Source organism: Hordeum vulgare, chromosome 3H (genome assembly GCF_904849725.1).
Source record: "Hordeum vulgare subsp. vulgare chromosome 3H, MorexV3_pseudomolecules_assembly, whole genome shotgun sequence".
NCBI classification, from domain to species: Eukaryota; Viridiplantae; Streptophyta; class Magnoliopsida; order Poales; family Poaceae; genus Hordeum; species Hordeum vulgare.
Window position 1 is genome coordinate 342,720,380 of NC_058520.1, and position 72,089 is coordinate 342,792,468.

Genomic DNA, 72,089 nt, shown 5'->3' on the forward strand with positions numbered 1-72,089 from the left:
TCCAATTTCTTACCAAAACAGATACCTCTTCATTTTCAGGGTCTGAAACAGGCTGATAAACATCCCTTATGTACTCCTCTAGGGTTATGACATTGATGATATTGGTCTCAACATTTATGGGAGTACGAGAGATGTAATGCTCGATTCTTTACCCATTTACCACTCTAGGAAAATTTCCTTCCGTGTTATTGATTTTGATGGCACTGGAACGATATACTTCCTCGATAACATAAGGACCTTCCCATTTAGAGAGAAGCTTGCCTGCAAAGAATCTCAAACGAGAATTGTATAGCAGGACATAATCACCTACATTGAACTCTCGTTTCTGTATTCGTTTATCGTGCCATCTCTTAACCTTTTCCTTGAACAACTTGGCATTCTCATATGCCTGGTGATGTCAACTGTTCTTCCCCTTTGCAACGGCACCAGAAGAATGCTGCTAGAACTCTCCGGCAATCGAAACTAGAAGAATGTTGTTGACGGCCCACAAGCGCATGGGATCGTAGCAGTTTTCGAGGGTAGAGTATTCAACCCAAATTTGTTGGTACACCTATAGGAGGTGAGAGGATACTCTCAAGTATTAGCAGCTGAATATGTCAGATTCAACCACACCTGAAAGATTAGTATCTGCAAGCAAAGTAGTAACAACAAAGTAGTATGATAACAACGGTGTCATAAACGATCTGTTGACGGCAGACTATTCCTAACGATTGTATCAATGGTGCCAAGTTGCCTCGTTGACGGAAGTTGTCAGTTCCCCTCAACGACCAGCGAACCAAAATTGTAGCAGGTAGCAGCAGAGCAAGACAAGTAACAGCAGTAGCAACAGTAGTAACAGCAGCAGTAGGACAAACTCGTAGGCAATGGGTCTGTGATTTGTTTGGATGGTATTCATCATGCAACAGTTATAACACGGAGAGATATGTGGCTAGCTCCCGTTCATCAATGTGATGTAGGCTTGCATTCCGTGTGTCGTCATACGTGCTTAGGGAAAAGAACTTGCATGACATCTATTGTCCATCCCTCCCGTGGCAGCGGGGTCCAAAAGGAAACTACGGGATATTAAGGTTCTCCTTTTAATAAGGAACCGGACCAACGCATTAGCACTTGGTGAACACATGAACTCCTCAAACTATGGTCATCACCGGGAGTGGTTCCGGTTATTGTCACTCCGGGGTTGCCAGATCATAACACATAGTAGGTAACTACAACTTGCAAGATCGGATCTAAAACACACATATATTGGTGACAACACAATAATTTCAGATCTGAAATCATGGCACTCGGGCCCTAGTGATAAGCATTAAGCATGGCAAAGTAGTAGCAACATCAATCTCAGAACATAGTGGATACTAGGGATCAATCCCCATCAAAACTAACTCGATTACATGATAGATCTCATCCTACTCATCACCGCCCAGCGAGCCTACGAATAGATTACTCACGAACGACGAAGAGCTTCATGGAATTGGAAAGGGAAGAAGGTTGATGATGATGATGGCGACGATTTCCCCTCTCCGGAGCCCAAGACGGACTCCAGATCTGCCCTCCAGATGAAGAACAGGTGGTGGCGGCGGCTCCTATCGTAAACGCGACGAAAACTTCTCTTTTTATTTTTTCTCGGACGAAAGGGAACTTATAGACCTGAGGTTGGGGGTGGCAGAGCCGTGTGGGCCCCACAAGCCTGCCCACCGCCACGAGGGGGTGGTGGCGGAGCCAGGGCTTGTGGCCCACTGGTCCACCCCCCTCAGGTGGAACTTGGCGTAGATATTTTTCATATTTTCCAAAACTGCTCCCCGAAAATTTTCAGGACGTTTGGAGAACTTTGATTTCTGCACAAAAATAACACCAAGGCAATTCTGCTGAAAACAGCGTCAGTCCATGTTAGTTCCATTCAAATCATGCAAATTAGAGTCCAAAACAAGGGCAAAAGAGTTTGGAAAAGTAGATACGATGGAGACGTATCACCTGGGCCCTCCATTCATCTAACGAGCTGATATCAAACAACCGCTTCTCACCGGCAAGTTTGAAATCAAAGTTGAGCTCTTTGATTGCCCAATAAGCTTTGTGTTCCAGCTCAAGAGGTAAATGACACGCCTTACCGTAAACCATTTTATACGGCGACATGCCCATGGGATTCTTATAAGCAGTCCTATAAGCCCATAGTGCATCGTCAAGTTTGTTAGACCAATTCTTTCGAGATCTATTGACGGTCTTTTGTAGTATCAATTTGATCTCCCTATTACTCAACTCCACTTGACCACTAGACTGAGGATGGTAAGGAGATGCAACTCTATGGTTGACATCATACTTAACGAGCATCTTGCGGAAAACACCATGAATGAAGTGTGAACTGCCATCAGTCATCAAATATCTAGGGACTCCAAATCTTGGGAAAATGACTTCTTTAAGCATCTTAATAGAGGTGTGGTTATCAGCATTTTTAGTGGGGATAGCTTCTACCCACTTAGTAACGTAATCCACAGCAACTAAGATGTGAGTGTACCCATTGGAACTCGGGAAGGGTCCCATATAATCAAAGCCCCAGACATCAAATGGTTCAATGACAAGTGAATAGTTCATAGGCATTTCCTGACGCTTACTGATATTCCCTATTCTTTGGCATTCATCACAAGACAAGACAAACTTACGGGCATCCTTGAAGAGAGTGGGCCAATAGAAACCTGATTGCAATACCTTATGGGCAGTTCTATCTCCAGTGTGGTGTCCTCCGTAGACTTCGGAATGACACTTCTGCAAGATCTGCCCCTGTTCATGTTCAGGCACACAACGTCTAAGAACACCATATACTCCTTCCTTATAAAGGTGACGATCATCCCAAAAGTAGTATCTCAAATCAAAGAAGAATTTCTTATTTTGCTGATAGGTGAAACTGGGTGGTACGTATTTGGCTACAATATAGTTTGCATAATCGGCATACCATGGTGCACTATGTGAAGTGCGGATGACATTTAGTTGCTCATCAGGAAAGCTGTCATCAATTGGTAGTGGGTCATCAAGGACATTCTCTAGCCTAGACAAGTTATCTGCTACAGGGTTATCAACACCCTTTCGATCAACGACGTGCAAATCAAATTCCTGTAGTAGGAGAACCCATCTGATCAACCTAGGCTTAGCGTCCTTCTTCTCCATAAGGTACTTGATAGCAGCATGATCAGAGTGAATAGTGACTTTGGAGTCAACTATGTAAGATCTGAACTTTTCACATGCAAACACAACTGCTAAAAACTCCTTTTCCGTAGTGGCATAGTTTCTTTGGGCACTGTCTAGAGTTTTACTAGCGTAGTGAATAACATTCAACTTCTTGTCAACTCTTTGTCCTAGAACAGCACCAACAGCATAATCACTAGCGTCACACATGATTTCAAAGGGCAAGTTCCAGTCAGGTGGTTGAACAATAGGTGCGGTTATCAAAGCCTTCTTAAGTATTTCAAAGGCTTCCTCACAATCTTCATCAAAAACAAAAGGAACATCCTTCTGCAAGAGGTTGGTAAGAGGCCTAGAAATCTTAGAGAAGTCTTCAATAAACCTTCTATAGAAACCAGCATGACCTAGGAAACTTTGTATACCTCTGATATCTGTGGGGCAAGGCATTTTCTCAATTGCATCAACCTTATCCTTATCAACTTCAATGCCTCTTTCATAGATTTGTCCTAAGACTATGCCTTCATTAACCATAAAGTGGCACTTCTCCCAATTCAAGACGAGGTTGGTATCTTCGCATCTCTGTAAGACTCGATCAAGGTTGCTGAGGCAATCATCAAAGGAAGACCCGTAAACGGAAAATTCATCCATGAAAACCTCAACAATCTTTTCACAGTCAGAGAATATAGCCATCATACATCTTTGAAAGGTGGCAGCTGCATTGCATAAGCCAAAAGGCATACATCTATAAGCAAAGGTACCGAAGGGGCAGGTGAAAGTGGTTTTCTCTTGATCAGATTGTGCAACAGGTATTTGCGAGAAACCTGGATAACCGTCTAGAAAGCAGAAGTGTGTCTGTTTTGATAGCCTTTCTAGCATTTGGTCGATAAACGGCAAAGGATAATGATCTTTCCTGGTTGCCTTGTTCAGTTTCTGGAAGTCTATCACCATCCTATAGCCGGTAATAATCCTTTGTGGGATTAGTTCATCCTTATCATTAGGAATGACGGTGATACCTCCCTTCTTAGGTACGCAATGTACTGGACTTACCCAATCACTATGAGCAACACGATAAATGATTCCTGCTTCCAGAAGCTTTAATATTTCTTTTCTAACGACCTCTTTCATCTTAGGATTCAATCTCCTTTGATGATCAGCAACTGGTTTAAAGTCAGGATCGGTTTTAATCTTGTGCTGACATAGAGTAGGACTAATACCCTTAAGATCATCAAGAGTATATCCAATAGCAGCACGGTGCTTCCTCAGAGTTCTTAGTAACTTCTTCTCTTCGTGCTCTGAAAGGAGGGCACTAATAATGACAGGATATATCTCCTTCTCATCAAGATAGGCATACTTAAGAGTATCAGGCAACTGTTTAAGCTCGAACACAGGATCACCCTTTGGTGGGGGAGGATCCCCAAGCAGTTCAACAGGCAGATTATTCTTGAGAATAGGATATTGTTCTAAGACAATTTTATCTATCTCATCTCTCTCCTCCATATGCATATCATTTTCATGCTCAAGCAGATATTGCTCTAAAGGATCGGTAGGAGGTACGACAATAGAGGCAAGAGCAATAATTTCATCCCTACCATACGACTCTCTTTCATGGGGTTGTCTTCCAAACTTGGAGAAGTTAAATTCATGAGACACACCCTCGAAACTAACTGTGACAGTATGCTTAATGCAATCAATGTGAGCATTGACAGTGTTGAGAAAGGGTCTACCAAATATGATGGGACAAAAGCTATCTTGTGCAGTACCAAGGATGAGGAAATCAGTAGGATACTTCGTCTTACCACACAGGACTTCTACGTCTCTCACAATTCCCACATGGCAGATAGTGTCTCTATTAGCTAGCGTAATAGTGACATCAATGGGTTCTAACTCAGCAGGTGCAATCTCATCTTTGATCTCATCATATAGAGAACGGGGTATTGCACTAACACTAGCTCCCATATCACATAAACCATGGTAACAGTGATCTCCTATCTTGACAGAAACAACGGGTAGGCCAACTACAGGTCCGTGTTTTTCTTTCGCGTGAGGTTTAGCAATTCTAGCGGAGTTCTCACAGAATTTGATAACATGCCCGTCTACGTTTTCGGCTAAGAGATCTTTGATAATAGTAACACTAGGTTCAACTCTAATCTCCTCAGGGGGTGCAAGTGGTCTAATGTAACCCCTACGTATCACAGTTGGAGCTTTAGAATAATCGTTTATCCTAGTAGGGTATGGTGGTTTCTCAGTGTAAGCACAAGGAACAACAGGATCACTAAAAGCAATGACTTTCTCCTCAACTAGATTGGTTTTGGCTATGTTGCTTTCTACAGGAGGATGATATTTAAACCACTTCTCTTTGGGAATATCAACATGAGCAGCAAAAGATTCACATAGAGAAGCTACTATCTCAGAGTCAAGTCCATACTTAGCGCTAAAATCTCTAGAAGTGTTTGTCTCAACAAAAGATTTAACGCAATCAAACTGGAAATTCATACCTGACTCCTTACCTTCCTCCAGCTCCCAATCTTCAGAGTTGCGTTTGATTCTCTCCAATAAATTCCACTTGTGATCAATATCCTTCTTCAAAAAAGAACCGGTACAAGAAGTGTCAAGCATGGTACGATCTTCATGAGAAAGCCGAGCATAAAAGTTTTGAGTGATGATTTCTCTCGAGAGCTCATGATTGGGGCATGAATATAGCCTTGATTTAAGCCCCCCCTAAGCTTGAGCTATGCTTTCCCTGTCACGAAGCCAAAAGTTATAAATAAAGTTCCGATCACGATGTACTAAATGCATAGGATAGAACTTTTGATGAAATTCCAATTTCAACCGATTGTAGCCCCATGATCCAGTATCATCACATAGCCTGTACCATGTCAACGCCTTATACTTCAAAGATAAAGGAAAGACTTTCTTCTTTACCTCATCCTCGGGTAAACCTGCAAGCTTAAATAAACCACAAACTTCATCTACATAGATCAGATGCAAGTCTGGATGTGAAGATCCATCTCCTGTGAAAGGATTAGCCAGCAGTTTCTCAAGCATACCCGAAGGAAATTCATAAAAGATATTTTCAGTAGGTACCTCAGGTTGAGGAACAACTCCTCATGCTTCCATTCGTGGTGAATATACCCCGAACAAACTCCTCAAGGGAACAGTTTCCATAGTGACAAGTGACAATAAATTTCAGCACAGTATAAAAATGTTTCCTTACCAATTTCCACTTACCAAAGGCGCTTCACACCCCCGGCAATGGCGCCAGAAAAGAGTCTTGATGACCCACAAGTATAGGGGATCAATCGTAGTCCTTTCGATAAGTAAGAGTGTCGAACCCAACGAGGAGCAGAAGGCTCTGATAAACGGATTTCAGCAAGGTAATAACTGCAAGCACTGAAAGTAGCGGTAACAAGTGCTTGTGTAGCGAGGTGAAACGTAGCAAGCAAAAAGTAACAAGTAACAAGTAGTAGCAATGGTGCAGCAAGTGGCCCAATCCCTTTTGTAGCAAGGGACAAGCCTGAACAAAGTCTTATAGGAGGAAAAATGCTCCCGAGGACACACGGGAATTTTTGTCATGCTAGTTTCATCATGTTCATATGATTCACGTTCGTTACTTTAATAGTTTGATATGTGGGTGGACCGGCGCTTGGGTACTGACCTTACTTGGACAAGCATCCCACCTATGACTAACCTCTCTCGCAAGCATCCGCAACTACAAAAGAAGAATTAAGACAAAGTCTAACCATAGCATTAAACTAGTGGATCCAAATCAGCCCCTCACGAAGCAACGCATAGACTGGGGTTTAAGCTTCTGTCACTCCAGCAACCCAACATCTACTTACTACTCCCCAATGCCTTCCTCTAGGTCCAAATATGGTGAAGTGTTATGTAGTCGACGTTCACATAACACCACTAGAGGAAAAGACAACATACAGCATATCAAAATACCGAACGAATATCAAATTCACATGACTATTATCAGCATGACTTATCCCATGTCCTCAAGAACAAAAGTAACTACTCACAAAACATAATCATAATCATGATCAGAGGTGTAATGAATAGCATCAAGGATCTGAACATAAACTCTTCCACCAAGTAATCCAACTAGCATCAACTACAAAGAGTAATCAACACTACTAGTAACCTTACAAGTACCAATCGGAGTCGTGAGACGGAGATTGATTACAAGAGATGAACTAGGGACTCGAGAGGAGATGGTGTTGATGAAGATGTTGATGAAGATGCCTCCCCTCCGACGAGAGGAGTGTTGGTGATGACGATGGCGACGATTTCCCCCTCCGGGAGGGAAGTTTCCCTGGCAGGATCGTCGTGCCGTAGCTCTAGATTGGATCTGCTCAAGTTCTGCCTCGTGGCGGCGGCGAAACCACGAAAAAGCTCCCGAATGATTTTTTTTCTAGACCAAAATCCTTCATATAGCAAAAGAGGGGGGCTAGTGGGCCGTCTGGGAGCCCACAAGCCCCCACTCCGCCACTAGGGGGGTGGCGGTGGCACGGCTTGTGGCGCCTTGGCAGCCCCCCTTCGATACTTCTTTCACCCAGTATTTTTATATAATCCCAAAAAAATCCACGTAGCTTTTCAGGGCATTTGGAGATGTGCAGAATAGTGGACTAAGATTTTCTCCTTTTCTAGTCCAGAATTCCAGCTGCATGAATTCTCCCTCTTCAAATAAACCTTGCAAAATAAGAGAGAAAAGGCATAAATATGGTACCACAAACTAATATAACCGCCCATAAAGCAATAAATATCAACATGAAAGCATGATGCAAAATGGACGTATCATTCATCAACGCCTATTTGCGCAAGAATCATAAATAAGAGTGCAAAGAAGGGTCTGATCCATACTCTAGCTCGGTGACGGATCCACTACAGTGACGACGGTGGTGAAGATTACCGTCAATGACAAAGACTCCAATGGTGAGGGCGCACCGGAGAATCAAGGCGATATCATGTGGACTTGGGTGCGACAGTGAGGAGGTGCGGGAGGTGACGTTTGAGGAACTTATTTCAAACATCGGGTCCACGGACTATATGTACCCCCTCGCTGTCGGTGACAACGAGATGGAATTTCGGTGCCACCGAGTTGCATAACTGTCAGCAGACACTGAAACTCGGTGAGGCCGAAAATGACAACTCGGTGGTACCGAGGTAAGAAAACCTAATCAACCCTAGGCTCCGGTGGGACCGAGATTTTGAGGTTGGTCACACCGAGATGCACTTTGGGAGGTTTTGGAACTCATCCCTTGTTGAGACGGATCTCCGATTGCTCCTCACACAGAGTGTCCCTAAAGTGCTTGCTCAAATTTTGTGATGTAGCATGAATAGAATTTGAGACAAGAAAGCATAGATAGCTAGAGAGAGGTACATAGGCATTCTTGTATATCCAATTGGCCAAATAACAACAATTGGATATCCTCAAATGGGCAAAATATGCATACCAGCATGCTCACACAATAAGATGTCAAATAAAACATGGTGAACATGCACAAACACTCTAGTATCTACCAAGTACTTTGGCGATGATGAAGTCATCTATATATGAGTATATTGATTTAGGAGCCAAGCAAGAATACTTGATCATAGGTCATACTCATCGCTTCCTAAGCCGGCAATCTCATTTGTGATGAGAGCTAGCCTAGACTACATCTGAGCGACTCCTTCACCATCCTTCATCTTGAACTTGTCAAGCTGACTTTGAAGCCCATCCAACTTAGATTCCCTGACAGAATCAGTACCTTCGTCCATATCAACCAAAGTATCCCAAATTTCCTTTGCATTCTCAAGGCGACTGATTTGTTCAATTCTTCAGGGCACAAGCAGTTGAACAGGATGTCACGGGCTTGAGCATTGTATTGCAACATATTCAATTCTTCCTATGTCGCATCATGATGGTTCTCTTCCTTCTCCGAAGAAATCACCTTGCACACCAACACGAACAACAACCCAAACGGCTGGATTATGACCAAGAATATGCATTTTCATCTTATGCTTCCAACTAGCAGAGTTTGTACCATCAAAATATGGACCTCTATGTTGATAATTTCCCTCACTAGACGTCATACTCTCCTAGGTTGTGAAACCAATGCAATGGAGACCAAAGCTCTGATACCACTTATAGGATCCGAAGTATATCTAGAGGGGGATGATTAGACTACTTGACAACATAAAAAACTTAGACTTTTCCCATTTTTAGTGGGCCAATTTTAGCAATTATGACTAGTCAAGTTCACCCTACACATGCATATCTAAGAGTATAGTAGTGGAAAGTAAAGACATGCAAATGTAGTGCAGAGGGTAGGGTAGGAAGATCAAACGCAAAGGTTGACACTGCGATTTTTGACGTGGTTGGATAGGTGGTGCTATCATACGTCCATGTTAGTGGAGACTTCAACCCATGGAGGGTAACGGCTGCGAGAGTACACGGAGGGCTCCACCCATAAGGGGTCCACAAAGAAGCGGCTTTGTCTATTCCACCATGGCTTACGTCCACACAAGACTAGCCTCACTCACGGTAGATCTTCATGAAGTAGGTGATCTCCTTGCCCTTACAAACTTCTTGGTTCAACTCCACAACACAAAGTCGGAGGCTCCCAAGTGACACCTAACCAATCTAGGAGGCACCACCCTCCAAACGGTAATAGTTGCAGTAGAACGATGAACTCCTTGCTCCTGTGCTTCAAAAGATAGTCTCCACAACACTCAATCACTCTCTCACAGATTTGGCATGGGTAGGAGAGATTGATATTGTTGAAACCAACTTGGGGAGGCTAGAGATCAAGTTTCAAATGTATGGATTGAATCTCTTGATCTCAACGCATGAGTAGGTGGCTCTCTCTCAGAAAAATAGATCTCGCAAGTGGGTGTGTGTTATGAGTGCGTTCTCCACGAATGAGAGGATGCGAGGGGTATATATAGGCATCCCCCAAAATCCAAATGTTACAACATTATTGTCCAACTTAGTGACACCAAAATAAATATAGGTGGTACCGAGTTGCAGTAACTGTAGCAACTTTTGAATTCCCAGTGAGACCGATATATGATTCTCGGTGGTACCGATACGATGACCTAGAGGAGTTTCCAAATCTCAGTGAGACCTATTCCAATCTCGGAAATTCCGATTACTGGAATTTGCTCAACAGAAAGTTGGTCACTGATCTCGGTGGGACCAATATGAAAGTTGGTGGTACTGAGAGATTAGGGTTTGTCATATGATCTATTTGGTGGAGAATTGGTAGGGTCGAGTGGAAAAAGTTGGTGGCACCGATTTTGCTTGTTTATCTTTGGACAAAGATATTTTGTGGGAGAATGAGATGATATTTTTGGTGGCTATCCCTAAGCACTTGAGCAACGAATTCATCATAGTACCTCACCGCCTTTTAATAGTATTGGCTTTGTTATGGACTTAAAGTGATTTCTCAGAAATGCAAAATGTGGAGTCTTCTTGCTTGAAGCTTGAGCCAATCCTATTCCTTTCCTTCATCAAGGGGTTTCTCCTCACAATCCTTTAGCCAAGACATCTTTGAAATTTTCTGAAATATACTTGGATAAGATCATTAGTCCAATGATGCGTATGTTGTGATTAATTACCAAAACCACCTTAGGGAGCAATTCTGCTTTCAGGAACGGGTCGCATCCTTTTCATCGCGGGCGATGGTGATGATGCCACTGCAACCATGCATCTTGAAGATGTTGTAGCCATGGAGGGTCACCGCCAAGAACTTGGCCAGTGCCGGGTATCCCAGGATTGCATTGTACGATAGGCTGATGTGCTCTACGTCGAAGTCAACGAGACCGGTGTGGTAAGTTGTTGCGCATGACGAAGGTGACACGGAGGCAGACTTGCCCGAGGGGAAGAATGGAACAATCGGCCACTCCTGAAAATGGTGTGGTAGTGAAAGCACCTATGCTCCCTTGGTGGTTTTGATAATTCATGACAACATACATTGTCCCTTGGACTAACACTTTTACCTAGTATATTTCAGGAATAGTCCATAGAGAGCTTTGGCTAAATGATTATGTGGAGATGCCCCTTGATGCAAGAAAGGAATAAGATTGGCCCAAGCTTCAAGCTAGAAGACTCTTCATTTTATATTTATGAGAAATCACTTTTGAGTCCATAGGAGAGCCAATACTATTAAAAGGGGGTGAGGTATTAAAATGAATTGGTTACTCAAGTGCTTAGAGATAGCCACCAAAAATACTCAGTCATTTTTCCCACATAACCATTCCGTCCAAAACCATACACTCAAAATCGGTGCCACCAACTTTCTCATTTCGGCACTACCGATTTTCATCTCAGACACAACCCTAGCCAAACCAACCAAATCGGTGCAACCGAAACCATATCGGTGCTACCGAGTTTAGCTGACCAACTTTCTGTTGCCTCAGTACACAAAACCGGAATTTCCGAGTTTGAGTATCGGTGTCACCGAGTTGTGTCATCTGACCGTTAGCCACCTTTTCGGTTCCACCGAGTTGTGTATATCGGTTCCACCGAGATTCAAAAAGTGGTTGCCTTTAGTGCAAATCGGTACCACCGAGTTCATGACTTCGGTGTCACTGAGTTGGCCACCTTAGGTGTAGCAGTTAGATTTTTGGGACAACCTACATATACCCCTCCACCTACCTCTCATTCATAGAGGAAGCACTCAGAACACACTTCATTGCGAGATCAATTTTTCCAAGAGAGAGCCACCTACTCATGTGTTGAGACCAAGATATTCCAATCCAATCATTTGAAACTTGATCTCTAGCCTCCCAACTTGGTTTCCACCAAATCAATCTCTCCTACCCATGTCTATTCTGTGAGATACTGATTTTTTAGGAGACTATCTTTAGAAGCACAAGAGCAAGGAGTTCATCGTTCTACCACATCTATTGCCTTTAGGATGGTGGTGCCTCCTAGATTGGTTAGGTGTCACTTGGGAGCCTCCTACTTCGTGTTGTGGAGTTGAACCAAGATGTTTGTAAGGGCAAGGAGATCGCCTACTTCGTGAAGATCTACCGTGAGTGAGGCTAGTCTTGTGTGGATGGAAGCCGTGGTGGAATAGACAGGGTCGCTTCTTCATGGACCCTTGTGGGTGGAGCCCTCCATGGACTCTTGCAGTTGTTACCCTCCGTGGGTTGAAGTCTCCACTAACATGGACGTACGATAGCGCCACCTATCGGAACCATGCCAAAAATTGTGTTTTCAACTTCTTCGCATTTGATCTTCCTAAACTGTACTCCTTTACATGTGCAAAGTCATTACTTTGCCGCTGCCATATATGTTGAGTAGCACGTGTAGGTTGTACTAGACTTGTTAGAACTGTTAGAATCTACCAACCATAATTTTGGGTAAAGGCTAGGATTTTAATCTTGACAAGTAGTCTATTCACCCCCCTCTAGACACATCTTCCATCGATCCCTCAATTGGTATCAGAGCAAGGTCTCCAAAACCTTGGTTTAATCACCATTGGAGGAAGATGAATGGGACTAGTTCCGGGATTTTTAGTTGTAGAGTGCCTATTCTTCATGGGGAGTATTTCAGACAATGTAAATATTAAATGCTTGATATATTTGATGAGTTCCATTTGCGCAAGTATGATGAATATCCCTATGCGCCTCCCATTCATCCCATACATCCTTCTCATGATGATGAAATTGATATGCTTGGTAATCTTAACACTACTAATTTAATCATTAGAGGACTATCGAGAAATGTGCTTAATCAAATGCAGAACTTTGAGTGTGCTCATACTTTGTGGAAAGACTTAGAGAAAAGATATCCAAATTATTCCTTGAAAAATCTTGATATCATTGTCCACAAATGCATTTCCTTTCACAAAATGAAGCCAACTGATCCTAATTTTGATAAATGACTATTTGAGCTTCGTGACCTCATGCGTGCTAAAGGAGATGTCATTACTATTAACAATATCATTGTTGAAGCCATTCGCATGCATAAATATGAACATTGTCATAGTCAAAATTCCGATGAAACTCTTGTTTCTTATGAGGGAACTTCATCCGATGATGATTATGTGGAGCATGGCTACTACGACGATGATGAAGATTTTGAGATTGAATATGAGAAGACCATGAGGAACCTTAGTCTTATGGTGAACCTTAGAGACAACATGGTCGGTGGAAAGGAGTGGGTTCTCGACATTGGATGCACTGATCACATGACCGGAGATAAAGACATGTTCCATGAGATTACACCAAACCATGGACCTCAAAGGCATGTGACCTTTGCAGATAACTCCAAGGGTAAGGTACTTGGTCTTGGTAAAGTGGTCGTATCTCATGATAATTCCATTGAAAATGTCATGCTTGTTGAATCCCTTGGTTATAATCTTTTTTGTGTATCTAGACTAGCAGCCTTTGGTTTCGATGTGCTCTTTACGAAAGTTGAGTGTTGAGTGTTTCGTAGCGACAATCATAACATTGTCTTTACTGGTTTCCGTAGAGGTGATCTATACATTGTCAATTTCTCTAAGAAAAACAAACCCCGTACATGTCTCATTGCTAAATCTTCTAAAGGTTGGTTATGTCATAGAAGGTTAGGACATGTAGGAATGCGTAATCTTGAAAAAGTTATCAAAGGTGATCATATTCTTGGTGTTAAAGATGTTATCTTTGACAAAGATAGACTTTGTAGTGCTTGTCAAGCAGGAAACCGAGTTGTGGAAGTCATCCCGTGAAGAACATCATGACTACAAGAAGACCACTCGAGCTGCTTCACATGGATATATTTGGTCCGAATGCTTACAAGAGCCTCGGTGGAAATTCTTATGGTTTAGTCATTGTTGATGATTTTTCCAGATTTACATGGGTATTCTTTCTTGATGATAAGTTGCAGGTACAAAAGATCTTCAATAACTTCACTCGGATAGCTCAAAATCAGTTTGAAGTGAAGATCAAGAAAGTTCGGAGCGATAACGGAAGGGGGTTCAAGAACAAGAATGTGGAAACCTTTTTTACGAAGAGGGTATCTCACATGAGTTCTCGGCAACGTACACACCTCAACAAAATGGAGTTGTTGAGAGGAAGAACCGGAGTCATAGAGATGGTGAGAACGATGCTTGACGAATACAAGACTCCAAGACACTTTTGGGCAGAAGCCGTGGAAACAGCTTGCCATGCCATCAACCGACTCTACCTACACAAGCTTCTTGGTAAAATGGCATATGAGCTACTCACCGGTAACAAACCCCAAGTTGGATACTTTCGAGTATTCGGCTCTAAGTGCTATATTCTTGATAAGCATTGCCGCTCTAAATTTGCTCCTATATGTTATGAAGGTTTCCTACTCGGTTATGGGTCGAACTCTCACACTTACCGTGTCTACAACAACTTCACTCAAAAAATTGAAGAAATGGTAGATGTGAAGTTTCATGAGACTAATGGTTCGCAAGTCAAACAATTGCCAAATGATGTAGGAGATAAGGAACCTTCGGAAGCCATCAAAGATTTATCTATTTACAAGATTCGTCCTATTGAGGTGAAGGAAAGTACTTCATCAATTAAAGTGTAAGCTCCTACTTCGCATCAAGGCGAACCACAAAACAACATGGAGGCATCCACAAGTGGTACACAACAAGATGATGAAGAGGAAGAAGTACAACGTGACGATACACCTCAACCTTCCTCACCACCACCTCAAGGAGATGATGACGTCAACGACAACGTGGAAGATGATGATGAAGAAGAAGAAGAAGCTCCACCATCCAACAAGAGGAAGTTGTCAAGAGTTAGAGCAAGAGTGGAGAGAGATCATCCGTTGAATCAAATCTACGGTGACATAAAAACAGCGAGAATCACTCGCTCTAAATCTCGCTGATCTAGCTTTTGTGAGCATTATTCTTTCATCTCTAGCATTGACCCTTTGAAGGTTGAATAAGCCCTTCAAGACCCGGATTGGGTAAATGCCATGCACGAAGAGATGCACAACTTAGAGAGAAACCAAGTATGGACACTTGTTGAAAAGCCCGAAGGCGAGAAGAACATCATCGGTACGAGATGGGTGTTTCAGAACAAGCAGGATGAAGATGGACAAGTTGTACGCAAGAAGGTGCATCTCGTAGCCCAAGGATACAACAAGTCGAAGGTATGGACTACGGTGAGACTTATGCACCTGTTGCTAGACTTGAAGCCATTCACATTCTTCTCGCTTATGCTAATCACCATGATATAACTTTTACCAAATGGATATCAAAAGTGCTTTTATTAATGGAGAAATTGAGAAGGAAGTTTGTTTTAAACAACCTCCCGGATTTGTGAACCCTAAGAAACCTAATCATATTTCCAAACTTCATAAAGCTTTATATGGACTTAAACAAGCCCCTAGAGCTTGGTACAAATGCCTAAAGAAGTTTCTCATTGAAAAGGGTTTTGAAATTGGTTAAATTAATGCAACCTTATTCACTAAAAGAGTTAATGGAGAACTATTTGTATGCCAAATTTATGTGGGTGATATTATCTTTGGTTATACTAACCCACATTTTAGTGAAAAGTTTGGAAAGTTGATGTCAGAGAAGTATGAGATGTCCATGATGTGTGAGCTTAAATTCTTCCTTGGATTTCAAATCAAACAATCTAGAGAAGGTACGTTTATCTCTCAAACCAAGTACACCAAGGACTTAATGAGGAAGTTCAACATGCAAGAATGCAAAGATATGAGAACCCCCATGCCTACTAGTGGACATCTTGACCTCACTAAGGAGGACAAAGCAGTTGATCAGAAGGTTTATCGATCAACGATTGGTTCATTGCTATATTTATGTGCCTCCCATACTGATACATGTTGAGTGTTTGCATGTGTGCCCCGATATTAAGCGGCACCTAAAGAGTGTCATCTATTGGTTGTGAAGAGAATAGTGAGATACCTCATACATACACCAAACTTTGGCATATGGTATCCCAAGGGATCTTCTTTTAATCTTGTTGGCTATTCTGACTCGGACTATGCCGGAGACAAGGTTGATAGAAAATCCACCTCGGGTACATGTCAATTTCTTGGGAGATCTCTTGTGTCTTGTCATCCAAGAAACAAAACTCGATATCTTTATCTATTGCCGAAGCTGAATATATAGCCGCTGGATCATGTTGTGCGCAATTACTTTGGATGACTCAAACTCTTAAGGATTATGGCATTCATGTTAGAAAAGTTCCATTGTTATGTGACAATGAAAGTGCTATTAAGATTGCCTATAATCATGTGCAACATTCTTGAACAAAACATATTCAGGTGCGACATCATTTCATTCGTGACCATGTTGGTAAAGGAGATATAGATCTCAAGCATGTTTGTACTGACAAACAATTAGCTAATATCTTTACCAAACCACTTGATGAAAAGTGTTTTGTCATTTGAGGAGTGAATTGAACATCATTGATGCTTCAAACTTGAGCTAGACTCAGTCGGATGCATGCAAGGGCATGAGCTTGATTGCCCTTTCCATGATGCTATTGATATGACTATCTTATATCTTGGAAACTATGCTCTGTTGTATTGCATCAAATCTTGCGTAGGTACTTGGAAGAACTACATTCCACAAGATTGCCATCAACTCACATCAAAAGCAATCTTGACATGGCCAAGTATCAACAATCCTTTCTTCGGAGATGGAGGAAGAGGACAGCCAAAATCATATCCTTGACTATCATTTGATGAATTCATTCACTCTTGTCATTTGGACATATCACGTTCTTCCTTGTATGACTAACCACTGTAGGTGATCTTCATCAACTTTGAGCATCCACAACAAGTTCACCTACATGCCACGTCATCAACATCACTCGAAGGTATGTACTCATATCCTTGATAAAGCTTTACACCAACTCACGAGGTAAAGCAACTCAAGCGATATGAAGACATTAAAATGCTTAATCGAAAAATGGTAACCCTATTTTTGCACTTAACGTTGCGTATGACCTATGATCAAGCAACCTTGCTTGACTCCTCAAGTCAAATACTCTAATATAGGTGACCTAGTCACCGCCCGACATCTAGATGGAGATTCTTGTATGGTTCACATTTGTCATTTCATAACTTCTTGGAACCATTCAACTCTCATATAAATGTGTATATATATATAATATTAATTATTTTTTGTCTTGATTTTCTTTCACAATTGGTATCCTTAGACTTCTTTTCTGTCTATTTTTTAGTTCAGGAGTTGATTTTCAATGTAACTCGGTTTCAGCGATCTGGGAAACTCAGTCCAACCGATTTCTCCTGGAGGCCTAATTTGCATTCTCGGTTCTACTGAATCACATTGCCTCGGTGACTCCAATATTATCACTGCCTTAGTTTTTCTAATATTTTTTGGACTATTTCCTTAGGGGGGGAAATATTATCAGTGATCCCATGTTTCATTGCCTTCTAAGATCTTATTGAAACTTTTTAAGAAAGAAAACTAGTTTTAGCATTAGTTTCTGAGGGGAGAAAACTTCTCTTGGGGGAGAAAACCTCAGTGATCCAATACAATATAAGAGGGAGAATCATCCAAGATCCCTAACATAGGGGGAGATAGTTCAAGGAACTCTTATCCATATCGAAGGGGGAGAACATTCAATGAACCATTAGCTACTATCAAAGGGAGAAGTATCCAGGATCCCTTTCTCTCAATGAGCCCTTACCCTCTAACCTTTTTGGAAATTAATGCCAAAGGGGGAGAAATATCAAAGCTTCCAATGAACCTATTTATAGGGGAGAAATATCACCAATAAGCTTACATAAAGAGGGATAAATATCTATGCGAGGAGATATCTATCTCTAAAGGAAGGTTTACCTAAGGGGATATCTACCTAAGGGGAGATATATCAAACCTTACATATTATGGGGGAGAGAGATAAAATTATTTCAGATATCATTCTATCACTATGTTCTGATTGAACATGTCTTACTCTACGTACTACCAATATGTACATGCTATGATTCAGGGGGAGAGGTAATTCTTACATACTCATTCTTAGGGGAGAAAGTTCTTAATTCTCTTGGAGACATATCTATCATCAAATCATATTTTCAGTATGTCTTCGGTGTCTTGGTACTTTTGAAGCTCTTTGCATCTTTATAATAGAGTACTCTTGTGTTATCTAACAAATGTTCATGATGATCTCTTGTTTCTTGCACATATTGTATGCAAGAGGGAGTCTTGAACATGGAAGCCCTTCATTCACATATGTTTGATGCATATAGCCAAGATTTATATGACTTGTCTTGTCCTTCTACCATGTGTGTACCCATGCATTCCAACCCAACTATCCTTTTAAAAACGACTGCACGCACTTAGGGGGAGCTTGTACTAGTCATGTATCCTTCAAAGCTGTCATATTCTAATGCTTGTCTTTATTTGAAGCTTTGATTGTATGTTTTCATCAATTACCAAAAACGGGGAGATTGAAAGCACATACGCTCCCTTGGTGGTTTTGATAATTCATGACAACATACATTGTCTCTTGGACTAACACTTTTACCTAGTATATTTCAGGAATAGTCCATAGAGAGCTTTGGCTAAAGGATTATATATGTGGGGATGCCCCTTGATGCAAGTAAGGAATAAGATTGGCCCAAGCTTCAACCTAGAATACTCTTCATTTTATATTTGTGAGAAGTCACTTTTGAGTCCATAGGAAAGTCAATACTATTAAAAGGGGGTGACGTATTAAAATGAACCTGTTGCTCAAGTGCTTAGCGATAGTCACCAAAAATACTCAGTCAATTTTCCCACATAACCATTCCGTCCAAAACCATACACTCAAAATCGGTGCCACCAACTTTCTCATTTTAGCACTACCGATTTTCATCTCACACACAACCCTAGCCAAACCCATCAAATCGGTGCAACCGAAACCATATCCGTGCTACCGAGTTTAGGTGACCAACTTTCTGTTGCCTCGGTACACAAAATTGGAATTTCCGAGTTTAATTATCGGTGTCATCGAGTTGTGTCATCTGACCATTAGCCACCTTTTCGGTGCCACCGAGTTGTGTATATCGGTTACACCGAGATTCACAAGTTGCTGTCGTTAGTGCAAATTGGTACCACCGAGTTCATGACTTCGGTGTCACCGAGTTGGCCACCTTAGGTGTAACTGTTGGATTTTGGGGACAACCTATATATACACCTCCACCTACCTCTCATTCATAGAGGAAGCACTCAGAACAAACACTTCATTGCCAGATCCATTTTTCTAAGAGAGAGCCACCTACTCATATCTCTAGCCCCCCCCCCCCAAGTTGCTTTCGACAAAATAAATCTCTCCTACCCATGCCTATTCTGTGAGAGCGTGATTTTGTGTCGAGGAGACTATCTTTAGAAGCACAAGAGCAAGGAGTTCGTCATTCTACCACATCTATTACCATTTGTAGGGTGGAGCATCCTAGATTGGTTAGGTGTCGCTTGGGAGCCTCCTACTTCGTGTTGTGGAGTTGATTCAAGATGTTTGTAAGGGCAAGGAGATCACCTACTTTGTGAAGATCTACCGTGAGTGAGGCTAGTCATGTGTGGACGGAAGCCGTGGAGGAATATACAAGGCCGCTTCTCCGTGGACCCATTGTGGATGGAGCCCTCCGTGGACTCTCGCGGCCGTTACCCTCAGTGGGCTGAAATCTCCACTAACATGGACGTACGTTAGCGCCCCCTATCGGAACCATGCCAAAAATCGCAGTGTTAGCTTCTTCGCGTTTGATCTTCCTAAACTCTACTCCTTTACATGTGCAAAGTCTTTACTTTTCCGCTGCCATATATGTTGACTAGCATGTGTAGGGTGTACTAGACTTGTTAGAACTGCTAGAATCTGCCAACCATAATTTTGGGTAAAGGCTAGGATTTTAATCTTGACAAGTATTCTATTCACATGCCTCTAGACACATCTTCTATCGACCCCTCAGGTAGACATCATCTGATCGTAAGGCACCTGGAATGTCTCAAATGTCAAGAGAGAGAGAGAGCACACTGAGGCCGACGCCTTCGTCGATGAGGGTCTTGGTGACCGAGACATTGCTCATGGTGGGGGCGCCCAACATGGGGAGGACGCTCGCGACGGAGGTAAACTTGACGCCGTCCTTGGAATCTAAGGTGATGGCATGCTGCGACCACCTGAGGGGCCATGCGGCCTGTGGCCTCAGGAAGGCGGCATTTACCTCACGGGAGAATTGCTTGAACATGCGATTCGACCCAGGGGCGTGGGCTCCTTCGAGGATGCAAGCTACCGCGAGGGGCTACTGATACCCCCCGGCCTCATGGATGCACTGATTGTTATCGTTCCCCCACGTTGATAGTAGTGGAAGGGCATTCTTATCCCGAGGGCGCGCCTTGCGAGGTTGTTCACGCCGCGCATGCTCGAAAGGATGATCGCTCCAGCCATCCTCGTGAGGCTGCACACACCACTCCTGGTGAGGGTTGCTATTGCGGTTGTCCAACCTACCACCACCGCGGCGGTGCCGCGGTCCGAGTGCCGACTGACGTGCTCATCGTGAAGGGACTTGAGATCTTGGCAATCTTTGGTTCTGTGGGTGCACTCCTTGTGCTAGGCGCAGAGCGGACGACAATCCTTCTCGGGGACATCATGGTCGCGGCCGAGCTTCTGTTCGGGCTCTATTGCAAGCACAACGGGGCCCTTGTGCTTGACCTCCTTGCCCTTTACCTTGCCATCGTTGGGCATGATGTCGGGGTCGTTATGGAGGAACAGGCGACCCTCTTTGGCCTTGGCGCACTTGTCAGCGATGTTAGACAGCTCCAGGGTCGTTCTCAAGCTGTCGTTGATGGCGAGCTTCTCACACATGCAGACATCCGTGATGCCGTTGGTGAACGCCATGGTGATGGATTCGCCGAGGCACGTGGGATCTTGTTGCGCACGTGGCTCAAACACTAGATGTACTTGCGCAAGGTCTTCCCGGGGCGCTCCTTCACGTGTTGGAGGTCACTGGCAAGGGAGGGGGGGTCATGCGTGCCCTTGAAGTTGGCAACGAAATGCTCATAGAGCTCGCTCCACAAAGAGATCGATTCCTTGGACAGGTTCATGAGCCATGAGCGTGCGCCATCCTTGAGGGCCATGGGGAACCAGTTCGCCATGACCTTGTCGTTGCCGCCCACCGCCTCGATGCTCAATGCGTAGTGATGGATGAACTCCATAGGGTCGGGGACGCCATCGTATCACGAGGGTAGCTTAGGCTTGAACTTGACGGGCCAGACCACCCGACGCAACCCGCGAGTGAAGGTTCGGCAGCCCACGCCGCTCGAAGGGACGCCACGAGCAATGGTGGCCCAGTTCTGGCGCCCAGGCGCCATGACATCCTGGACGATCTGGTCCTCGCACAGGCGTTGCTGCTCGAGGATCACGCGCGCGTGGGGACGACGCGCGGCAGACGACCTAACAGCTAGCCTCGTCTTGGACGTGCGCAGGTGCCCCGCCAGGTTGTTCGCCCGAGCGCGCATCGCGCTCGACTGGATCGTTACGCATGGGAGGTGGCTGAGGCGCTCCATGCGCTACGCGCCCTGCGCGAGATGGTAGAGGACGAAGCGAGCGAGAGGGCGCACAAGCCTCTCAAGTGGCAGTGACGAGCTCGATGATGCGGCCCAACGAGGCGTCGTAGCAAGCGTCCGCCGACAGTATCAAAGCAGCTCGCACGCCATGAGCAATGCGGCGTGCACGTTCACATGCTCCACGTAGGCATGGGAGGAGGATGCCGTAGCGGTGCGACAGTCCTACTACACGGAAGGGTGCATGGAGGAGTCCTGCTGCTCGCGGGCAGCGGGGTTGGTCGTAGTAGCAACCCCGACGTCGCCGGAGTGGCGGTTACCGTCACCGTTGCAGTCAGCGGGCGCGATCTGGGCGACGCGGGCCGCGTGATGCTCGACACGCACGCGGCGAGCGTCGGCCATTGAGTCGGCGACGCTGGAACCGGAACAGCGCAAGAGGACCACATCACACCCCTACCCGGCGCGCCAAATGTCAGAATCGGGGCTTTGGGGACCTGAGAGGTTCGAACTCTGGAGTGCGTAGGTTCTCCCGCCCTACTCTACTTCGTGACCACACGTTGACACTCCGACGTGTTCGGGCTAAGGAAGAAGAATAACACTCACAACAGTTTACCCAGGTTTAGGTCACCTTGCGGTGTAAAACCCTACTCCCGCTTGTCTGGATTGCTTGAGGGTGAGAGAGACAGAGAGTACAAGGATGGGTTCTTTCTAGTGCCGTGGTCGATCCTCTTCTATGGTGGTGGCCTGTCCTCTCTTATACATGCCGTGGTCCTCTTCCCTCGAAAAACAAGGTGGGAAGGGTTGCCACTGTTGGAAATATGCCCTAGAGGCAATAATAAATTAGTTATTATTATATTTCTTTGTTCATGATAATCGTTTATTATCCATGCTATAATTGTATTGATTGGAAACACAATACTTGTGTGGATACATAGACAAAACACTGTCCCTAGTAAGCCTCTAGTTGACTAGCTCATTGATCAAAGATGGCCAAGGTTTCCTGGTCATAGGCAAGTGTTGTTACTTGATAACGGGACCACATCATTAGGAGAATCATGTGATGGACTAGACCCAAACTAATAGACGTAGCATGTTGATCGTGTCATTTTGTTGCTACTGTTTTCTGCGTGTCAAGTATTTGTTCCTATGACCATGAGATCATATAACTCACTGACACCGGAGGAATGCTTTGTGTGTATCAAACGTCGCAACGTAACTGGGTGACTATAAAGATGCTCTACAGGTCTACAGGTATCTCCGAAGGTGTTAGTTGAGTTAGTATGGATCGAGACTGGGATTTGTCACTCCGTGTGACGGAGAGGTATCTCGGGGCCCACTCGGTAATACAACATCACACACAAGCCTTGCAAGCAATGTGACTTAGTGTAAGTTGAGGGATCTTGTATTACGGAACGAGTAAAGAGACTTGCCGGTAAACGAGATTGAAATAGGTATGCGGATACTGACGATCGAATCTCGGGCAAGTAACATACCGAAGGACAAAGGGAATGACATACGAGATTATATGAATCCTTGGCACTGAGGTTCAAACGATAAGATCTTCGTAGAATATGTAGGATCCAATATGGGCATCCAGGTCCCGCTATTGGATATTGACCGAGGAGTCTCTCGGGTCATGTCTACATAGTTCTCGAACCCGCAGGGTCTGCACACTTAAGGTTCGACGTTGTTTTATGCGTATTTGAGTTATATGGTTGGTTACCGAATGTTGTTCGGAGTCCCGGATGAGATCACGGACGTCACGAGGGTTTCCGGAATGTTCCGGAAACGAAGATTGATATATAGGATGACCTCATTTGATTACCGGAAGGTTTTCGGAGTTACCGGGAATGTACCGGGAATGACGAATGGGTTCCGGGTGTTCACCGAGGGGGGGGGGGCAACCCACCCCGGGGAAGCCCATAGGCCTTGGGGGTGGCGCACCAGCCCTTAGTGGGCTGGTGGGACAGCCCAAGAAGGCCCTATGCGCCATAGGAAGAAAATCAAAGAGAAAAAAAAGGAGGAGGTGGGAAAGGGAAGAAGGACTCCACCTTCCAAACCAAGTTGGATTCGGTTTGGAAGGGGAGACCTTCCCCCCTTTGGCTCGGCCGACCCCCTTGGGGCTCCTTGAGCCCCAAGGCAAGCCCCCCCTCTCCCACCTATATATACGGAGGTTTTAGGGCTGATTTGAGACGACTTTTCCACGGCAGCCCGACCACATACCTCCAAGGTTTTTCCCTCTAGATCGCGTTTCTGCGGAGCTCGGGCGGAGCCCTGCTGAGATAAGATCACCACCAACCTTCGGAGCGCCGTCACGCTGCCGGAGAACTCTTCTACCTCTCCGTCTCTCTTGCTGGATCAAGAAGGCCGAGATCATCGTCGAGCTGTACGTGTGCTGAACGCGGAGGTGCCGTCCGTTCGGCACTAGATCGTGGGATTGATCGCGGGACGGATCGAGGGACGTGAGGACGTTCCACTACATCAACCGCGTTCACTAACACTTCTGCTGTACGGTCTACAAGGGTACGTAGATCACACATCCCCTCTCGTAGATGGACATCACCATGATAGGTCTTCGTGCGCGGAAGAAATTTTTTGTTTCCCATGCGACGTTCCCCAACAGCCACAACGACCAGTTTGAAGGGGGACATGATTGCAACCTATCATGACAAAAGTGATCTTCGCGTGCAAAAGCTTCCTACTATGACGCGTTGGTGGGCTCGGGAATGTCATCCTCCCTCGCGATCTCCCCATCCCGATCTTCTTGCACCGAAGGGGAAACCTTTAGGTATTGCTTTGGGAACTAGTAGTGGCCAAGCCCCCTTAGCACAAAAGAGGAAAGCCTCCTCATCCGTGCGTGCTGGCACGCCTCGTGGCGCCGCTTGGCACAACACGCGTCACCTACGTAACGACGCAGGACCGTGCAACCCCGTTGAGCCCCCTTGATTAATCCGCCCCGCGAGGGGGCTTGGTGCGGCTCTTGACGACGTTTGCTGACATCCGCCTCGCGAGGCGAGGGCCCCCGTGAGGTCCTTGCCCGTGAAGTCCGACAGTGGACCGCGCTGGCCCTCGACATGCGCCGCATCTTGGGCTGCTGGCAGACGGGCCCGGGTACTCGAGTCTCACGGACCCGACAGAAATGTAGTACAAAAGATTTCATAGGAATTATTTTATGAGATTCAATCTTATGAATCAAAGAACCTCAAGGATTTCAGTCCTCCAAAAACCCCTATAGAATTTCTTTGAAACAAAGGAGCCCTAACTCTTCTTCATTAATCTTTGCAAAAAAAAACTCTTCTTCATTAATCGATCTTATTAATCATGTTTAGTAACTTGGAGAATAATAGGAAGCCGTCCAGGTCGGACCGCCTGGACCCATAATCCAGAGAGAGAACCAGTCCCAGAATTTCCAGCCAAGAAAACACAAAGAAACAGAGCATATTCCGCCTGTTCCAGCAGCAGAGAGAAGCAACCTAACATCCAGCCCGGCCGCGAGAAAGAGATCCCGCCGAATCCCCAAACCCAACCACCGCTCCTCGCCCGCCTCCCCGGCGACCTCAGATCTCGTCTGCGGCGGCGGCGGCGACGGCGGAGGCGGAGGGCGGGGAGTGGAGGCGAAGATGTTCTATGGGGCGATGGTGTGGGATCCGTGGCTGATCGTGGCGCAGATCGTCTGCCTGCAGTGCCTCTACTACCTCGTGCTCGGCCTCTTCATGGCGCTCCTCGTCGGCACCCGCGTCCCGCGCCTCACGCTCCTCTACCTCTTTGACTTCGCCACCCTCACCCCGCGCACAACCACCGGCTGGTGCGCCATCGCCTCCTTCCTCCTCGCCGCCATCGCGGGGTACGGTAACAGCAGTGCTCATTCCCATTCACGCTCCTCCTTCCCGCCGGCACGCCAGCGCTTGGTTCCTCCAAGGCTCCAAGCTACGACCTGCTTCTACCTGTGCAACATTTAGCAGTGCGGGGTTCTTCTGTAGGAATCAAGACCCGGAATAGGTGCACTGGACCCCTGTACTTGGTGGTAATTGCTTCTGGTTACAAGAACAATGGCTGTAGGTGCTAATTGCTTCGTGTTCCAAAAGCATCAACTGTAAATTGCCTGTTCAGCAGCGTGTATGTTTCCAGATTTGTTGCTAAATTTGCGAATGCAACAGCCATTTCTTTAACCAGTAGTTAAGCTTATCGAGTATGTTGGTGTATTTAGCCTAGAGGTCTGGTCGTATACTTGTACTTGCTAGAGCTGTGAAGTATCTGAATTATAAAGCTGAATCTACCATGTTACATAGATGCAATATGATATCGGCTTACCAGTTGAGTGCATCAGAAGAATTTCATCAGTAGAGTATCATTGATGACTGTTATGGAAACCTTGTTCTTGTTGCCATGTACTGCATAGGGTGTAGGCGCCCAATTATGACTGGCAGAAAAACTTTCTCACCAGTAGACAGGCCAGTAAATTATTTCGTGGAATTCCAGTTTTAATTCAGGAAGACTTTGCGGGCACTTTCCATCCCCATTTTCCAAATAAACCAAGAGTTTGATCTCTAGAAATATTCTGGAGCCAGATATTCTAATAGCAGACGGATAAGGGAATTAATCTATCCCATTCATATATCATTTGTTAGAGAAGGCAAAAGTATGATCCACATGCTACGCTATTGTATATCTTGTGGGTAATGTGAGCAAAGCACTTGGTGAAGTATCTGAACTTATAATATATAGGAATCAGGTTTTGCTCCTGCTATGTTTTGTGCAAGAAGTGGTTCAGTTTTAACTTTGCTTCCATGCTTTCCTTGGGCAGTGCTGGATTCATGTTTTATGTCATTGAGAGAGCCAAGAAGTGCCTGGACTTTGCAGCCACCCTCCACATCATCCATCTGTTTATTTGCATTATTTATGGAGGATGGCCAGCTTCAGGTACATGGTGGGTTGTTAACATTGTTGGTTTGGCAATCATGTCCCTCCTTGGTGAATACCTATGCATCAGGCGGGAGCTAAAAGATATTCCAGTAAGGCTTCGCGCAAGTAAGCAACTCTGTCCTAATGAATTCGTCTAAGGAGTCCTGTACATTTTGTTGATCATCCGTGTAGCCCTCTTACAGTATGCTTACCCAAGAGTCTCATTTGAGTTCGAATATTAGAGTGACTAAGTTGTTAATATATGCTGCTAATGAACTTTGAAGCAATGGATAGCACATTATATTGTTTGGAATTGTTTACGATTTTGTAATATCCTAAATCTTATGTTGCCACTTGGCACCTACCTGTGTCCATATGTGACTGAGTGACAGAAGGAAAAAAGACGCAGAAAAAGTGCTCGGCCCATCCAGGACGGACCAAAAAAATCACCGACAAATCAATTTTAATGGATTGCGGGTTGAGAAGTAAAAAAGTGAAGGACTTTTTTTATAAAAACGTATGGCAGACTAAGAATACCTATTTCTTCTATTAGTAGGTATAGAGTATAGATAGATGAGTTTTGGTGGTCCGTAATTCCTTTTTAGGCTTGAAGCTCACTATAATTAGTACCAATTGAGATATTGTGCCATCACAGATTCCCTGTTCTTGTGCTGTCTAGATTGAGCAAACTGTATGCCAACAAATGAAATGAATGAAAATAATTATGGAAATACAGCTACATTTAATGTTAGTTCCAGTTATAAAAATTCATGTTTCCCAATGCAGTCTGAGCAGATGGTAAACTTAGTTCGGAGCAGAGATATGCATCAGAATTTTAATCTTTGCAAAATTAGAAGAATGCTTGCTGCAACTTGGACCAAGTTCTCATTCACTCACTGGTTACAGCATCTTGCTAATTCAGTTCTGGCATCTAATCATGAAATCCAGCAGCGTTAAAATATTGATCGACCACTGCTTCCTTCTACTAATATGTCTAGCTGAACTGTATGATCCACATCGTTCTATAAAGTCTAGTTTTAGTGAGTTCAACTGCTGTTGTCATATAATGTTTCTTACATACAGAAGTTGAAAACCACATGGCCTAGTGGAAGTTCAGACCAAACTGCATTATTAGTCCAGCTGATGATATGACCACGAACGAGTGAGTAATAGGCTTCTACTGAGTTCCATCGAGTGATTGACTAAAATCTTGCCAAATGAGCACCAATAGTGTTTGACTAACAGAAAACCTGGTAGAACTCTTAAGTTGGGCTGGGCCCACTGAGTACTCGAAACCTATGTAGTTCTCATTTCTCAGCATGTGGAATCAGAAAATTTCGAGGGCTCAAAATTAGTTTTTCATGGTGTACTAAATTGATTTGGTGGCCATTCAAGTTCTGCTCTGTTTATAGTGCATCAGTTTCCAGACCAAAAACATTGGAAACAACTACGAGCATGCATTGCTGGTTCACAGCATTTTCATGATTTGAAATAGAATAGGAAACATGTGACCACGTAAAATAAACTTTATATTTGACCTGGCTTATCTAATTGTTTTTCAGCCTTTGCAGCATGACTGACTTCCTTGAATGTAAAGATGTAGTGTCTTCTTTCTCGTTTGACAAATATTATCATAGATAAGGTATCGACGCTGTTTAGATTCTTGAACAAGAGAACAATGACACGGAGACCTTAAGTAACAAAGTTTTCTTATTTGGTACCACTGAACTCAGTACATGTGCACTGTTACTTTCCCCTGTTTGTGTCACCTTTTTGTTGAAAACTATCTTCTCCAGTCACAACTTAGTAGCCTGCTAATCATTTCATCCTTCCTTCAGGTGTTTAATCTCAAAGGCTAAAGGAGTATAGGTGGTTTTCAACTGTTGTTACCCCCCAAGAGATGCTTGTTAATATCTGCCCTTAGGAATACAGAGACCTGCGATTCTTTGTTCTGTGGTTTACAACCTATACTGTTGAATCCTGCAAATATCTTTGCTGTTGTAATGCATGGCCTCTCAGTAGAACCACCATAGGTAATGACGTTGCGAGTGAGGCTTCTGAACTACCACCATTGGAATGGGATGGCAGCTCATTTTTTGTGGCATGTATCAAGTCTTCCTCTCTTATGGATAGTCACAGAAGAAAGGTTTCTGCTTGACAATTTGTATGACTAGATAACAATACCTTGAAATTGCTCTTTAGCGAGATTGATAATGCGAATTTGGTCGCACATTTTGATTCTGGCTAGCTGTATATTGCAGATAGTATACCTAGTGTATTGTCTCTCAGTACGTGACGGCTGATTTCTGTCTGACCCCACATGACTGCTTATAATCAACATTCCTTCACAATGCTTTTGAAGTTCGTATGAAGTAATGCTAGTATGTGTTTGGCATAGAGGAGTTTCAATTGGATTTGAACACCAGGAATTGCAATTCTATGTGAACTCTGATAGACTTATAATATAAGTCATGTACCCCTTTGTATTTATCTCGTTGTATAAGGGGTTTCCTGCATATGTTTCACACCTGTACATGTATATATATCGACCTATGACCTTATGAGAATACAAGTTGCTTATTTTTAACATGGTATCAGAGCTAGGTCAATCTTTTGCACGCTGCAACTCGTGTGATTGATCCTTCTCTCCTGCTCCCGATCGAAGTCTGTCCTCGATCTCCTTCTGCTCCCCGTTCCGCTGCAGGCCCCACTCCAGATCGCTCGATCTCGCCAGGCCCCGTTCTGCTGTAGGCCCCGATCTGCTGGTTCTCGTGATCAAAGCCGTCACTAGACTCGTCGGATTCCATCGAAACCGCCTCCAACTGTCGGGCCACACTCTTGGTTCTCGTGCCGTCGGATCCCGCCGCCTCCAATCGCCCCAGTCGCCACCAGCCGCCAGTCCTACATCGGATCCCATGCCTCCAATCGCCCCCGTTCGCCGGATCCAGTCGCCCCTAGCCGCCGGTCCTGCATCGTGGGCTTCAAGCCACGAGGCCGCCGACCCGCTCGACTTCCGGATTGGATCCCGCTGCCGAGCTGCTCCTCTTCCTGCTCGACTCCACCCTTCAGATCGGATCTCGCTGCCCAACTGCTCGTCTTCCTTCTTGCGGAGGCCACCGACCCGCTTGATTCAGCCCTCCAGATCGGATCGGGCTTACACGCGGTCTTAAAAAAGGAAAAAAATGTCTACTGCATCAGGCTATGTTGCTATCCCTCGTTGTCCGGTGATCTTCGATGGTACTAACTACATCGAGTTCATTGGTTTCATGCGCATTCACGTGCGTGGCTTCCGTCTCTGGGGTGTTCTTTTTGGCGAGGTCTGATGTTCGCCACGTCCAGTTCCTCGTGTGGCTCCCACTCCGCCGATCCCTCCGGCTCTTCCTGCGGATGCTACTCAGGTTGCGAAGGATGCATCTAAGGTTGCTGATGAGGCCGCTATCCGTGCTTATGATGAGAAGGTTTTGACTTATGAGGAGGCTCTTCAGGTGTATCATGGTGCTCTTTCTGTTTACACCCAGTGGCTTGATGATGATGCTCGTGCTGCAGCTGTTCTCACTGCTAGTGTTCTGCCTCAGTTTGCTTCTGGGTTTCTGGGCCTTCCTACTGTATTTGAGATGTGGACCCGCCTTCGTCAGCGCTATGAGCCCTCTGGTGACGCCTTATACCTCTCTGTGGTCCGTCAGGAGCATGCTCTTCAGTAGGGTGACTGTACAGTTGATGACTTCTATGCACAGAGTTCTGCTATCTGGCGCCAGCTTGATTCTCTCCGCACTACTGGTTGTCATACTTGCCCCTGTTGCCAGGTTGTCCAGGCCAATTTGGAGTTTCATCGCGTCTACGAGTTCCTGTCTAGGCTCCGTAAGGAGTTTGAGCCCCGACATGCTCAGTTGTTTGCTCGTGGCAATATTTCTCTCTTGGAGGCGCTTTCTGAGATTTGTGCTGAGGAGACTCGCTTACATGGTGCTGGTTTGCTGGAGGTTCCCTCTGTGCTCGCTGCTCGGGCTCCTTCTACGCCACCTCCTGCACCGACTCCTTCTCGCTCGAGTGCTCCGCCGCTCTTGCCCACTCCTTCTGGAGGCTCAGGCCGCCCCCGTCCGCATTGCGGCTACTGCAACAATGATGGTCATATTGAGTCCCAGTGCTACACGAAGAGGAAACATCTGCGCAAGGCGCGATCATCATCTTCAGGGACTTCGTCATCTACCTCGAGAGCTTCAGCCATCGCTTTGACTGAGCAGGATATTCTGAGACTTAAGCGTCTGCTCGCGGCTTCAGGTTCTTCCTCGATGGGTACTGCTGGTTCTGTGACTGATGCTTCCCGCACTGAGCAACCACCCTCTACACAGTCAGGTACATCCCAATGGGTTCTGGACTCTGGAGCTTCTTTTCATATGTCTTCTCATTCTTCCACTCCGTCCTCTCTTTGATCGCTTGATTCTCCTGTTCATGTCCTCACTCCTGATGGAACTCCTCTTTCTGTCGTTAGTAGAGGCAATCTTACCACTCCTTATTCTGTTCCTGATGTTGCTCATGTTCCTCGACTTACCATGAATCTGTTTTCTGCTGGTCAACTTACTAATTCTGGTTGTCGCGTCATCCTTGACGTTGACTCTTGTTTTGTCCAGGACCGTCACACGCACACTCTGGTTGGGGCTGGCCCTCGCCGCCGTGATTCTCAGGGTCTTTGGGAGTTGGACTGACTTCATGTTCCTTCCGCTGCCACCACTATTGCCAGTTCCTCCGCTTCAGTCGCCTCCGCTACTAGTTCCTTCCAATAGTGGCATCAACAACTTGGTCATCTATGTGGTTCTCATTTGTCATCTTTAGTTCGTCGAGGTCTTCTGGGGTCTGTCTCAGGAGATGTCTCTTTAGAGTGTCAGGGTTGTCGTCTTGGCAAGCAGATTCATTTACCATATTCATGTAGTGAGTCAGTGTCTAAGCGTCCTTTTGATTTAGTCCATTATGATGTATGGGGTCTGGCTCCCTTCGCTTCGAAAGGGGGTCATAAATACTATATTATTTTCATAGATGACTGCTCTCGTTACACATGGCTTTATTTCATGACTTCTCGTAGTGAGGAGTTGTCTATTTATAAGCGTTTTGCTGCCATGGTTCACAATCAGTTCTCTTCACCCATTCGTGTGTTTCGTGCTGACTCCGCTGGCGAGTATATCTCTAAGATGTTGCGTGGTGTTCTTGCTGAGCAAGGGACTCTCTCAATTCTCTTGTCCTGGTACTCATGCTCAGAATGGCGTGGCCGAGCGAAAGCATCGTCATCTTCTTGAGACGGCTCGTGCATTGATGATTGCTGCCTCTCTCCCGCCTTATTTTTGGGCTGAGGCTGTCTTCACCTCCACCTATCTCATCAATCTACAACCTTCCGCTGCTCTACAGGGCGGTGTTCCTTTTGAGCGTATTTTTGATCGTTCTCCCGATTATTCGATGCTTCGCTTGTTTGGTTGTGTTTGCTATGTTCTTCTTGCCCCTCGTGAACGCACCAAACTGACCGCTCAGTCTGTTGAGTGTGTCTTCTTAGGCTATATTGATGAGCATAAGGGCTATCGTTGTTGGGATCCTATCGGTCATCGGATGCGTATCTCTCGGGGTGTGACTTTCGATGAGTCTCGTCCCTTCTACCCACGCCCATCTTCCTTGATTTTTTCCATGGAGGATATCTCTTTCCTCACTTTTCCTGACACACCTATCACCACCATCGAGCCTTTGCCTATTCGTTCCGCTCCCTCTCCTTCTCCACCCCTTGTCGATTTGCCGCCACCATCTTCCACGATCTCCTCGCCTAGCATGTCACCAGATTCCGCACCTTCATCTCCGATGACTTCTTCGTCGCCACCCCCCGATTCTACATTGGCGAGTCCTCCTTGCATTGTTCCATCTTTTCCTCAGTGTTACACTCGTCGTTCACGCCATGTGGATGCCTCTGTGGATGTGTCGTCATCCTCGTCTCAGCCTACCCATGGCTTGCGTTCTCGTCCTCGTTCGCCTGTTGATCGATTTGGCTTTCCCACCGCTAGTGCTGCTGTTCTTGAGCCGACTTCTTATCGTCAGGCTGTTGTTCATCCTGAATGGCAGTTTGCGATGGCAGAGGAGATTGCTGCTCTTGAACGCACTAGTACATGGGATCTTGTTTCCCTTCCTCCCGGAGGCCGTCCCATCACTTGTAAGTGGGTCTACAAGGTTCAGACTCGCTCCGATGGTTCTCTTGAGCGTCACAAAGCTCGTCTTGTGGCTCGTGGTTTTCAGCAGGAGCATGGTCGTGATTATGACGAGACCTTTGCTCCTGTGGCCCATATGACCACTGTTCGTACACTTCTTGTCGTGGCCTCTGCACGCCACTGGTCTATATCTCAGCTTGATCTTAAGAATGCCTTTCTTAATGGTGAGCTGCGTGAGGAGGTGTACATGCAGCCACCATCTGGGTATTCTGTTCCTGATGGCATGGTATGTTGTCTTCATCGCTCTCTCTATGGCCTTAAGCAAGCCCCCGCGCCTGGTTTGAGCGTTTTGCCTCTCTGGTGACTGCCGCTGGTTTTTCAGCAAGTGCTCATGATCCAGCATTGTTTATTCACCTTTCTCCTCGTGGTCGTACTCTTCTTCTTCTCTATGTTGATGACATGATCATCACTGGGGATGACCCCGAGTATATTGCCTTTGTAAAGGCCCGTCTTAGTGAGAAGTTTCTTATGTCTGATCTTGGACCTCTTCGCTACTTTCTTGGGATTGAAGTCTCTTCTACCTCTGATGCCTTTTTTATATCCCAAGAAAAGTATATCCAGGATCTTCTTGCTCGTGCTGCTCTTACTGACGAGCTCATTGTTGAGACTCCTATAGAGCTCAATGTTCACCTCCGTGCTACTGATGGTGATCCCTTGCCCGACCCGACGCGTTATCGTCATCTTGTTGGCAGTCTTGTCTATCTAGCTGTCACTCGTCGGGATATCTCTTATCCGGTTCATATTCTGAGTCAGTTCGTCTTTGCTCCCACATCGGTTCACTATAGTCATCTCCTTCGTGTTCTCCGATATCTTCGGGGCATGATCTCTTACAGTCTATTCTTTCCTCGCTCCAGTTCTTTACAGCTTCAGACCTATTCGGATGCTACGTGGGCTAGTGATCCTTCAGATCGCCGTTCACTTTCTGCTTACTGTGTTTTTCTTAGTGGTTCTCTCATTGTCTGGAAGACAAAGAAACAGATTGCAGTTTCCCGTTCGAGTGGAGAGGCTGAGTTGCGAGCGATGGCTCTTTTGACGACAGAGGTGACTTGGTTACGGTGGTTACTTCAGGATTTTGGTGTTTCTGTTACTACACCGACTCTACTCTTATCTGACAGTACAGGTGCTATTAGCTTTGCGCGCGATCCTGTCAAGCGTGAGCTCACCAAGCATATTGGTGTTGATGTTTCTATGTGCGCGCTGGTGTGCAGGATCAGGTTATTGCTCTTCAGTATGTGCCTTCCGAGTTACAGTTGGCGGATTTCCTGACGAAGGCCCAGACTAGAGCACAACATGGCTTTTATCTCTCCAAACTCAGTGTTGTTCATCCACCATGAGTTTGAGGGGGGGGGGTGTTAGAGTTATAATATAAGTCATGTACCCCGTTGTATTTATCCCGTTGTATAAGGGGTTTCCTGCATATGTTCCACACCTGTACATGTATATATATATATCGGCCTATGGCCTCATGGGAATACAAGTTGCTTATTCCTAACAAACTCAAGCTATTGAATGTATTTTCTTTTTTTGGCAAGGTGTTGGGTACTTGGTGGCGTCCAGCTCTCAGCGTCTCGGTCATAACTGTTTTTTGATAAGGGACCCTTTATTACGCCTCTGCATAACTATGATGGTCAAATCAAGTTCAAATTCAAAAATAAAAAGTTCAAATCCAAAAATAAAAAGCGTGAAATACAAGTAGTTATAATACCGTGGAAGGGTCAATCCAAAGATCATGTTGCCACCCATGTCGGGTAAAAGTATCCCTCGACGTGTTTTTTAATTGTGTACACACCTTCATAAATAGGTTTTGATTTTCCATCTATTGTAGAGACAACCATAAACGAAGCGTACATGTACATGTGTAGATAACCTCCATCAGAGAAGTGCTTGTATCGTTAAACACCTTATCAACTATCAAATAACGACAAGCGTTCCCACCCGAGAAGAATTCTAAACCTATGATCAATTTCATGTAACCAGTTGTCAAATATATTAGCAACACTACATGGAGGATACAAGTGAGAAGCTACTTGGATGACTCACCATATAGAACAAGCTAATTTGCATTGGAAAAGCAAGTGTTTTATTGTTTCGTCGTGATGACAAAAAACACACTGCATACTTCCATGCCAATTTCTCTTAATAAGATTATCTTTGATAAGAATGACTCCTCGACGAAGATACCACATATTTTATTCTTAAGCGGTATCTTCATCTTTCAAATCTTTTCATTACTATCAACTAATACATCTCACTGGATGAGAGCTCCATACATGGAGTCCACCCTGAATTTACCACTCACCTGTAGGTTCCAATGAAATTCATTGGCCCCTTGTGACAGTTGTATTGTGGACAATATCTATAACAAAACGTTCCACGATTCAAGTCTCGTGCCAATTAAATCTCTTCTGAATGTCATATTTGACGGAAAGGATTCCATAACTGTGGCGATAATATCACCCTTGTGAAGTACAATATTGTATAGAGCCGGATATTGTTCTCGGAGTGTAGCATTTCCTAGCCATTTATCCTCCGAGAATCTAATTTCTAAACCGTATTTTATAGTGAAGGATTCATATGGGAAGGGGTATTTCTTTGTAGCCATTGGACCTGCCCAAAAGTGCGAGTCCCCAGGCTTCCAGTATACTTGGGACAGTGCCTTTTAGCCAACATATTTTCTCCTTAGGAGGGTTTGCCATACACCATTTTCTGTCAGCAGCTTAAACAACCATTTGCCAAGGAGAGTTGTATTTTTAACCTCAAGGTCATGAATACCTAACCCTCCTTGATCTTTGGGACGGCAAACCACACCCCATTTAGCTAGTCGATATTTCTTTTACTCACTTTCTCCTTGCCAAAAGAATGTGGATAGGAAATAATCCAATCTATGTAATACTCCTTTAGGCACTTGGAGGAAGGAAATCATATATAGTACCATATTACTCAGCATTGAATTTATGAGGACCAATCGTCCACACACAGATAGAAGTTTACCTTTCCAACTGCTTTATTTTTTTGTAGTTTTTCCTCGACGTGTTTTCATTCATCATTTGTGAGTCTTCGATAACGTATTGGTATCCCAAATAACTGATCAGAAACTGGCCTAGCCCGCGGCCAAACAATTCAACATACACGTGAGCCCCATCTTGTGCCTCGCCAAAACAAAATAATTCACTTTTATGGAAGTTTATCTTAAGGCCCGAGAGGTGTTCAAAGGCAGATAAAATTAGTTTCAGATTCCTCGCTTTCTCTAGGTCATGATCCATAAAGAGAATTTTATCGCTGACATATCGAAGGATAGATAATCCACCATCAAGAAGATGATTAACTACCCCGTCAATTTGACCATCAACCTTTGCACGCTCTATCATGATAGCTAACATATCAACCGCTATATTAAATAGCATGGGAGATAATGAGTCACCTTGTCTCAATCCTTTCTTTGTTTGGAAGTAGTGACCAACGTCGTCATTGACTATAATGGCTGCACTACCTCCGGAAGTGAAACTAGGTATCAGAGCGCACCACTCTACAGAGAAGCCTTTCATTCTGAGAGTTTGTTGAAGAAAAGACCACTTGATTTCATCATAAGCTTTCTCAAAATAATTTTGAGGACTATCCCATTCAAGTTCTTCCGATGCATTTCGTGCATTGTTTCATGAAGTATTACAACTCAATCTAGGATGTTTCTACCTTGCATGAAAGACGTTTGGGAAGGACGAACCACTTGGCCAGCCACCAAGTTTAGCGTAATCATCGCAACTTTTGTGAATATTTTAAAACTATCGACTTGCGGTCTAACAATTCTTTGATTATACTTCATTGTGCACAACGTCAAGAAGGCAAGTACTTGATTTTCGTGAATCATGTGATTGATTACCTTTTACAAGCTAAGGACAATGTGGTGTATGCTACATAGAAAGTGTCATCTTAGGCTCAATAGTATGTAGGTTGCAAACATTCAAAATAAGCGTTGTGGTTTTCGTATAAATTTGAATTAAAACCACAACACTTATTTTGAAAGGAAGGAACTAGCATATATTGTCGAGCGAGGATGTTAACGAGTTGAGAAAGGCGAGTTTGCTTCCATTAGATATTTTTTGAAAACTTGTATCGTAGAGCAATTTCTACAGTATATATTATCATAGTAAAGTTCTGTATATACATCAAGGAAAAAAATTAGCAAATGATAGCTCTAGGTAACATGTACAAAATTACAAATGTAGCTCAATCCAAGACTTTATTTTCTGTGCCTTCGCTGGTTTTGCTGTGATAATGGCTTTATTAAGTCCTTCTTAAAGGTGATGCAACCACGCGTGAAGAGATGGTTGATTGCTTTGAAGATTTTACTATTTTTGACACACAAATACCCCAACATCCTAAAGTGACAATATCCATTGTGAGGCTAGCTTCATCATATTGTCAGATACCTCTCAGTTTGTTAGGTGTGATCAGCTGCCAGCAGTCTAATGCAAAGGCGCAATCGGAGAAGAGGTGCATAATAGTTTCCTCACGCTGCTCTGAACAGAAGACACAGTTGTAACGAGGTAGATTCATTGACTTCCTGTGTAGCTGATTTCCGGTGTTCAACATGTCATATATTAACAACCACATGAAGATTTTGTGTCTGAGTTGTGCAACACTGCTCCAGATCCCTTTGAATATAGGATGTGCATTGTTGGGGCCCATCATTTCCTTGTACATCTTTATTGAGGAATAGTTGGTTGAATTCCATCGGAATTTCCAAATATCTAGATTAGATTGATTGCCCATTCCTTGGAGAGTGCCTATGAGCAACTTAAATTGCTGATGAGCTTGAGAAGTGAGTGGCCCGTGGAAAAGATTTCCAAGTTGTTGAGTGTGAGGACATGTTGCATGGAGCAATCAAGAGTAGTGCAGAAAGAGTATAACTCAGGGTGAAGCAATTTTATGTTCTGTTCTTGCCATTTGTGTGTCCAGAAATTGATGGTGTTTCCCTTGCCAGGTATACGTTTTGCAAATGTCTTGAAGGTGCACAGTAATTCCAGCATATCCCTCCACGAGAAGGAACCAACAACTTTATCACTTCGAGTGTTAGAAGAGTAACTCTTTTACAAAATGACATTAAGCCAAGGTCCAAGGAGTGTCCACTTTGTTAAGGAATTAATGCAGATATTTAATGAGTAAAGTTTGATTGTGTGTGGCAATACTTAACACTCCTAGATCACCATGAGTCTTTGGCAGGCATACCTTTTCCCAAGCTATCAAGGACATGCCTTTTTCTCCAGTTTCATACTTCTTCCATAACCAGTGTTTGAGGAGAATATTGATTTGATGAACAACTGACTTGGCCAAAGACAGAGTGTACAAGAAGAAGATTGGAAGGCTAGATAAGACAAAGTTTACTAGTGTCAGTTTATCTCTAGGAGGCAGCATAGTGGCACATCGAGTGAGTCCGTTGGTAATTCTTTTCAGGAGAGGAGCATAGTCACCCAAGGGGAGACCAAGGTCATTAAGTGGAAGTTTTCCAATTTGACAACCCATTAAAGTAGACATGTTTTGCATAAGATCATCTCGAGTATTGGTTGCCACCATAGTAGTTTTAGCATAATTCACTATAATCCCCCTGTAAGCAGTAAAATGGAGCAATAAAATTTTGACATGCAACAATTTGTGGGATCAGCAGGTAGGACCAGAATTGTATCATCAACATATTGTATAATGCGGAAGTTAGGGCAGGTAACATGTTGAAGTGGAGGTTGGATCAAATTATTATGCATGGCTTCGTTTGGCATGGTTTGTAATAGGTGTGCGCCCAGTACAAAAATAAGAGGAGATAGAGGATCCCCCTATCTTATGCCTTGCTTACACAAAATTTGTTTGCCTCGAACACCATTTAACACGACAGTAGAGTACCCAGTCTTGTAGATTTGCTTGATCCATTGAATTCAGTTTGCATCAATGCCCGTGGCTTGTAGAATTTGAAAAATGGTGTCATGGTTGAGCATGTAAAAAGCCTTTTCAAAATCCAATTTGAGAAGCACAATGTTTTCCCTTGAGTGATGTCATTGGTGTAGATATTCATATGACCATGCTAGGCAGTCTTGGCTGCATCTCTTATGCAGGAAAACATATTGATTTTTGTGAATGATTTTGAGGATAACTCTTTTATGTCTGTTGGCAAGTAGTTTAGTGATAATTTGCAGGGTGAAATTGAGGAGTGTCATAGGTATGAAGTCCCATGGGTAGAGCGCTGCATATTTTTTGGTATCAAAGTGATGAAAGAGTAGTTAATGCTTTGTAGATTCACCTTTTGCTCATAAAAATCCTCGATCAACAAATCCCATGCCATAATATCCCAGCAAGATTTTAAGAATGAAAAATTAAAACCATCTGTCCCTGGGGCTTTGTCATTGGGCAATTGTTTAACCACACTCTCAATTTCCTCCTTGGAGAAAGGTACTTCGAGATCCGAAAGAAAATCATTGTTTTACAAAAGAGTGTGAAGAAATAAAGGATTATTAGTGGCATATGATTGTCCAAGTATCTGATTGAAAGCTCTGAATAAAATAGGTGTGTTAGCGTGATGATCACTGAATTCATTATCACATTCATCTCTTAACATGGCAATGTGGTTGTTTCTGAAGTTGATGGTGGCCTTGGCTTGAAAGAACTTGGTGTTTGCTTCCCCATACTTATTGGATGTGATAGTATCCATCTACTTCCAAAAAATATTTTGGGAGTGTAAGCAGGATTCTAAATGATATTTAAGCATTCTCCTACTCTATTGCTCTTGAGAAGCGAGATTTCTGAAATCCTCAATAGTGTCCCAAAAAAGGATAACATAGTTAGTATTTTCCATAATGCTTTTTAGATCAGAGAAGTTACATGCCCAATTTTTAAGGCCTTTCCTCAATCTCTTAAAGTTTGGTGAAATGGTTTTGGCACTGTCTTGTTCTCGAACACGTTGGTACCAGATAGCCTTGACAATGTCTTTGAACTAAGGGTTTCCTAACAAAGAAAATCTCAAATCTGAAAAATCTAAGACTTAGGGATGGTGGCGCCAATCTTGAGAATACATGGGACATGGTATAGAGTAGTATTTGCTAAAGGTATGGCCATAGTGTTGGGATATGCAATGGTCCAAGCTTGTGAAGAAAAAAAGTCCATCTTTTCAAGTAAAGGGGCTTCTTGCATGTTACTGCAAGTGAAATTTCTTCCTTTTAGTTGAATCTCCACCAGAGCCAGTTTACTTATTCCTTCACCAAAGAGAAACATGCCCTACACATTACCTCCTTCCCCATTTTTGTTTTTTGGATATCTCACATCATTGAAATCACCTAGAATAAGCCAATTGTTAGCATGATCCATTTGCAAGTTCTCAAACAAGTTTAAGAAAATGATTTTGTTATTTTTTTGGCAAGGGCCATAAATGTTGGCAAAATGCACTCTTATCATGTGTGCTTGGAGGTGAATTCGATGGTGACTGAGAAATCATTTTTGTTAACAGTTCTGCCTGTGAAAATGTGGTCATTCCAAATAGTGAGCAGTCCTTCAGAAACTCCTACGGAAGGGAGATAGTCAATTTTTTAAGCCTCCGAGGGAAAAAAAATCTTAAGATATGATATGTCAAAAACTTCTATTTTGGTCTCTTGTAGTGCGATGATAGCTATGAGCTTCAACACTTTTATTAGATAGGCAAGCCATTTCTTGTCATCATTTATCCCCTAATGTTCCAATTTAAAATCTTTTAGGATCAACTCATTAAGCAGGGGGATACTTGAAACCAGTAATTACTAAACACAATCAGCCAGCAGTACAAATACCAGTACGAAATAGAGATAAGCATCATAAAAAGTACCAAAATGCGAGGACTGTAGATGTCTAGTTCTAAAGGCCATATACACTACACCAAAGTCAAGTTTTGGCAACACATCAATCTGTTGGCATATGGTATCTTTGTCGACACATAGTTGTCGCCAACACATTTACTGACAAAAGAGAAAACAAACGGAGGACTTGCTGTGGGGAAAGGCATTGCCGACAGAAGTTCACTTGCCAACACTTTCTCGACCAGTATACACTATGCCGACAGTTTTGTTGTGTACATACACCCTACCTACCCCGACAGATGGTTCGTGGGCATACACCCTAGGCACGCCGATAGTTGGGGTGTGAACTTACACCATATTTTTGCCGACATATTGGTTGTTATTCTAGGGATATATCTATTTGGACACAAATTCTGTTTGGATAGATTTACACCTTTGCCGACACTTATGTTGTCCATATAGGATGTATATATCTTGGCCGACACATAGTGTGTTTGTCTAGGTATGTACGTTTGCTCACATTTTTCTGTCTAGCTAGCTAGTAACCATGATCGATAGTTCCTCTGCAAGAATCTGTTTACCAATAGATAAATTGTTGGTAAGTAGTGCATAACCAAACCAATATATATACTGAAACACAATCCACAAACCACATCAAGATGGACACATTGGACAACAATGGTTATAATTTCACAAACAGATATATGACGTAGGTTCACAAACAAACATATATATTGACATAGGTTCAGAAACAGACATATATATTGACTAGGTTCACAAACAAATATACTCTGGTCCATAGCACACAAGTCACATCCATGAGCACAAACTTTCTATTGCAAAACAATTGAAGCACCAAATGGTCCAAAACACACATAAAATTCATGACATGATTGAAGTTGGCTTCCAAAATACTCTGAACAACCATATGTATCTTCCATGATACTCCAAGTCCTCTTCATATCAAATGATAGGTGGCTAAGTACCAAAAAATATTCCATATAAATTTGTCAAGAAAGTGTAATCAACCGAAAAGTTGTTGAAAGCTTCTGAACACTGATAATGACATTACTGTACTATCATTACTAGTACACTAGCATTATGCACAACAGTCTATAGTTCCATTTGATTAACCAGATATCATGAATAATTTTTATGTGAAATACATGAGACCCTTGAAAAATCTACCATATAATCCCTTCAAACAAGGCACTTGAGAAGGAAGAAAGTGTTATTCATATAAGTATTTGAAATAGTAGTTTTCCAACCATGCAGTTTTTACTCATAACCATACAATTTTTACTGATAACTACATGGCTGAGAAATCATGTAGTTTGACCTTGAAATTGCATTATATAGACTAGAGGGGGGGGGGGTGAATAGGTGATTTTTACAAATTCATCAGTGAGGAAATTGCTAGTGAGGAAAGTCCTCAGTCATGAACTGAGTGCAGCAGAAATAGTACTTAATCAGAAGTGCAAAAGCATCTACAACAAAGTACTCATCGTGAATGTAGAGAATCGGTTTGCACAGGACACGAATACAGGATAAGTAGGCGATGAATAACCCAGGTGAAGTATTTGAGGTGAGGAATTCAGAGAAAGTCTTCACTCAAATTCTTCAAATAGTACAGATGAAAGTCTTCAACATGCAATTGAGAAGATGAAAAGAGTTGAGGAAATAGAACGAGTAGCTCGATGAAGACAATTGTTGATGACCCAGTTCCAACTGCTGTGACAGTTGTACGTCAGGTTTGGAGCAGCTTGGTATTGAAACCAAAAGGACACAAAGTCCCGAGACACACAGTCCCTATCATATTCTCCTTGAGCTAAGGACACACAATTCTCGCCCAACACTCGTGGTAAGTCTTCAGGGCAGACTTCCAAACCCTCACAAACTCGGTCACCCGACGATCCACAATTGACTCCTGGATGCTCTAGACCATGACGCTTAGCTGTCTGGAGGATGCAAAGTCCTCAAAGGTAACAAGCGTCGGTTCCACACAAGAATAACTTCTTCAGTGATGCTCAATCACTTGGGTTTTGGTTTGGGTTTGTGTGTTTGGGGGAATTTCCTCATTTGATGATTTTCGCTCAGAGGCTTTGAGGAATTTGGATTGCTCTAAATGACAAGTGTCAGTTTCTCTCGGGGCAGCCAACCAGCTAGTGGTTGTGGGAGGCGGCTATTTATAGCCTGGCAGCATCCCGACATGATTTTACATAAATGCCCTTAATGATATGACCGTTGGGTGGACAAGATTTGGGACAGGTGGCGCGTGGTGCGTCAACGGTCGAAACTTTCAACTGTGGAAGTCCTCATGTCTCCCATGTTCCTCACTTTGAGGATTTGGTAGGTGTAGGCTTGGTTTGAGCATCATGAAGAAATTCTTTCCGTAGTTTTACCTTGACCCCCTTTAACAGTACGATGTTCCTATGACTTAAGAATGAAGAATATGAAACAGAAAGAGTAAATCTTCAAGCTTCAAAGCCTTTTGAGTATTTTCTTCGGGACGCACTGAATTCCTCATCTTCAATATCTTCTTGAGGAATATCAATTTCTGCGCAATTTCTTCGCGATCAAAGTCTTCAAGGAATGACCAAAGTCTTCACCCGAAAGACATACATTTTTAGGGGTCGATATTCATTGAATAACTCAAACTCCTCAGCGACTTATAGAGCCTTTGTACACTTACAAACTTATCAGTCCCTTAACCTATAAGTCTTCAAACCACCAAAATCACTAAGGGGCACTAGATGCACTTACAATCTCCCCCTTTTTGGTGGTTGATGACAAGTAGGTTAAGTTTTCAACAGGGATAATAATATGAAATGTATGTACAAAGTTTGAGGAATTTGAAATGCAAGATATAAAGAAATTCCCCGTGAAGATGTGCATATTTGAGGAATTTGCAATGGACAACAAATGCACATTGATGATATATATCATGGAGATCTCCCCCTGTATCTTGTAATTCATGCATGCATTTGACATATAGTATGAGGAATTTGAAATGCATGATGAAGAATGGTGTTTCGCAAATTTCAGCATGCATGCATTAATTAACTTGAGAATAAGCATGTGAGGAAAACGTTCAAAAGTGTCAGAACACCATCGGGCTTAAGTTACAACTCATTACATCAAGCACTTCGGAAGAAACGAGAGTTTGTAACTTAATAAAGTTTATAAGCCCATAAATTTGACCCGCTTGAAGACTAACTCTCAGATTTCTCCCCCTTTGTCATCAAGTGACGAAAAGGGACGAAACCGAGGACTAACGCCCTTGAAGAACTTCACTTATGTGGTGGAGGAGAGGCGTCCGCATTCTTCGCCTCAATCTTCCTGGTTGGGCCAGTTGCAGTATCAACAGGTTCTTCATCAGAATCAGCTCAGCGGAATGAGGAATAAGAGCTATCCACTAGGTCAGGAACTAGGATCTTCTTGACTTTGTTCTTTGGTGGCCATGACCAATCAAAGTCTTGAGTGAATTCTAGTTCTTTGAGTTCCTTAGGAGTCTTCAGATGTGATAGTATGGCCCAGGTGCGATCAAATACCTCATGAATAAAATAGTGATTTTCTTCACTGCATTTTCAGTATAATTGAGGGTTTTCACAATAGAGCCAAACTGGCGTTTAACCCACTTATGGTTTGGTCAACTTTATGATGAAGACTGATGATAAGCTCTCTGTTAGTCATCACCCGTGGGGCAGTTGGACTTGGAGGTTTTGCTCTGCCATCAGATTCTTGGATGGCAGTGTCATCATAGGAGGAGTAGGATGCAACCTTGCGAAATTGACCATCTAGTGGCTGATTTCCTTCATCAATCACAGATTTTCCTTTGCCCTCAATTGGTTCAAAAGATTTCTTGATGACTTTGAGAGGAGGCAGATAGCCAAGATGATTCTGATAGTCTGCTTGATAGTTGATTGCGGATCTGGTTCTGATGAATCTCATGATCCAAGGCGCATAAATCATCAGCTCAAATGGTGACAAGGCATTGTTGGCCAAAATCCTTAAGAAGAAGTCGTGAAGGTTCATTTTCGTTCCGTGAATGACGTTGAACATGATGTTCTTCATGATTCCGACAACATCTTCTTCATTATCATGCCCTTTGATAGGTGCGAAGGAATATGCCAATATTCTATAGACTATTGTGGTCACATACTTCAATTCCTTCACCAGGAATCTAGTCCTTGGAGGTTGGCCCCGAGCTAATGGCTTCATGAGGGCCTCCATTAGATGATTTGGCAACTCTTTTTCATCATACAAGTTTATTGCTTCATCTGAAGGAATTGAGATTGGTAGAGCTCGAAGCAATTCTGTGGTTGGAGATGTTAAGTGAGTGTGCTGAGTCATCCAGTCTAGGACCCAAGAGTTGATGTTTTTGGGGTCACCTGAGATATGAAATGTGTCAAAGAACTGAAGAATGATGTCTGTATTCCAGTCACTGATATCCGTCCAGAATGGCAGTAGCCCTGCATCGTGAAGAACACTCAGAACCGGGGTAAAGACTGACTTCTTCATAAGTGTCTTCTTGGGAGGTTGTTGTGTAGAAGAAGCCTCAATAGCAGAGGAGGAGGCAGCAACAACTGCAACAACAGAATCCTCATTGAACTTTGTTCCAGCTTCATTTGCCTTTTTCCTCAGCTTGCTCAAATACTTGTCTTTTCTTCAGGATAGTCTTCAACTGTGGCCATGCTTGAGGGATGGGTACTTTATTGGTCTCCGAGAGGCAGTCTTTTGCAAGGAGGTTTGAGGACAAACTTCTTGGCATACTTTGGAGTGACATACTTGCATTCTTTCCACTCCTTTGCCCATGTGTGTTCAATCTTTTGAAGCCCGATCTTGCGTTTTGCACTGGTTTCTTTCCCATGATTTTCTTAATCTGGCGTGCACAAATCAACATATATTTCTTTTGGGATTTCAAAAGCAGTGTTCTGTTCTATCTTCTTGCCACCCTTTTGTTTTCTGTCCTCCATTTTCTTTAGCTGAGGTTTTTGCTAAGGAATTTGAATTCTTGAGGAATCTGATGACATAGGTATTGTTTCTTTAAGAACTGCTGCAAATGAGTTAAGTTGATGAGAACCTAGTGATTCATCAGCTGAGATTTTGTACCTGTTAACATAGTATAGGTGCGAAGAGTTTGGAGAGGTCATATGCATTCTTAGATTTTAAGAATTTGAAAAATGACTCAAGTTGAGGAATTTGACCAGTGTGTTGAGGAATTTGACTAAGCATTGTGATCTCAGGTACTAGAGTTGTGCAGATTAAAAAATTTACACAATTGAGGAATCTTGTGAAGAATTTAGTGACTTAGTGTCGGCGATGCTAGGTCGACACCTATGGGGATCAACGTGATACCCTTGTGATTGTAGGGCGGGGAAAAACAACATCAAGAGCAGACCAAACGATCAACACCCGGAAAACCTTTTTACCCAGGTTCGGGCCGCTTATGCGTAAAAGCCTACGTCCCGCTCGTCTATCGTATTAATCATTCTTTTGTTGTTCGTTTACAGTGATGATAATCGTCTTCTTGGCCAATCTCCAAAAAGGCTAACCCCTTGTGAATGAGCTAAGGGCCTCCTTTTATAGGCAAAGGGGTCACCTACAGTGCTCAATGGTAGGTTCACAAGATGTTACAGTGAACCTACAACGGTGCTTATCCATCTACCGCTGTCAGGTGCATTAAATGCATGTCTTGTCCATGTCAGCTAAGTACCGGTGAAGACATGTGTCCAGGTGTTTCGACACCTGGACTTCCCGCTGGCGCATGCGGAATGCGCTGGAACACGGGGGAGCGGTGGTATTGTGTCAAGGGCGGTCGCCCTCTCGCGCGCTGCCACGTTATCCTGGCAAAAGGGTGCTTGCCGGGGCCTTGGTGCTTCGTCCTGACAAGGAAGCTTGCCGGGGGCTTCGGCTGTCTTCCCGGCGAGGGGGGTTCGCCGGGGCCTTGTGCTGTTGGAAATATGCCCTAGAGGCAATAATAAATTAGTTATTATTATATTTCTTAGTTCATGATAATCGTTTATTATCCATGCTATAATTGTATTGATTGGAAACACAATACTTGTGTGGATACATAGACAAAACACTGTCCCTAGTAAGCCTCTAGTTGACTAGCTTGTTGATCAAAGATGGTCAAGGTTTCCTGGCCATAGGCAAGTGTTGTCACTTGATAACGGTCTCACATCAGTAGGAGAATCATGTGATGGACTAGACCCAAACTAATAGACGTAGCATGTTGATCGTGTCATTTTGTTGCTACTGTTTTCTGCGTGTCAAGTATTTGTTCCTATGACCATGAGATCATATAACTCACGGACACCGGAGGAATGCTTTGTGTGTATCAAATGTCGCAACGTAACTGGGTGACTATAAAGATGCTCTACAGGTATCTCCGAAGGTGTTCGTTGAGTTAGTATGGATCAAGACTGGGATTTGTCACTCCGTATGACGGAGAGGTATCTCGGGGCCCACTCGGTAATACAACATCACACACAAGCCTTGCAAGCAATGTAACTTAGTGTAAGTTGCGGGATCTTGTATTACGGAACGAGTAAAGAGACTTGCCAGTAAACGAGATTGAAAAAGGTATACGGATACTGACGATCGAATCTCGGGCAAGTAACATACCGAAGGACAAAGGGAATGACATACGGGATTATATGAATCCTTGGCACTGAGGTTCAAACGATAAGATCTTCGTAGAATATGTAGGATCCAATATGGGCATCCAGGTCCCGCTATTGGATATTGACCGAGGAGTCTCTCGGGTCATGTCTACATAGTTCTCGAACCCGCAGGGTCTGCACACTTAAGGTTCGACGTTGTTTTATGCGTATTTGAGTTATATGGTTGATTACCGAATGTTGTTCGGAGTCCCGGATGAGATCACGGATGTCATGAGGGTTTCCGGAATGGTCCGGAAACGAAGATTGATATATAGGATGACCTCATTTGATTACCGGAAGGTTTTCGGAGTTACCGGGAATGTACCGGGAATGACGAATGGGTTCCGGGAGTTCACCGGGGGGGGGGGGGGGGCAACCCACCCCGGGGAAGCCCATAGGCCTTGAGGGTGGCACACCAGCCCTTAGTGGGCTGGTGGGACAGCCCAAAAGGGCTCTATGCGCCAAGAAGAGAAAATCAAGGGAAAAATAAAGAGGAGGTGGGAAGGAAGGGGGACTCTCTCCCACCAAACCAAGTCCAACTCGGTTTGGGGGGGGGGGGAGTCCTCCCCCCTTGGACTCGGCCGACCCCCTTGGGGCTCCTTGAGCCCCAAGGCAAGGTCCCCTCCCTCCCGCCTATATATACGGAGGTTTTAGGGCTGATTTGAGACAACTTTTCCACGGCAGCCCGACCACATACCTCCACGGTTTTTCCTCTAGATCGCGTTTCTGCGGAGCTCGGGCGGAGCCCTGCTGAGACAAGGTCATCACCAACCTCCGGAGCGCCGTCACGCTGCCGGAGAACTCTTCTACCTCTCCGTCTCTCTTGCTGGATCAAGAAGGCCGAGATCATCGTCGAGCTGTACGTGTGCTGAACGCGGAGGTGCCGTCCGTTCGGTACTAGATCGTGGGACTGATCGCGGGATTGTTCGCGGGGCGGATCGAGGGACGTGAGGACGTTCCCCTACATCAACCACGTTCACTAACGCTTCTGCTGTACGATCTACAAGGGTACGTAGATCACTCATCCCCTCTCGTAGATGGACATCACCATGATAGGTCTTCGTGCGCGTAGGAAATTTTTTGTTTCCCATGCGACGTTCCTCAACAGTGGCATCATGAGCTAGGTTCATGCGTAGATGTATTCTCGAGTAGAACACAAAAGTTTTTGTGGGCGGTGATGTGCGTTTTGCTGCCCTCCTTAGTCTTTTCTTGATTCCGCGGTATTGTTGGATTGAAGCGGCTTGGACCGACATTACTCGTACGCTTACGAGAGACTGGTTTCATCGCTACGAGTAACCCCGTTGCTCAAAGATGACTGGCAAGTGTCGGTTTCTGCAACTTTAGTTGAATCGGATTTGACCGAGGAGGTCCTTGGATGAGGTTAAATAGCAACTCATATATCTCCGTTGTGGTGTTTGCGTAAGTAAGATGCGATCCTACTAGATACCCATGGCCACCACGTAAAACATGCAACAACAAAATTAGAGGACGTCTAACTTGTTTTTGCAGGGTATGCTTGTGATGTGATATGGCCAACGATGTGATGTGATATATTGGATGTATGAGATGATCATGTTGTAATAGATAATATCGACTTGCACGTCGATGGTACGGCAACCGGCAGGAGCCATAGGGTTGTCTTTATACTAACATTTGTGCTTGCAGATGCGTTTACTATTTTGCTAGGATGTAGCTTTAGTAGTAATAGCATGAGTAGCACGACAACCCCGATGGCGACACGATGATGGAGATCATGGTGTGGCGCCGGTGACAAGAAGATCGTGCCGGTGCTTTGGTGATGGAGATCAAGAAGCACATGATGATGGCCATATCATGTCACTTATGAATTGCATGTGATGTTAATCCTTTTATGCACCTTATTTTGCTTAGAACGACGGTAGCATTATGAGGTGATCTCTCACTAAAATTTCAAGACGAAATTGTGTTCTCCCCGACTGTGCACCGTTGCTACAGTTCGTCGTTTCGAGACACCACGTGATGATCGGGTGTGATAGACTCAACGTTCACATACAACGGGTGCAAAACAGTTGCGCACGCGGAACACTCGGGTTAAGCTTGACGAGCCTAGCATGTGCAGACATGGCCTCGGAACACATGAGACCGAAAGGTCGAGCATGAATCGTATAGTTGATATGATTAGCATAGAGATGCTTACCACTGAAACTATTCTCGACTCACGTGATGATCGGACTTGAGATAGTGGATTTGGATCATGTACCACTCAAATGACTAGAGAGATGTACTTTTTGAGTGGGAGTTCTTAAGTAATATGATTAATTGAACTAATTGTCATGAACATAGTCTAATGGTCTTTGCGAATTACGATGTAGCTTGCGCTATAGCTCTACTGTTTTTATATGTTCCTAGAGAAAATTTAGTTGAAAATTGATAGTAGCAAACTTTGCGGACTGAGTCTGTAAAACCGAGGATTGTCCTCGTTGCTACGCGGAAGGCTTATGTCCTTAATGCACCACTCGGTGTGCTGCACCTCGAGCGTCGTCTGTGGATGCTATGAACATCCGACATACACGTTTCTGATGACTACACGATAGTTCAGTGCAAAATACTTAATGGCTTAGAAGCAAGGCGCCGAAAACGTTGTAAAACGTCACGGAACATAAGTGATGTTCTAAAGAGATGAAATTGTGATTTCATGCTTGTGCCCTTGTTAAGAGGTACGAGACCTCCAACAAGATTCTTTGTCCACAAAGTAAAGGAGAAAAGCTCAATCGTTGAGCGTGTGCTCAGATTGTCTGAGTACGACAATCACTTGAATCAAGTGGGAGTCAATCTTCCAGATGAGATAGTGATGGTTCTCCAAAGTCACTGCCACCAAAGCTGTGAGAGCTTCGTGATGAACTATAACATATCAAGGATAGATACAATGATCCTTGAGCGATTCGCGATGTTTGACACTGCGAAAGTAGAAATCAAGAAGGAGCGTCAATAGTTGATGGTTTGTAAAACCACTAAGTTTGAAGAAAGGCAAGGGCTAGAAGGGATACTTCGTGAAACGGCAAAACAGTTGCTGCACTAATGAAGAGACCCAAGATTAAACCCAAACCCGAGACTAAGTGCTTCTGTAATGAGGGGAACAGTCACTGAGGCGGAGCAACTCTAGATACTTGGTAGATAAGAAGGCTGGCAAAAGTCGAAAGAAGTGTATTTGATATACATGATGTTGATGTGTACTTTACTAGTACTCCTAGTAGCATGAGGGTATTGGATACCGGTTCGGTTGCTAAGTGATTAGTAACACGAAATGAAAGCTACGGCATAAACGGAGACTAGCTAAAGGCGAGGTGACGATACGTGTTGGAAGTGTTTCCAAGGTTGATATGACCATCGGGATTGGTGTTAAACCGAAATAATTGTTATTTGGTGCTTGCGTTAAGCATGGACATGATTGGATCGTGTTTGTTGCAATACGATTATTCATCTAAAGAGAATAATGGTTACTCTATTTGCTTGAATAAACACCTTCAATGGTTTGTTGAATCTCGATCGTGGTGTTACACATGTTCATAATATTGGTGCCAAAAAGATACGAGTTAATGATGATAGTACCACTTACTTGTGGCACTGCCGCTTGAGTCATGTTAGTATAAATTGCATGAAGAGGCTCCATGCTGATGGATCTTTGTACTCACCTGATTTCGAATCACTAGTGACATGCAAACCATACCACATGAGCAAGGCCTTGTTTTCATTGAGATGAAATAAGATAGTAACTTGTTGGAAGTGATACATTTTGATGTATGCAGTCCAATGGGTAATGAGGCACGCAGTGGATATCATTATGTTCTTACTTCACTGACGATTTGAGTAGATACAGGAGTATTTACTTAATGAATCACAAGTCTGAAATGTTGAAAAGTTCAAATCCGTTTCAGAGTGAAGTTTGTCGTAACAAGAGGATAAACTGTCTACGATATGATCATAGAAATGAATATCTGAGTTACGAGTTTTGGTACGCAGTTAAGACAATGTGGAAATTGTTTCGCAGTTCATGCCACCTAGAACATCATAGTGTGATGATGTGTCTGAATGTCATAGCCACACACTATTTGGTATGGTGCATGCTATGATGTCTCTTATCGAATTACCACTATCGTTTATGGGTTATGCATTTGAGACAACCGCACTCACTTTAAATAGGGCACCACGTATTTCCGTTGAGATGACACAGTATAGACTGAGGTTTAGAGAAATCTAAACTGTCGTTTCTTGAAAGTTTGGGGCTTCGACACTTCTGTGAAAAAGTTTCAGTCTGATAAGCTCGAACCCAAAGCGGATAAATGCATCTTCATAGGATATCCAAAACAGTTGGGTACATCTCCTATCTCAGATCCGAAAGCAAAGTGTTTGTTTCTAGAAACAGATCCTTTCTCGAGGAAAGGTTTCTCTCGAAAGAATTGAGTGGGAGGGTAGTAGAACTTGATGAGGTTATTGAACCATCACTTCAACCAGTGTGTAGCAGGGCGCAGGAAGTTGTTCCTGTGGCGCCTACACCAATTGAAGTGGAAGCTGATGATGGTGATCATTGAGCTTCGAATCAAGTTACTACAAACCTCGTAGGTCGACAAGGTCGCGTACTGCTGCAGAGTAGTATGGTAACCCTGTCTTGGAGGTCATGTTGTTGAGCAACAGTGAACCTACGAGTTATGAAGAAAGCAATGGTGGGCCCGGATTCTGACAAATGGATGGAGGCCATGAAATCCGAGAGAGGATCCATGTATGAAAACAAAGTGTAGACTTTGGAAGAACTACTTGATGGTCATAGGATTATTGAGTAAAAGATGGATCTTTAAAGACAGACGATGATGGTGATAAGTCACTATTAAGAAAAGCTCGACTTGTTGCAAAGATGTTTCCGACAAGATCAAACAGTTGACTATGATGAGACTTTCTCACTCGTAGCGATGCTAAAGGTCTGTTAGAATTATGTTAGTTGTTGATGCATTATTTATGAAATATTGCACGTAGGATGTCAAAACATTGTTTTCTCAACGGTTTCCTTGAGCAAACATTGTATGTGATACAACCAGAAGGTTTTGTCGATCCTAAAGATACTAGCAAGTATGCAAGCTCCAGTGATCTTTCAATGGACTGGTGCAAGCATCTCGGAGTTGGAATATACACTTTGATGAGATGATCAAAGATTTTGGGTTTGTACAAGGTTTATGAGAAACTTGTATTTCCAAAGAAGTGAGTGGGAGCACTATAGAGTTTCTGATGAGTATATGTGGTTGACATATTGTGGATCAGAAGTAATGTAGAATTTCTGTAAAGCATACAAGGTTGTTTGAAAGGAGTTTTCAAAGGAATACCTGGATTGAGCTACTTGAACGTTGAGCATCAAAGATCTATGGAGATAGATCGAAAGCGCTTAATGGAAGTTTCAACAAGATGCATGCCTTGACAAGTTTTTTGAAAGAGTTCAAAATAGATCAGCAAAGAAGGAGTTCTTGGTTGCGTTGTAAGGTGTGAATTTGAGTAAGACTCAAAACCCGACCACGGCAGAATAAAGAGAATAGACGAAGGTCGTCTTCTATGCCTTAGCCGTAGAATCTAAAGTCTGCCATGCTGTGTACCGCACCTGATGTGTGCCTTGACTCAAAGTCTGTTGAGAGGTATAGAGAGTGATCCATGATTGAATCACTAGCAGCGGTCAAAATTTATCCTTAGTAACTAGTGGACTAAGGAATTTTTTCTCGATGATGGAGGTGGTTAAAGAGTTCGTCGTAAAAGATTACGTCGATGCAAGCTTTGACACTAATCCGAATAACTATGAGTAGTGAAACGGATTCATATAGTAGAGTAGATATTTGGAGCATTTCCGAATAGCGCGTAGTAAAAACATCTATAAGATGACATAAAGATTTGTAAAGAACGCACGGATCTGAAAGTTTCAGAACCGTTGACTAAAACCTCTCTCACGAGCAAGACGTGATGAGACCCCAGAACTACATGGGTGTTGGATTCATTGGAATCACATGGTGATGTGAACTAGATTATTGACTCTAGTGCAAGTGGGAGACTGTTGGAAATATGCCCTAGAGGCAATAATAAATTAGTTATTATTATATTTCTTAGTTCATGATAATCGTTTATTATCCATGCTATAATTGTATTGATTGGAAACACAATACTTGTGTGGATACATAGACAAAACACTGTCCCTAGTAAGCCTCTAGTTGACTAGCTCGTTGATCAAAGATGGTCAAGGTTTCCTGGCCATAGGCAAGTGTTGTCACTTGATAACGGGATCACATCATTAGGAGAATCATGTGATGGACTAGACCCAAACTAATAGACATAGCATGTTGATCGTGTCATTTTGTTGCTACTGTTTTCTGCGTGTCAAGTATTTGTTCCTATGACCATGAGATCATATAACTCACGGACACTGGAGGAATGCTTTGTGTGTATCAAACGTCGCAACGTAACTGGGTGACTATAAAGATGCTCTACAGGTATCTCCGAAGGTGTTCGTTGAGTTAGTATGGATCAATACTGGGATTTGTCACTCCGTATGACGAAGAGGTATCTCGGGGCCCACTCGGTAATACAACATCACACAACAGCCTTGCAAGCAATGTAACTTAGTGTAAGTTGCGGGATCTTGTATTACGGAACGAGTAAAGAGACTTGCCGGTAAACGAGATTGAAAAAGGTATACGGATACTGACGATCGAATCTCGGGCAAGTAACATACCGAAGGACAAAGGGAATGACATACGGGATTATATGAATCATTGGCACTGAGGTTCAAACGATAAGATCTTCGTAGAATATGTAGGATCCAATATGGGCATCCAGGTCCCGCTATTGGATATTGACCGAGGAGTCTCTCGGGTCATGTCTACATAGTTCTCGAACCCGCAGGGTCTGCACACTTAAGGTTCGACGTTGTTTTATGCGTATTTGAGTTATATGGTTGGTTACTGAATGTTGTTCGGAGTCCCAGATGAGATCACGGACGTCACGAGGGTTTCCAGAATGGTCCGGAAACGAAGATTGATATATAGGATGACCTCATTTGATTACCGGAAGGTTTTCGGAGTTACCGGGAATGACGAATGGGTTTCGGGAGTTCACCGGGGGGGGGGGGGGGGGCAACCCACCCCGGGGAAGCCCATAGGCCTTGAGGGTGGAACACCAGCCCTTAGTGGGCTGGTGGGACAGCCCAAAAGGGCTCTATGCGCCAAGAAGAGAAAATCAAGAGAAAAAAAAGGAGGAGGTGGGAAGGAAGGGGGACTCTCTTCCACCAAACCAAGTCCAACTCGGTTTGGGGGGGGGGAGTCCTCCCCCCTTGGACTCGGCCGACCCCCTTGGGGCTCCTTGAGCCCCAAGGCAAGGTCCCCTCCCTCCCACCTATATATACGGAGGTTTTAGGGCTGATTTGAGACGACTTTTCCACGGCAGCCCGACCACATACCTCCACGGTTTTTCCTCTAGATCGCGTTTCTGCGGAGCTCGGGCGGAGCCCTGCTGAGACAAGGTCATCACCAACCTCCGGAGCGCCGTCACGCTGCCGGAGAACTCTTCTACCTCTCCGTCTCTCTTGCTGGATCAAGAAGGCCGAGATCATCGTCGAGCTGTACGTGTGCTGAACGCTGAGGTGCCGTCCGTTCGGTACTAGATTGTGGGACTGATCGCGGGATTGTTCGCGGGGTGGATCGAGGGACGTGAGGACGTTCCACTACATCAACCGCGTTCACTAACGCTTCTGCTGTACGATCTACAAGGGTACGTAGATCACTCATCGCCTCTCGTAGATGGACATCACCATGATAGGTCTTCGTGCGCGTAGGAAATTTTTTGTTTCCCATGCGACGTTCCTCAACATGTGCTAGGTGTTTTCATCACGTCCGTTGGACGGACGTGGCCTAGGGTGTCTTTCCGACAAGACATGCTTGCCAGGGCCTTGGATATCTTGGGGGCGAGTCTTGTCTGGATTCCGCCGTGCCCTGGCGTCAGGGGTTCTTTGTGCCCGTGCACAAGTCTGGGGCACGAGTGACCCCAGTCTTTAGTCCACCGATAGGAGCCCCCAGGCCTGGGCCACACACGCGCACGGAGCGGTGTTGGGCCAGGCCCAAAGAGGTGTACGGGCTCTTGTGGCTGGATCTGCTGGCGGTTGCCTTTCCCCACACCGCGCATCAGATGCGCGAAGTGGGAGGTCATGCGCGGAGGGGCCCCTCCGCCTCCTGAAACGCCTCTGCCATGCGCGTGGCATGCACAACCATTGATGGACAGACGACAGTCGAGGCCTTGAAAGGCGTAGTAGTGGCTGTCCCCGCCCGTGCATGCATTGGCGCATCAGTGCGGTTCTCTATTCGCCTGTGAGCTGGAGAGATTGGTCGTGGAGGGTGGTGGCTTCTGGAGTAAGGGAGGCCAGCCCCCACGCCACATCCTATAAATTGGGAGGGTTTGCGAGGGGTTTTGCTCATCCAACTCCCTCTGATTCCACCAACTCCTCGACCTTGGTCTTCTGAATCTTCCTCTGTCCACTGGTGGCGCTTGTCCCCTGACCATGTCGGCCACCGTTTGCCGTGAGGGCAGCGAGGGGATCCCGCTTGGATCATGCCACAACTTCTAGGGGTGCCGCGGCGGAAGATGGCCCGGACGCCCGTGGTGGAGGAAGGGCGAGGGGTCGAGGTCGCTACGGAGGTCGAGGCCATGGGAGGTGGAGCGCTACTCCAACGCCTCCACCTTCGTCGGGACTTGTTCCCGTGGCGGCCCATGCCGCCCATGTCAGAAGGAACCCGATGGAGTTCCTTGTCCAGCTGCGAGGGCCCATCCGGTCCCGTCTTCGACACCCTAGTGTCTTCGCCGAGGCAATGGAAGGAGAGGGGGGGGCGACCCTGTGGCTCCGCATGCACGGCTATGGTAATGGCGCCGTGCTGGTGGTTGCGGAGCGCACTGGGCCTGGGATTCCTCGGCCGCGGGTGGAAAAGCTTCGCCCGCGCCCACAACCTTTGGGATAGGCATGTTCTCCGCTTCAAGAAGGTGGCGGAGAACATGCTCGCCGTCAAGCCTCATGGGAGCTTGGTGTGCGTGTCTCGGCTGCTGCAAAGAGAGCTCAAGCGGGACTGAAAGCCTTTCCTGACGTGAGAATAGCAAGGAAAGGACGAACAATGACGACAGCGGAAGCGGATCACGCCCCTCGCAGTCAATATCTGCATGAGGGAGCCTGGCCCCGGGCTTACCGCCGGCCACACCATCACCGTCAGTCTGCCACTCGCTCCCTCCCGCGCCGGACCGACCACAGCTGCCTCATCTTCCCGTCAGCGCCCGGGCTTCTGCTCCTCCATCTCTTCGGCTTCGTTCTCCTCCGTGCAATGCTAGTCCCGGGGGAACAAGCCTGGATCGCGCGAAGGGCCGCTCTTCGTCTTCCCGAGCTCCAGTCCAACGAGCGTAGTTCTTCGCCAAGGACAGAAGTTCTAGGTTAGAGTAGATCATATCATCCATGTGACATGTTTGATAGATGCCCCCAAATAGATGAATGAAATGACCGTTTTCCCTTTTTTGGTTCTGCTCTTTGCGTGATTTGTTCTTGCATATCTTGGAGCTTACCGTCGACTACCAGCAAGGCTCCTTGCCGCGTTCGGTGCAACCATGGAAATCGCCAAGCGCAGCTTCAGACGAAATCGGGTGCTACGTAGCCGCTTGCTCTGTTGATCAGGTTCGCAACTGTTTGAAGGCGCTCTGTGGCCGTTTAGGTCGTTTGAACGAGTTCGAAACAAAGACAAGGTGCACCGAGCTTTCGGAAGGTCCCAGTACACACAAACTCCTCACACAAAGATTTGAAACTTCCAAAGGAAAAAAACGAAGGATCTATCTATTCCAAATCTGAACCTCAAACTCAAAAACTTATCTGTCTGCATCGTGATCCGACATCTGAATCTTTTGCTGGGGCGTCGAAGCCTCCAACAAGCAAGGAATCACCGCTCCTGGTGGTCTTTTCTCCGGCAAGGGCTTCTTGCCGGCGGTCCGTGATCGTCGCTTGGAGGAAGAGCCAGCCAGGGTGTAACCCTTTTGCTTTTCTCTTGCTAGGACGTGCTTGTAGAGCCCCCGAGCGCGTCTTTGGGCGATGATGCTACGCTCTCAGGGACGTAACCTTCACACTGGAGTGCGCGGCGGGGTATCAGGACCGTGTAGCGCACCCTCAATGACTATGCATCGCTCCGCGGAGGTGTGTCCGCCGGAGTATGCGCCGGGGCCTCTGTGAAGCGCCCAGGCATGCCCTCGATAGCTGCGCGTTGGCCCCCTCGAGTGACACATCGGCGTGACGATGCTGCTCTTGGAGTCTCGGCCACCCTGCCCTGCTCGCGGGTGTAGCAACACGCTCGCGTAGGTCTTGAGAAGCCGTAGCAGAACAGGGCGCCCGCCGCGGTGCTCCGTTTCCGGAGGAACGCGACATAGCGCCCAAACTTCGATGGAGCCGGCGTTGAGCCTGCTCAGCTCCACGCGTCCTTCCCCGCCCCCTACCTGGCGCGCCAAATATGTCGGTGATGCTAGGTCGACACCTATGGGGATTAACGTGATACCATTGTGATCGTAGGGCGGGGAAAAACAACGTCAAGAGCAGACCAAACGATTAACACCCGGCAAGCCTTTTTATCCAGGTTCGGGCTGCTTACGTGTAAAACCCTACGTCCTTCTCGTTTGATCATATTAAGCATTCTTTTGTTGTTCGTTTACAGTGATGATAATCGTCTTCTTGGCCAATCTCCAAAAAGCCTAACCCCTTGTGAATGAGCTAAGGTCCTCCTTTTATAGGCAAAGGGGTCAGCTACAGTGCTCAATGGTAGGTTCACGAGATGTTACAACGAACCTACAATGGTGCTTATCCATCTACCACTGTTAGGTGCATTAAATGCACGTCTTGTCCATGTCAGCTAAGTGCTGCCGAAGACATGTGTCCAGGTGTTTCGACACCTGGACGCCCCGCTGGCGCATGTAGAATGCGCTGGAACACGGGGGAGCGGTGGTACCGTGGCAAGGGCGGTCGCCCTCTGGCATGCCGCCACGCCATCCCGGCAAAAGGGTGCTTGCCGGGGCCTTGGTGCTTCGTCTCGGCAAGGAAGATTGTCGGGGGCTTCAACTATCTTCCCGGCGAGGGGGGTTCGTCGGGGCCTTGTGCTAGGTGTGTTCATTATGTCCGTTGGACGGACGTGGCCTTGGGTGTCTTCCCGGCAAGACAGGCTTGCCGGGGCCTTGGATATCTTGGGGCCGAGTCTTGTCTGGATTCCGCCGTGCCCTGCCGTGAGGGGCTCTTTGCGCCCGTGCACAAGTCTGGGGCACTAGAGACCCCAGTCTTTAGTGCACCGACAGGAGCCCCTGGGCCTGGGCCACACACGCGCACGGAGCGTTGTTGGGACAGGCCCAAAGAGGTGTACGGGCTCTTGCGGCTGATTTCACAGAAGGATTTTGTGAGGAAAAACTGATTTCACGGATCTAAAAAAATAAATGGATCAATAGGGGCAATAAAATAGGATTTTTATTACCCCGTATGAAGAACACGATGAACTGGGAAGTAAAAACAGAAGCTCTTCGGTTCAGATCTTGAGTGCCCTAACTTGGCGACTGAAGACACCTACGACGGCGAAAGAAGGAGATGACCCGCAGTTGGCGTGAGTCCAGCGACGGCGAGGTCAAGGCAGTGAAGCTGTTCTTCACCAGCGACGAAGATTGCTAGAGGCGGTGCTAGGTTTTGAGCTTGAGCGGAGAAGACGAGAGTGAGAGAAGAGTTTTTCACTCAAGGGGGGAAGAGGCTATTTATAGCTCAGGTGAAAACGGTCCGAGGCAAAATCTTCGGACGAAACTGCCCCTTCCCTTTCGTCTCTACATGACCCATGCTACCCACGTACGAAGTGGTGGAGATAGTGGAGATCATGGTTATCCTATCGTGAGTAGTGGGTGCAGTTACACTGGTAACAGTATTTTTTTTGAAATTTGAGGATTTTGTTGCAAAGTCATCAGCCTACAAGGACTCAGTGTGGACTTAGAACAAGTGTCAAATAGAACATCTATGAACAACTGAGAATAGACTTGATTGAGCTTAGCATAGAGGGAATACGGGTCCGATCACATTCACTTAGAAGAAATATCAACATGAAGACTTAGCAATAAGTGAATGCTGTTGAGGACATTGAAAGCTCATTACTTAATATATAGTCAATGAAGATCATCACAATTTTTTTTGAAGAATTTGAAATTTTTTGAAGACTTTGAAAATTTTGTGGAATTTGTGAAAACTCTCAAATTTGAAGAATTTCCAACTTGAAGAATTTCAAAGTTTGGTGGTGGCGTGACCCACCGTATAAAAATGATAATTTCAGGTGCCGCGTACAATTGTTGTAGGGCCGTGAGAATCAAATTCTTCATTAATTTATTCACACTTAGTGTGTTATTCTTCATTGATTGAATAAAAACTTTACTTCGTGTGTTGCGCATCTAAGTCATCAATTTTACATAAGTGTTAGGATGTGTGCATTTTTACAAAACATTCGAAGATTCTAGGATATTTATCTCACACCGCAACTTGCAAAACCTTTTCTCATCCAAGGGCTTTGTGAAGATATCTGCTAGCTGGCCATAGGTCTTCACATGGTCTAATGATGATATTGCTCTTGAGTACATGATCACGAAGAAAATGATGACGAATCTGGATGTGCTTGGTCTTCGAGTGTTGTACTAGGTTGTAGGCGATCTTGATTGCACTTTGATTGTCGTAATAGAGGGGAACATTCTTCATGTTGATTCCCTAATGCCTAAGGGTTTCCTTCATCCATAGCAGTTGAGCACAACGAGATCTAGCAGCAATGTGTTCAGCTTCAGAAGTGGACAGTGATACACAGTTCTACTTCTTTGAGGACCAGCAGACTAAGGATTGTTCGAGGAAATGACATGTGCGTGACATTGACTTGCGATCCACACAGTCACGAGCATAATCAGAATCAGAATATCCAACGAGGTGAAGATTTGAGCCCTTGGGGTACCATAATCCTAGTGTTGGTGTGTGAGCTAGGTATCGAAAAATATGTTTCACAACCTTATGGTGTGATTCCTTTAGTTTTGCTTAAAAACGTGCACACGTGCAAACACTAAGCATAATGTCTGGCGTAGATGCACATAGGTACAATAAGGAGCCAATCATAGAGCGATAGTCCCGCTGATCGAAATCTATACCATTTTTACTAGTGCAGAGGTAGCCGTTGGTAGGCATAGGAATCTTAACGCCTTTGCATTCATGCATGCAAAATTTCTTCACGACATCCTTGAGGTATTTCTCTTGAGAGATGAAGATGCCATTGCGTTGTTGACGAATTTGTAGACCTAAGAAGAATTTCAGCTCCCCCATCATGGACATTTGATATTCTTCGCCCATCATGTATGCAAATTCATCACTGTAACGTTTGCCAGTACAACCAACAATAATGTTGTCGACATATATTTGGCACACGAATAGTTCATTGTCATATGATTTTGCGAAAAGAGTAGGATCAAGTGAACCGGGTTTGAAGCCCTTCTTCATGAGGAATTCCTTCAATGTGTCATACCACGCCCGAGGGGCTTGCTTGAGGCCATAGAGTGCCTTTTTGAGTCTGAAGACTTTGTGAGGATGCTTCGGGTCTTCAAAACCTGGGGGTTGAGCAACACATACTTCTTCCTCAAGCTTACCATTGAGGAATGCACTTTTCACATCCATTTTATATAGAGTAATATTGTGATGGTTAGCATAAGCAAGCAATAATCGAATAGCTTCAAGTCTAGCAACAGGTGCAAAAGTTTCATCAAAGTCAATTCCTGCAACCTGTGTGTAGCCTTGGACTACAAGCCGTGCCTTGTTTCTCACAACCTGACTATCCTCATCTTGCTTGTTTTGGTAGATCCACTTGGTGTCGATGATATTGTGCTTGCAAGGATTTGGTCTTTAGACCAGTTCCCATATGTCATTTAGCTTGAACTAAAGAAGTTCATCTTGCATGGCTTGAATCCACTCAGGTTCCATGAAGGCTTCATCAACTTTTGAGGGTTCTGTGATAGACACAAAAGAGGAATGCCCACAAAAGTTATCTAAATGTGAAGCTTTTGAGAAAGTGAGAGGACCTGGCACGTTGATGTCATCGAGGATTTTGTCAATTTCCACTTCATTTGCAATCCTTGGATGTGTTGGTTGAAGACTTTGGTTGGGTTGAGGAATTTGGTCTGTAGCAATTTCCTCACGTGCACCTGCTTGAGTTTCATCATTGTTTGGGACGACTTCTTCAACAAGGGGTTGTTCCTCAGTAGGAATGATATCTTCAGTAGCCTTGTGCTTAATAGATTCCTCATGAGTCAATTTATCTAGCACATGAGACAGTTGCTCTCTTTGCGAGCCATTAGTTTCATCAAACCGCACATCTACAGTTTCATCAACCTTGTTGTGATAGGTGTGGAAGACTCTGTAGGTGTGCGAATCCTTTCCGTAACCAAGCATAAAACCCTCATGTGCTTCAGGTGCAAAGTTTGAGCTATGGTGAGGATCTCTAATCTAGCATCTTACACCGAAGACTTTGAAATAACTTACATTGGGTTTCTTGTCAGTGAGGAGTTCGTACGAGGTTTTCTTGAGGAATTTGTGAAGATATACCCTATTGATGATGTGGCAAGCAGTGTTGATTGCCTCATGCCAAAATCGACGAGGAGTTTCATACTATTCAAGCATAGTCCATGACATTTCAACCAACGTCCTATTTTTTGCATTCAACGATGACATTCTGTTGAGGAGTATAAGGAGCAGACAATTCATGAGTTATACCAAGTTCATCAAGACCGGTATTTTTGAATTCTGTCCAATTATCACTCCTGATGTGTTTGATCTTGACGTCAAAGTTTGTTGAGTCCCTTGAGGAAAATTGTTTGAAGACTTGCCGCACTTCATTTTTGTAAGCAATGATGTGTACCCAAGTATAACGAGAATAGTCATCAACGATGACAAAGCCATATGGAGATGCTGCATTGGTTAGGGTAGCATAATGAGTAGGTCCAAAGAGATCCATGTGAAGCAATTCAAACGGACGAGTAGTATTCATGATAGTATTTGAGGGGTGTTTGGATCTAGTCATTTTTCCAAACTCACAAGCACCACAAAGATGGTGATACATCCCAAACGTATCTATAATTTCTCCTTGTTCCATGATCTTTTCGGTGACATTGTTATATGTTTTGCTACACTTTCATACCTTTTTACACATATTTGGACTAACCTACTAACTCAGTGCACCCAGTGCCAGTTTTTTTGTGGTGATGTCTTTTTTGCATGGACTTTTACGCCAATTTACAGAGTCCCAAAAATCCCGAGAAAAATATATAAAAATCAGCATGCGGAAGCTTCTGGAGCACCAAAGGTGGGCCAGAGGAGAGCCAGGGCCTGCCCAGGCGTCCTCCCTGCGCGGCCCCCTCCTGGCCGCTCCCACAGGTCGCCTGGGTGGGGCCCACCTCCTCTGACGCCATCCTTTGTCCTATATTTACCCCTTCGATCGGAAACCCTTCAATATTATCCAGAATCGCGAATTTCTCCATCGTTCCGCCGCCGCAGCGCTCCCGATATCAGAAGCGTTAGAAGACCTCTTCCCGCACCCTGCCGGAGGGAGGATTGACCTCCACGAGCTTCTCCACCGCCATGGACGTTTCCCGGACGTGCCATGAGTAGTCCTCCTTGGACCATGGGTCCATGACCAGTAGCTATGTGATGTCTTCTCTCCAATCTTGTGCTTCAATGTTTACCCTTCTGAGCTGCCCTACATGATCAAGGCATATATGTAATTTTCCTGCTATTGCTATGCTTGGTTTGCTGGGATCCGATGGATTATGAGATTATGTTCAGATTGTGATGAGTTATATATTTGATTATCCTTTTATATTATGTTCTTTAGTGATTCATGCATGTTCTCCATTGCTTTTTATTGCTTTGGCCGAGTAGTAGATTGTAACTCCAAGAGGGAGCATTATGCATGATTGTGGGTTCATGCCCCCTGATGTCTAGCTTGAGTGACAGAAACATGAGACTAGGGGATGTGCTATTGCCACCAGGGAGAAAACAACGGTGCTTGTGACCGCGGTTGCAACTATTATTTACCTTACGCAAAGTTCGTTAATGCAGTTGTCCGTTGCTTTGAGTTTACACTTTGGGTGGGGCTCACAACTTAATACCAACGAGATGTTCTGGATAGATATCTCAAGGTGGATGACTAGTAAGTAGATGCCGATGAATAAACGATCTACTTGTCTTGGCGTACTGCCCATTACTCTTGAGCCTCTAACTTTCTTGTAGCATAATTAGCATTGCGGTGCGTTCATAATTCTGTCAATTGCCCAGCTGTGATTTGTTTACCCATGCATAGTTGTTTATCGTCTTTTGGGAGAGAGACATCACTAGTGAACATCATATAACTCCGGTCCATATTACCACCATGCTTACACCTCCACTATTTACTCCTTTATTTACTTTACCGTTGCAATCACTATCACTATTCCCGCTTGTGTTTTGATCCTATGCAAACTACAAGGTCGGAGAGATTGACAACCTCTTTGTACTCGTTGGGAGCAAAGTTATTTGTTGTGTGTGTAGGTCCACATCTTCTGCTAGCGCTAGAGCAGTAGACACCTACTTGTTGAACCTTGGAGTCCTCCTGGTTCGATAAACCTTATGGTCCCCATGTAAGGGAAATCTGCTGCTGACTACATCTCCACATTCCACTTGGGGTAACCAACAAGGGGCGAGAAGTATATGCATCAACTCGTCATCAAGCAAATTTCTGGCGCCATTGCCGGGGACTCGAGTCTTCAAGATAAGGGAGTTGCATGCTATCCTTTACCTTTGCTTTTTAGTCTTGTTAGTTTGCTTTCTAGTTTTTGCTTTAGAGTCTTATACCAAAAACCACAAAAAATTTAGTTGCTTTGTTCTTGCTTGTTGCTGCTGCTATGGGTTCCACTGAAAACACCAAGTTGTGTGACTTCACTAGTCACAACAACAATGACTTTATCTGCACTCCTATTGCTGCTCCCGCCACTGGGGCGACCTCCTATGAGATTAAACCTGCTTTACTGAACCTTGTTATGAAAGATCAATTCTCCGGTGCTGGAGATGCTGCTGCTTTGCACTTGAATAATTTTGTTGAGCTTTGTGATATGAAAAAATATAAAGAAGTAGATGGTGATATTGTTAAACTTAAGCTTTTTTCCTTTCTCCTTGAGAGGAGGAGCTAAAGTGTGGCTTCAATCTTTTCCTAGGAATAGCATAGATTCTTGGGATAAGTCCAAAGATACTTTTATTGGGAAATATTACCCGCGTGCTAAGATTATCCAGTTAATAAGTAACATTATGAATTTTAGGCAACTGGATAATGAACTCGTTGCCCAAGCTTAGGAAAGTATAAAAATCTCTTGTTAAGAATTGCCCTATGCATGGTTTGACTACTTGGATGGTTATACAAACTTTCTATGCAGGATTGAACTTTACCTCGCGGAATTTGTTAGACTCGGCTGTGGGAGGAACCTTTATGTCAACTACACTTGGTGCTGCCACGAAGCTATTGGTTGAGATGATGACAAATTATTCTCAATGGCACACCGAGAGAGCTCCAACAGGTAGGAAGGTAAACTCTGTTGAGGAGATTTCCTCCCTTAATGATAAGGTTGACATGATCATAACTTTAGTTACTAAGAAAGCTCCTATTGATCCTCATGATGTTCCTTTAAGTTCTTTGGTTGCTCAAGAAAGAGAGCAAGTTGATGTTAATTTTATCTCTAGGAACAACTTTAATAATAATGCTTATAGGAGTAATTTTGGTAGCAATCCTAGACCGTTTCCATCCAACAACTATGGGAACAACAACACTTATCCTAGTACCAAAAACTCCACTTAGTAATTAGAGAGCATGCTTAAGGGCTTTATCACTTCTCAAAAAACCTTCAACAAGAGTGTAGAAGAGAAATTAGAAAAATTAGATAGTCTCTCTTTGAAGGTAGACAACATAGCTCATGATGTAGAGATGCTTAAAATTAGAACTTGCCCCCTTGAGGAAAGGAAAACCACACCCATGAATGCTATCCAAGTCCAAATTAATGAGAATATAAGAATGCTAGCCAAACTTAAGGATAGATGGGCTAGAGAAAAAGTAGAGGAAGATAGGATTAGTAGCCTTCCTACACACACTACCCTTGATACTATACAAGTTGTTGAAGATCTCAAAACTATTAGCACCCATCACATCCCTAGTACCAATGGACCTATTAATGGTGATGCTAATACCTCAACTTTAGGACAAGAAGGTACTTTGAACGTAGAGACTACCCAAAGAATAAGCTTAGATGACATTACCACCACTTCAATTAATGGTAGTAATCTTGACTTTTATAATTGTAGTCTTTCCGAAGTTATCACCTTTTTGCAAAGAATGGCTAAAGACCCCCACACTAGTACACTCAATATTGCCTTCACCGATCATATTACCAATGCTCTTATCAAAGCTAGGGAGGAGAAGCTCAATCTAGAGACTTTTATTCCTAGAAAACTAGAAGATGGTTGGGATACTATGGTCAAGATTAAATTGAATAATATCTCTTGCTTTGCTTTATGTGATGTTGGAGCTAGTGCCTCCGTTATGCCCAAAAGAATGTATGATATGCTTGATCTGAAACCTTATGATCAATGTTCTTTTGGTGTTCGTATTGTTGATTATTCCATAAAGAAACCTTTAGGGAGAATTGATGATGTTCTTATTATTGTCAATGATAATTATGTTCCCGTTGATTTTCTTATTATGGACATTGAGTGTGATCCCTCATGTCCAATTATTTTCGGACGTCCTTTTCTCCGCACCGTTGGTGCTATCATTGACATGAAAGAAGGGACCATTAGATTCCAATTTCCCCTTAAAAAGGGAATGGAACACTTCGCTCGAAAGAAGATTAAGTTACCTTATGAGTCCGTTATTCGGGCAAGTTATTCTTATGGAGTTAATAATACTTGATCTTTTTTGCATCATGCCTAGTTCAAAGGCATAAAAGAAAGCTCTTGTTGGGAGGCAACCCAATTTGTTTTTTACTTTCAGTTTTAGTGGTCTTGATGCTTGTTACTACTGTAGCAATATCATTGTATATTTATTTTCAAGCTTTGTGCCAAGTTTTAGCCTCTGATTGCAAGAAAGTTCAAAGGTTGTGACGTGCTGTCCAGAAACAGATTCTGTCTGCCTGACGGAAAAATTCGCCAAAACTCACCAGATCATATTTTTGATCTGACTCTTTTTGACAGCATGCTATATATAATTGTCTTTCTAGCGTATGTTCTGAGTTTTTTGATTTGAGTTGCAGAAATGCCTCTAAATAATTATTTACTACCTGTTGTTCTTTTTTTCACAGATTCTGCCATGTTTTCCGTTTTCATCATTTTGCAAATCTTAAGCTTGCTTTTTCTTGGAAAAACCTTTTGGCAAACTTGAGAAACCGTAGCTCTTCATTAAAATCTTTATTTCCAGTAGGGAATAAATTATTTTACTATGGGCACTAACCACTCTAATCAGCTTATGATGAGTTTCGTATGAAGGGAGTTTTCAAGTATGCGATGGAAGATGATGAAAGAAGATCCAGGAGTGTCAAGTGCTCAAGATTGGGGATTCCCCCATGCACCCGCAAAAAATATTCAAGGAGACTCAACCGTCTAAGCTTGGGGATGCCCCCGTGCATCCCCTTCTCCATCAACAATCATAAGTTCGTCCATCTCCATACTATATTTTTATCACTTCATATGTTATGTGCCATGCTTGGAGCATCCCGCTCTTTACTTTTTAGTTTGTTTTAGTTTTGTTTGATGTTCATAACAAGTTGGAACCTAGCCTTCTTTATTTGGGAGTGAAACACGCTCCACTCCACCCTAGAACACAACATAGGTTTTCGTGCTTATCTTTTTGTGTGTTCTTTATCTTTTCATAGTTGCTGTCATGCTTAGCTCTTAGTTTTCATGCTTCATCTTTTTAAGAACTTTTATTTAGGTTGATTTTGGAAATCTCTTGAGTTATCATGCTTATATTATTTAGATAGTTGGCTTGTTGCACTGAGTTGTGTGTCTTGCATGAGTAGGTAATTGAGGTTGCTATTTAAGTATAGTAGTAACTTGCAATAGTTTTGAGGTATTGATTTGAGTAGTGTTTGGAATATTGGTGCCAAGAGCTTGAGCCTATTAGTGATAGGTGTCGTATTTTGGGAAATCCGTGTGTTTTTCAAAACTAAACAATTAGTTGAGAACTCTAGCTACTAGATGGATCGCTAACCTCTGGAGGGGTTGGAATATATAGAGTACCCTCACGTTATCATGGGTCGAGCATGCACAAGGATAACCAAACCCCTAAACACTCCTCCTCGGGGTGCTTGTATCTTTGTGAATCTCCTGACTAGATAGAGAGTTACCGATAATAAGTGCACGAGTTCTTTGGACTAATGTGAGTATTCGATTGTTGGCACTTCCACCATCCATATTTTGCTAGCCTCTTCGCTACCGTGCATTGCCCTTTCTCATCTTGAGAGTTGGTGCAAACTTTGCCGGTGCATACAAACCCTTGGCATGATACACTCTGTCATCATAAGCCTCATTATATCTTTCCTCAAAATAGCCACCATACCTACCTATTAAGGCATTTCCATAGACTTTCCGAGATACATTGCCATGCAACATCCACCATCTCATGACTTGATCTTCATGCCATACATGTTTTTGCTTTATCGAGGAGCCGCATGCTAGTTGTGCCTTGCCCTTATTATTGCTACATGACTCGCTAGTATCATTGCATATCTTGCTATACTCGTAGAGGCATACATTTGCATGCATCATGATAGTTTTCATTTGTCTTTATGTTGAGTACTTCTTATAAAGTGTGAAGATCTTTTTTTTATTATTGTAAAACATAGAGTGTTGCCCTTAAGTGAGGAAAAGATCCCAAAGAGGACAAATTAAAAGATCCCAAAAGAGGACACATGAAAAGATCCCAAAGAGGACAAACGAGAGATAAATAGAAAGAGCCAAAGAGGCCACAAAAATAAAATAAAATAAAAAATAAATAAATAAGAAGAGAGAAGGGGGCAACGCTACTACTCTTTTGAAAGATCCACACTCGTACTCCATTGTTATATTTGTACTCCATAGAGATCATCATTCATGCATAACTATGTGGGGACCCTTACACTATAGAACTTGGCTTGTATATTCCAATGATGAGCCTCCTCAAATGAGCTCTAGGTCTTCATGAGCAAGCAAGTTGGATCCACCCCCACTAGTTCCATTGGAGAGCTTACCTTAGCTCATATGTGCATCCGTTGCATGGCAATCCCTACTCCTCACATCATATCTATCATTTGGCTTTCTCTCGCCTATGGTTGTCCTCATTGATGTGAGCCTTTCGCACCTTTTTTGTCTTCCTTCACCATCATTATTCACTTTTCCATCCTAAGTGTAAACATATCTTGCTTGCCCTTATCCATTGCATGAGTGCTCATAGTCGAAAGGGAGATGATCGTTTTGACTTGTGCCTCACTAGTGGTCTCGGAATGAGTCAAAATAATATTCCGAAGGAGACCAAGTGTGAAGTTTTAGTAGATTGAGCTCTCAATTAAAACAATAAACTATTTTTATTCTCTCAACCCATCTCCCCCTTCTTGCATGCAAACACCATTTGGAGACATTCGAGTCATGGACAACGAGAGCTCTTGCACCTTTATGTTCTTACTTTGCATTTTTCAATACTAAATATAGACTCTTGCTTGTTATTGTCTTGACTTGAATTGCATATCTTACTTGCTTTACTTTGAATTTCTTATATGTGTGTTAGCATGTCACCATAGAAATTATTTGTGTTATCATTTACCTACTCGAGGACGAGCAAGAATTAAGCTTGGGGATGTTGATACGTCTCAAATGTATCTATAATTTCTGCTTGTTCCATGATCTTTTTGGCGACATTGTTATATGTTTTGCTACACTTTCATACCTTCTTACACATATTTGGACTAACCTACTAACTCAGTGCACCCAGTGCCAGTTTCTGTCTGCTGATGTCTTTTTTGCAGGGACTTTTACCCCAATTTACAGAGTCCCAAAAATCCCGAGAAAAATATATAAAAATCAGCATGACGGAAGCTTTCGGAGCACCAAAGGTGGGCCAGAGGGGACCCAGGGCCTGCCCAGGAGGCCTCCCTCCGCGCCCCCCTCCTGGCCGCACCCACAGGTCGCTTGGGTGGGGCCCACATCCTCTGACGTCCTCCTTTGGCCTATATTTACCCCTCCGATCAGAAACCCTTCAATCATATCCAAAATCGTGAATTTTTCCATCGTTTCGCCGCCGCAGCGCTCCTGAGATCGGGAGCGTCAGAAGACCTCTTCCCGGCACCCTGTCGGAGGGAGGATTGACCTCCGGGAGCTTCTCCACTGCCATGGACGCTTCCCGGACGTGCCGTGAGTTGTCCTCCTTGGACCATGGGTCCATGACCAGTAGCTATGTGATGTCTTCTCTCCAATCTTGTGATTCAATGTTTAGCCGTTGTGAGCTGCCCTACATGATCAAGGCATCTATTATATTTTCCTACTATTGCTATGCTTGGTTTGCTGGGATCCCATGGATTATGAGATTATGTTCAGATTGTGATGACTTATATATTTGATTATCCTTTTATATTATATTCTTTAGTGATTCATGCATGTTCTCCGTTGCTTTTTATTGCTTTGGCCGAGTAGTAGATTGTAACTCCAAGAGGGAGCGTTATGCATGATTGTGGGTTCATGCCCCCTGATGTCTAGCTTGAGTGATAGAAACGTGAGACTAGGGGATGTGTTGTTGCCACCAGGGAGAAAACAACGGTGCTTGTGACCGTGGTTGCAAGTATTGTTTACCTTACGCAAAGTTTGTTAATGCAGTTGTCCTTTGCTTTGAGTTTACACTTTGGGTGGGGCTCGCAACTTAATATCAGCGAGATGTTCTAGATAGATATCTCAACGTGGATGATTAGTAAGTAGATGCTGATGAATAAACGGTCTACTTGTCTTGGCGTACTGCCCATTACTTTCGAGCCTCTAACTTTCTAGTAGCATAATTAGCATTGTGGTGCATTCATAATTCTGTCAATTGCCTAGCTGTGATTTGTTTACCCATGCATAGTTGTTTATCGTCTTTTGGGAGAGAGACATCACTAGTGAACATCATGTGACTCCGGTCCATATTACCACCATTGCTTACACCTTCACTATTTACTGCTTTATTTACTTTCCCGTTGCAATCACTATCACTATTCCCGCTTGTGTTTTGATCCTTTGCAAACTACAAGGCCGGAGAGATTGACAACCTCTATGTACTTGTTGGGAGCAAAGTTATTTGTTGTGTGTGCAGGTCCACGTCTTTTGCTAGCGCCAGAGCAGCGGACACCTACTTGTTGAACCTCGGAGTCCTCCTGGTTCGATAAACCTTACAGTCCCCGTGTAAGGGAAATCTGTTGCTGACTACATCTCCACCTTCCACTTGGGGTAACCAATGAGGGGCGAGAAGTATATCCATCAACTCGTTATCAGATGGTCTTTGAGGAATTTGACAGTTTCGATGCCGATGACATGCTTTTTCTTTGCCTGTTTGTGGAAATTCCTCATGCCTGCATGACCGAGTTGTCGATGCCATAGCCAGCCTTCTGATGTTTTTTGCTAGTAGACACATGGCTGGTTGTGGACTTGTAGAAAAATCAACAATATACAAGTCTCCTCTCTTAAAGCCTTCGAAGACTTTGGATTTGTCAGATTCCATGATGACTACACATCTATATTTTCCAAAGATGACAATCATATCAAGATCACAAAGCATTGAGACTGACATAAGGTTAAACCCAAGGGATTCGACAAGCATAACTTTCTCCATGTGCCAATCCTTAGAGATAGCCACTTTACCAAGTCCCAATACCTTGCTTTTACCTTTATCAACGTAAGTGATTTGCTTCGGTGGTGGTGGAGTGAGTGGGATATTCATCAATAAGCTTTTATCACGAGTCATGTGATATTTACATCCACTGTCAAGAACCCACTCTATGTTCTTGGGTTGATTATCCTACAGATGAATTAGTACAACTTACCATCTCATATGCTTCATATTTGAAGAATATGATATTAGTTTCATCAGACTTGAATTTCATCACAAACAGTAAGTTTGAGGACGAGTGAAATGTTAGATTATTTCATCATGTTTTAGCTTGCATCCAATCAAGCAATTTCCGCAGGTCTCCAGAAATTCTTCAATTGATGACTTTCATCTGGAGACCTCACCTGCAGAAGTGATTAGTTCGATTTCTTCACCACCCACATCTGGTGGGGTTTCAAAGAGTTCATCATCCTCTGAGAACCATATGAGAATGGAGGCATTGAAGCTAAAGCACTTCTTTTCACAGTAGGGGGGTTAGAATACTCAGATGAATAGGCAGAGAAATTTTTAGAGGACATGTGAACATAGTGATTTGAGGAATAGTGCTCATATTCATGTCCCTCAGCCTGGGCGTTCGGGTATTTTGGTTATTTCGGTTCGGGTAGTTTGGGTCATGGTTAATTCGGGTACTCAAAAATAGGAACCGGAATTTTCAATGCGAAAAAGTACTCGAACCCTAATTACCCAAAATTTCGGTTCGGGCAATTCGGGTACCTAAAAAACCCAAAATATTCGGAGCACACATTAAATTTTGTTATAAATAAATTGAGTAGTGTGGGTATTTTGGATAGTCTGGCTATTT

General features: G+C 44.1%; 1 protein-coding gene across 1 annotated transcript; it reads left to right on the forward strand.

Annotated features, from left to right (window-relative positions):
- Positions 1-25,065: 25,065 nt before the first annotated feature.
- Positions 25,066-28,802, forward strand: LOC123443809 (protein SYS1 homolog). The gene is made up of 3 exons (XM_045120342.1): positions 25,066-25,503; positions 26,464-26,687; positions 28,400-28,802. Exons 1-3 carry the CDS (start codon positions 25,280-25,282, stop codon positions 28,405-28,407), a joined length of 456 nt encoding a protein of 151 aa, XP_044976277.1. The 5' UTR covers positions 25,066-25,279; the 3' UTR covers positions 28,408-28,802.
- The last annotated feature ends 43,287 nt before the right edge of the window (positions 28,803-72,089 follow it).

Bases quoted from the DNA above. Each gene is read 5' to 3' on its own strand.
- LOC123443809 (XM_045120342.1), top strand. From the start codon at position 25,280: ATGTTCTATGGGGCGATGGTGTGGGATCCGTGGCTGATCGTGGCGCAG. The intron at 25,504-26,463 runs GTACGGTAACAG...TTCCTTGGGCAG, and splicing joins CTCCTCGCCGCCATCGCGGG to TGCTGGATTCATGTTTTATG.